Source organism: Mauremys mutica, chromosome 5 (genome assembly GCF_020497125.1).
Source record: "Mauremys mutica isolate MM-2020 ecotype Southern chromosome 5, ASM2049712v1, whole genome shotgun sequence".
Lineage (NCBI taxonomy): Eukaryota > Metazoa > Chordata > Testudines > Geoemydidae > Mauremys > Mauremys mutica.
The window spans coordinates 2,628,576-2,695,511 of NC_059076.1; the positions used below are offsets into that span (position 1 = coordinate 2,628,576).

The 66,936-nt window shown below is 48.5% G+C and overlaps 1 pseudogene; it reads right to left on the reverse strand.

The window, feature by feature from the left end:
• Positions 1 to 53,744: 53,744 nt before the first annotated feature.
• On the reverse strand, positions 53,745 to 58,207 carry LOC123371178 (annotated as a pseudogene).
• Between the last annotated feature and the right edge of the window lie 8,729 nt (positions 58,208 to 66,936).

Genomic DNA, 66,936 nt, shown 5'->3' on the forward strand with positions numbered 1-66,936 from the left:
GGATGGCCGAGCAGCACGGCTCCCGCTGCCCCGGCCAGCCTGGGGGATCTGGCGGCTGGACAGCTCCCCACACCCCTGCTCTTAGCTCGCCCACCCCAACCCCCTGCCCTGAGCCACCCTCACTCCATCCCACACTTAAATTTCTTACAGGTACTGTCGTATCACAACCCCCCCCAACCTCCTGCCCTGGGCCCCCTCCCCCTCCCCCTCCCAAGGGGGGTTGTGATAGGACAGCACCTGTAAGAAATTTAAATTACTTTCACCCCTGCCTCTGTGCTCCCCCTGCAACCGCCCCCATTGCTCACTGCTCTCCAGTTCCACCCGCCTTCCTCCTCCCTCGCTTGCCCTACCTGAGTTGTTCCAGCATCAGCTTTGGCTTGGTGTTGAAAGCAGAGCTAGAAATGTGAAGATTAATGCCCCTCCATCCCAGACTTCCAGTGTGACACTGGACCCTTTATTTAAGGCTTGAACTCAAGGGGAGTCTTTCCATTGATGTTAAAAGGCAGTGGACAGGAGACTTAATTAGCCCATGCCTCAGTTTCTCCATCCAAATACTTGCCTGCCTCACAGGAGTTTGTGTAATTTCATTGGTTTCGGTTAGGTGCTTTGAGGTCATCAGATGGAAAGTGCTTAAAAGTGCTACAATTTTGCAAAGTGCTTTTCACAATTCCCAAACCTTTATGCTTTATTCATGCAGTAGGCCCTCCTCTTGGATCACCGGAGAATTTCAGTGTGGGCCTGTATGGGACCATGACACCTCCCAGAAGTATAATTTTGGATTCACCAAAATTATAATGCACAATACGTCATCTGTGCTACTCCTGTTAAGCATGGGCCATGCACCACATGCCATTGGTCTCAGGGCAGGGGGCTACTGTGATCACTGGCTCAAAGGTTTCAAGAAAGGCCTCGGGATCATCATCAGGCCCCATCTTGGTAAACCTGATAGGGGCGTGTAGCAGGGTGGACCCTGCTCCTGCTGTGAGGGGTTTAAAAAGTGGCCTGGCAGGGCTGGAGAAGACAGCCTTCAGGCTAGGCTGATTGGAGAAGTGGCTGCAGCTGGGGGCCACGCCCCAAACTGAAGAACAGGGCCTTATAAGAAGGCAGGGAAGCCAGAAGCCAGACAGTCTCTCTCTGGCTATAGAGAGAGATGGGCCTAGCTGCTGGGAAATAGAGATCAGGTACCTGAGTGCAGCAGGGCTGGGGAAGGCTGAGGAGCTGGGGAGCTCCAGCCTAGAAAGCCCCAGGCTGCGGCCTAGCAGTGGGCCAATAGGTACTGGGGGTTGCAGAGGGCGGCCCAGGGGTAGGACAAAGCAGCAGGTCCAAACCCAACTTTGCCTGTGATGAGTAGGCTGAGACTGCAGTCAGCCCCAGGGCGTGGGGCTAGACAATGACTGGCAGTAGCCAAAAACTGAGGCAAGGTGGGGATAGAGGGTGGGGGTTCCCTGAGAGAGAAAGGGAGACCCAGAGAGAGAAAGGGGTTGCTGCTAGGGGGCAGCGCCCCATGTAGAAGGGCACCGGGTCCAGGGAGGGACACGGGGGGCCTACGAACAGGTGGATCACCAGCCTGCAGAGGGCGCTCCAGGGCTGGAAACAGAGCAACTTCGCAGAGCAACCAGCAGGAGGCGCCTGCAGGGGTGAGTCCAACCCGTTACAGGGCGGCAGCAGGGGCGGCTCTAGAAATTCCGCCGCCCCAAGCAGGGCGGCATGCCGCGCCACTCGCGCCGCCGTTCCCGCGGCTGGGGCAGAAGTGCCTGCGGACGGTCCCGTGGTCCCATGGCTCCAGTGGAGCATCCGCAGGCATGCCTGCGGGAGCTCCGTCCAAGCCGCGGGACCAGCACACCCACCGCAGTCATGCCTGCGGGAGCTCAAGCGGAGCCGCGGGAAGAGGGCACCCTCCGCAGTCATGCCTGCGGCAGGTCTGCTCGTCCCGGGGCTCGGGTGCACCTCCCGCAGGCATGACTGCAGAAGGTCCACCAGAGCCAAATGCCACCCTGCCAGGACAATGCCGCCCCACGCGCCTGCTTGGCGCGCTGGGGTCTGGAGGCGGCCCTGGGCGGCAGTCGCAGTGGGGGCTCCACTGGAGTATGTGACCATAGCACCATGCCCATCTGCTGGACCAACTGCTGCTGAATCTCTGAACGGAGGAGGGAAGGTCGGGGGCAGCCTAGCTGGGAGTCAGAATCCGCTGCCCTGGGCTACTTCCTACCACGCTGTTCCGTTTGAGCTTTGGACCCTCTAGTCGATTGTGCTGGGTGGCTTGTTTTATGTAGGACGCCCTCTTGGGTCTTTGGTGGTCATTGAATCACAGAATCTCAGGGTTGGAAGGGACCTCAGGAGGTATCTAGTCCAACCCCCTGCTCAAAGCAGGACCAATCCCCAACTAAATCATCCCAGCCAGGGCTTTGTCAAGCCCGATCTTAAAAACCTCTAAGGAAAGAGATTCCACCACCTCCCTAGGTAACCCATTCCAGTTCTTCACCACCCTCCTAGAGAAATAGTTTTTCCTAATATCCAGCCTAAACCTCCCCCTCTGCAACTTGAGACCATTACTCCTTGTTCTGCCATCTTCTACCACTGAGAACAGTCTAGATCCATCCTCTTTGGAACCCCCTTTCAGGTAGTTGAAAGCAGCTATCAAATCCCCCCTCATTCTTCTCTTCTGCAGACTAAATAATCCCAGTTCCCTCAGTGGTCCCAGACAGAAGCAATTTGGTAAGAGTGGACCGCACAATGTCTCTGTGGTCTGCTCACTCAGTTACCTCAGGTGCTGGAGGCTCACCTCCTTCACAGCCTACCTTGGTTTGGGAGACAGTGCTTACTCCCAGATGGGTGCCCGGGCTGGCCAGCTAGAGGGGAAACAGCTAGCTCCTGCCTCTTCACCAGTTAGCCCAAACTCAGCCAGGCGCTCTTCACCCCATGCTGCCTCCAGGCCTTGCATTGACTGCAGATATAGCACAGCGGGTCTAGCTGGGCCCAAAGGCTCTCTAACACCCAGGGCCGGTGCAACCATTTAGGTGACCTAGGCGGTCACCTAGGGCGCTGGGATTTGGGGGATGCCATTTTCTTCGGCAGCGACCGCGGCGGCTGGATCTTCAGCCGCCCCGGTCACTGCCGGCATTTAGGTGGAGGGAGCTGGGGCAGGGGAGCACGGCTGGGGGGGAGCAGCACGCAGGGGAACTCCCCACCCCAGCTCACCCCTGCCCCACCTCCTCCCCAGCATGCCGTGGCTGCTTCACTTCTCCCACCTCCCAGGCTTGCAGCACCTAAGCTGATTGGCACTGCAAGCCTGGGAGGCGGGAGAAGTGAAGCAGTGATGGCGTGCTAGGGATGCTCATCTTGTGTGCAGAGCAGGGGTAAGCTGGGGCGGGGAGGTGCCTCAGGGCGGGGAGCTGCTGCAAGGGGGGGTGCCTCAAGGTGGAGCGGGGGAGCTGCCGCGGGGCACCTCAAGACGGGCACTGGTGGGGGAGGTGGGTGCAAAGTGGAAGTTTCGCCTAGGATGCAAAATATCCTTACACCGGCCCTGCTAACACCTACTCTGCAGCTTGGCAGTTTCTCTGCTTCATCACCGCAACCTAAAATTGCACTTCCTTTTTTCCGAACAGCATTGCATTGTTGACTCATGTTGAGGCTGCAATCCATCACAACTCCCAGATCCTTGTCAGCAGTGCTGCTGCCAAGCCGGTTTCCCCCCATTCTGTATTGATGATTTTGAATTTTGTTCCCTAACTTTAGCACCTCACATTTCTATTTGTTGAATTTCGTGGTGTTGTCTTTAGCTCAATTCTACGATTTACCAAGATCCTTTTGAATTATTGCTCAAACCTCAAAATGTTGGCAAACCCCTCTAGCTTTGTATCATCTGCAAATTTGATTAGTATGCTCTCTAGTCCTACATCCAGGTAACTAATAAAGGTGTTAAATGACATCATACCCAGAACAGATACCTGTGGACGCTTACTTGAGACCCCCTCCAATCTGACATCATTTCATTAAAAGTTACCCTTTGTTTGCAGTGGTTTAACAAGTTATGTATTGACTTAATAGTAGATCTGCCAAGCCTGCATTTCTCCAGTTTACTTCTCAGAATGTCATGTGGGACTATGTCAAAAACCTTGCTGAAGTCCAGATATATTATGTCCACTATATTCCCCCTATGCCCAAATGAGTTACCCTGTCAAAGAAGGAAATCAAGGGGTTTGGCATGATTAGTTCATAGTAAATTGATGCTGAGGGCTAGTGATCACCCCTTCATCCTCCAGTTATTCACAAATTGAATGTTTTATACATTAATCTAGTAGTTTCCAAGATATCGAGCTCAGGCTCACATGCCTGTAGTTCCCTGTAGTTCCCTGGCTCCTTCTTTCCCCCTTTTTTAAAGATGGGCACTACATTAACCTCTCCTGTCATCCATGAATTGTCCAATATTATTGCCAGTGGGCTGAGATTTCTTCAGCTAATTCCTTTAGCAGACAGGGGTGAACAACATTGGGCCCCACTGACTTGAATTCATTCAAATTAGTCAGAAGAACATAGGAATATGATATTAAAAGTTGGATTTTTTTTCCCTACAGGAAGCAAACAGATCAGACTGGTGAATGGGGCAGATCGATGCTCCGGGAGAGTGGAGATTCATTACACTGACTCCTGGGGAACAGTCTGTGATGATTCCTGGGACCTATCAGACGCCAATGTTGTTTGTGAAGAACTGGGATGTGGACACGCCATCAATGCACCTGGCTCAGCTCATTATGGGCAAGGATCAGGGCAGATCTGGCTGGATGATGTGAGTTGCTCTGGAAGCGAATCCTATCTTCGGGACTGTTCCTCCAGAGGATGGGGTCAGCACAACTGTGGGCACGGTGAAGACGCTGGAGTTCTCTGCTCAGGTCTGTTCTTTGAAAGCTTTATAGGTGGGTGATAACTAACAGAGAAGCCATAAAATGGGAAGAACCCTGAGTATGGCAGTGGAGTGTCTCCTTGCTGGTCACACAATTCTTTTGACATATATTCCCGTAGAATAGTAACCAGCTCTGTCAAACCAAGTGTTCAAAAATCATGAATTGGGTCCCAAAAATCAGGAAATTGGCTGAAAATATGATTTAAAATCGTGGAATAATAGAACATAGAGTTAAAAGGGACCACATGTGTCATCTAGTTGAACCCCCTGCCAAGATGTAAGATTTGTTTTGTCTAACCATTGTCGAAGAAAAACTTAGTTCTCGCTTTTTATTTGGGTGCAGCAAAATTAAATACTTTATTTCTCCAGTAATTACCATGGAGGGAGAGAGTGTCATAGGACACAGGGTCCTGGACAGGTCTCTCAACTGGTAAACAATTACATCAAGCCTTTATACCTTTCTTACAGACAAGCTTAGACAATCATGGAGACAGTAAAAAGCAACAAATACATTTTGTTTATACATAAGCTTTTCTGCTATCTTACTAGAAAAAGCAAGACTGCACATTGCAAGGTCGTAATACTTTCACACAGTTCACTCTGTCTTACATTATCTTGCTTCTACAAATCTCACATCATAAGGGTCACAGTATGGCCTGACTCTTGCTAACTGACTAACATGCATTAAAATCCCCTTCAAATCCTTATTAATTCTTTCCTTGCTTCCACACTCCCCCCTTTTGTACTTCTAGTACAACAAACAATTTCAAATCTCAATTCGCATTAAACCATGGAGTTTAGATTCTACAGCAGATATGTCAACCTGAGGGGTTGTCAAGGGATGTAATGACAATGCATGATTAGCATGATACTGACTAACATGCATTAAAATCCCCTTCAAATCAGATATGTCAACCTGAGGGGTTGTCAAGGGATGTAATGACAATGCATGATTAGTATGATCATGAAAGGTATTATTACTATAATTATGTTTTTTCAAAAACAACAACAATAACATAATCCTAAACCAACTAACAACACGACAAACAATAACATTCCCATAGGAATAATATAATGGGGCTGTTGTACAATTTTGATCACAAAGCATAAAACATCATACCTAGTACATAAAGTAAACACTCTATAAGCTGTATGAAAGGCATTCTTTTCAGCTTAATATATATTCTAAAGCATGTGAATTTGCCCTTGCAATTCAGAGATTCTTTGAACCTTTGGTAACAATTAAAGCAAATTTTTGAAACCGATCAGGCACTACCCTAGTCCAATCAAAATATACCAGAAATCTAAGAGCTACTTACAACATTCTATCTGCAGGCCAGTAAATGATATAATTGCCTGCAGCAGTGGTAAGATCAATATGTATATCCCATCAGGTGTTATTCTAGGGGTACTGTCTATAAATCAGGTAGGTATACCAGGTGGTCTAATTTCCCAGATGTCTCGGCAAATAATTCAGTTCCACATGCATCCTCCCCATGGACCCAGCAGGATTCGGTATGTGGGAGTCCACACCCACCCTAACGGGTCCATATGCTTGGAAGGAGCACTCTGAATGTCCCCACTTCCATCCAGAAAGTGTCCAAGTATGTCCGCTTCACAGGGCAGTCTGTCCAAGTATGTCTCCATGACCACAGATCAGATGGTACTCCTGATGCATCTGTAAGGGCAGTGGGCCAAGTCTGGTCTAGATCCCACTGCAATACCTTCCCAGCCTCAGTGGTATTCAATACCATCTCTGTCAGTAACTTCTGGGTCATAGAACTAAGGGCTGAAATGACATGTAACTCACCAACTCCAGCCTGTACTTAAGATAGCTGAGTTTCAAGAATAAGGCTAGTAGCCTTTTCTAGTTGGCCCAATTTCTTATCATGTTCTTGGCTTTTAAGATATTGGCCCTAGCCCACAGGGATCTGCTCAATTCTCTTTCTCTCCAGAGGAAATAACCCAGGCCCTCTGTCGTGCTAATCTAATGGCAGCCCCTTGTGAGCAATCTGGGTATGTAGAAGTGATTTGAAAACTGGATAAGGGCAATGTCATTAAAAATCCAATTAGGGAGGGCAATACCTACTGAAGGATTTATCCAAAACACAGGGCACAGCCTGTAGATCAAACCCCAAAATCCAATTAATACCACATTCCCAATCATGGGTCCCATAAATTTCTTCCTTGCCAGTGTGTAATTCTTTGTTTCTTCACCAGGGTCAGTTCTCAATGTCCTTTTAGTCAGGAATTCCTGGACTTTGGCAATGTCAGTGGAGTGAGCGTTTCTTCTTCTTTCCCAAAACAATTGTGGTTTAGCATCCTACAGGGGAGAGGTTTCCAGCACATATCACCCTGTAATGGCTTTGCTTTTTCTAGAAAAGTCTAAAGGCACAGTTGGTCTGTCAGTGGACAAGGGAGAGGTTGCCAGTTTGGCACCTTGCCCTTTTTCCTGCTGTCCAGAAGCACAGTGGAACTAGAAGAAAGAATAGGGTAATTCTTTGTAGAATAGGGTAATCATCAGTAGGAAAATTCTCCTGATGCGGAGGGGTCTTTTTTTTTCAGTGAGAATCCTAGGTCCAAGCAGTCAGTCTGTGGCACTGCACAACGGTGTTGGTAGTCAGCAGGACTTGGAAAGGGCCTTTCCAGCGTGGAGCCAAGGCAGTCCTTCGTTGATGGATCTTTATGTAGACCCAGGCTCCTGGTCCCAACGAGTGGCAAGGTTGCACAGGATCCTTCGGTAGTGCTTCCTTCACCTGTGTATAAAAAGACTTAACACATTTCATTAGTGCCTAACAATACTGAAGCATTATGTTATCCAGCAAATGAATGGCCATATGAGCTGGGGTTAGTGGGGATGCAGTTGGTAGTCGCATTGCTTTAGTGGCTACCCAAGTACAGAGGTCAGGCTGACAGGTCTATGGTTCCCCATATTTCTTTTTTCCCCCTTTTTAAATGATGGGCACTATGTTAGCCCTTCTCCAGTCTTCTGGGACCGCTCCTGTCATCTCTGAGTTTGCAAATATTATTACCAGTGGGCTGAGATTTCTTCAGCTAATTCCTTTAGCAATCAGGGGTGAACAACATTGGGCCCCGCTGACTTGAATTCATTCAAATTAGTCAGAAGATCACAGGAATATGATGTTAAAAGTTGGATTTTTTTTCCCTACAGGAAGCAAACAGATCAGACTGGTGAATGGGGGAGATCCTTGCTCTGGGAGGGTGGAGATTCATTACAATGGCACCTGGGGGACAGTCTGTGATTCCTGGGACACATCAGATGCTAATGTTGTTTGTAAAGAATTGGGCTGTGGACACGCCATCGGTGCACCTGGCTCAGCTTATTATGGGGAAGGATCAGGGCAGATCTGGTTGGATGATGTGAGTTGCTCTGGAAGTGAATCCTATCTTCGGGACTGTTCCTCCAGAGGATGGGGTCAGCACAACTGTGGGCATGGTGAAGATGCTGGAGTTCTCTGCTCAGGTCTGTTCTTTGAAAATTTTATTGAATCTAATTAGTAGGGGGGTTATATAAAAGGCGGGTGTTAACTAACAGAAGCCACAAAATGCGAAGAACCTGAGTATGACAGTGGAGAGTCTCCTTCCTGTTATATATTCCTGTGGAATGATAACCAGACTTTCCAGCTCTGCCAAACCCAAGTGTTCATGAATCAGGCCCCAAAAATCAGAAAATGTCTAAAAATAATGTGATTTAAAATCAGAGAATTACAAGGTTAGAAGGGACCCCTAGGGTCATCTAGTGGAATCCAGCTCCTTTTGAAAATGAGCAGGAAATGGGCTTCCACAACCTCCACAGACAGCCATCATATTCCATTGTCCTACTGTTCTTACAGTTAAGAAGTTTTTTTTTTCTGAGATTTAATCTAAATGTGCTGTGCTGTAGTTTGTACCCACTGCCTCTTGTCCTGTCCTCTGAGGCAAGAGAAAATAGTTTTTCTCCATCTTTTTTTGTGGCAGCCTTTCAAGTATTTAAGGGGGGACATTACAGTGGACTTCAATCTCCTCTTTTCAAAACTAAACATACCAGTTCCTGCAGCCTTTGCTCATATGGCTGCATTCCATCCCTTTGATCATCTTTATCTCTCACCTCTGGATCCTTCAAAAGCTGTGCTGAACAGGGAATTAATGTAATGTTGGGTGCAAAACTAAGAGAGAAGTGGTAGAAGGAGAAGATAGCTGTATGTGACACAAGAGAAACACTCTGCTTGTCACATGATTGTTTCTGGCATTTTTTCATTTGGAACAATAACTAACCGTTCAACTCCTGAGGGCAGAGTTCAAATCCATTTTTCAGTCAGAAGTGAGTAGTTTGGTGTTTTTCACCTTAGTCTCCATTGAGTATACCACAAATCTCACCACATAATTCTGCATAAATGGCAATCTCTGCTCAAGAAAGGTGAATAGCTGGAACAGTAGAGGATTGTAGCAGGCAGAGCTCTTTTGAAAATTGGCCCCTTAGTACTGAGCCTAAATGAGCTCTGTTAAAAAATCTGGTCCAGTGTGTTGATTTTTACAAAGTTTTACAAATTTACAAAATAATAAGAATGCTAAGCACAGTCCTCTTTTCTGTCATAATGCCCCTTATGAGCCTTTACTGTGTGCCAAATTCGGTTTCCGCTAGCTGCTCTTTCAGACGCCATTGTAACAGGCATATCCTTCCCTGAATAGTAGGTTCATCTCCCAATGATGTTAGTATGGTGCAGACTGAGTGTCGTTCATTGGCCATGCTTTTTCAGGGAAATGTGCTGAAATTAAAACTTTTTAAAATGATGTCAAGTTTAGGATGCAAGTGGTAAACATAGAACATTTTTTTAAAAAAAGATTTACCTCTGTATTTAATTACACACAAACTATCTGGTGGACAGATTCCTTTTAAATTGTTCCCAGACATCATTTTCCTCCTGTACCTACCCGAACCTGTCCACACACACTCTGCTAAGTGGATTTCCTCTTTAGACAGGCCCATTACAGCAATTTAGAGGGGAATTTTCACAGGCCCTCCTTTGGATACTCTATTGAAGATTTAGGCACCCACTTTTGGGAACTCAGGCCTGATCTACACACAAAATTTAAATCAATATGGCTCCATGACTCAAGGGTGCAAAAAATTCACACCCCCTGACCACTGTAGCTATGATGACCTAACCCCTGGTGCAGACAAACTAGGTCTACAGAAGAATGCCTCCGTTGATCTAGCTACCACTGCTTGGGGAGGTAGAGTACCTACAGCAATGGAAAACCCATTCACTGCTGTGTCTACATTAGGGTGATACAATGGCATAGTTATAGCATCCACTGTGATGTTTTCACAGCAGAATTGGAGTGATGTTTGATCTTTGCAAACCTACTCTTATCTTTGGCATCCAGTTTGTCTAGACTTGACAGGTTGCCCAACCATTGAATTTTCAAAACCTCACTACTCAGTGGTGCTGTATTCTCCTGGCTCTGATGTTCTCCCTCTAAGTGTCACAGTTTGTGTACAAACTGCCCTTATCTGTTTTGCAAAGTTTTCAAAAGCTTGGGCAGGATCTTGTTAGAAGGATAAATGTGCTGCCTCTCTTTCCTCTGCCTCTTTTCCCAAAAATGTCTCTTAATGTAGAACCCAAACATGGTGAGGTTCTTTACCACAATTCTCCTTGGAGCTGTCCTCCCATTGCACAATCTGCCAGTAGCCCTCACCCATGAAGCCACCTCCTCCTTCTCTACTCTTAAACCTCTGGTCAATGTATGATATTCATTTTTTGCTTTTAAGTACTTGAGTTTTATATGTGATGTGGTGCAGTAAGTTTTGTCACTCAGGAAATCTAACTAGTGTTTATTGGGATGTACATAAATCTAATGGATCAAAACTTGTCATGGGGCCAGTTAGAAGAATAAAGAGGGGATAACATCTTATCCATACTGTAGGGTGCACAGCCTTGTTATACAAGTGCATCTAAATATAGAATGAGTAAAATGATTAGAATATTTTTATATATTTATACTATAACACACATTTAATATAATATTTTCAGGTTAGAATCTGCATTCACTAAGAAGTGAAAATGGCTCTGGGTTGGTGAAAGACAACCTCTCATGACCCAGATTATGAAGAATCTGAACATAGCATCCTTGGATCATCAATATAAGAATAACCAAGTTTAGATAAAATACAACATGAGGCAGCAAACTCTATATGATCTGCTTCTTTCTCAGAGAAAAGCTCAGCTGTGGCACACTGATATAATACTGCTCAGAGAGGCTTCTAAAGTTGCAGGAAATACAAGCACATTTAGGAAAACATTGCCAAATTTCCTCTGTATAATTTTCCATTGGTCAAACTGTGTAGACTTTTCCTGCTTTTTTCTATTCATGTAATTTTTTCAGCTTGAATTTCTGCTTTTTTCTTATTAAAAGCTTTTTAAGTCATACCAAGATTTGATGCTTCTGTCCTGAGATTAATTGTGTGGCTTCCCAGGGACAAGAGATTAAACAAAATCACAGAGCAAGTGTCACCTCTGTGAGGAGAGGTGAAGGGGCATCAACCACTTGCAGCAGCATCCTCCACCCCAGCACCCCAACCCTAATCACAGCTTAGTGCAGAGGGGAAGTCCCAGGGTGCAAGGAGGATGAAGCTTGGCTGTTTTCTGTAGTGGCAGAAGACAGAACAAGAAGCAATGGTCTCAAGTTGCAATGGGGGAGGTCTAGGTTGGATATTAGGAAACACTATTTCACTGGGAGGGTGGTGATGCACTGGAATGGGTTACCTAGGGAAGTGGTGGAATCTCCATCCTTAGAGGTTTTTAAGGCCCAGCTTGACAAAGCCCTGGCTGGGATGATTTAGTTGGGTTTGGTCCTGCTTTGAGCAGGGGGATGGACTAGATGACCTCCTGAGGTCCCTTCCAACCCTGATAGTCTATGGGCAGAAAAGGACCTGGGGGTTACAGTGGACAAGAATCTGGATATGAGTCAACAGTATGCCCTTGTTGCCAGGAAGGCTAACAGCATTTGGGGCTGTGTAAGTAGGGGCATTGCCAGCAGATTGAGGGACGTGATCATTCTCCTCTATTCAAAATTGGTGAAGCCTCATCTGGAGTACTGTGTCCAGTTTTGGGCCCCACACTACAAGAAGGATGTGGAAAAATTGGAAAGAGTCCAGCGGAGGGCAACAAAAATGATTAGGGGGCTGGAGCACATGACTTATGAGGAGAGGCTGAGGGAACTGGGATTAGTTAGTCTGCAGAAGAGAAGAATGAGGGAGGATTTGATAGCTGCTTTCAACTACCTGAAAGGGGGTTCCAAAGAGGATAGATCTAGACTGTTCTCAGTGGTACCTGATGACAGAACAAGGAGTAATGGTCTCCAGTTGCGGTCGGGAAGGTTTAGGTTGGATATTAGGAAAAACTTTTTCACTAGTAGGGTGGTGAAGCACTGGAATGGGTTACCTAGGGAAGTGGTGGAATCTCCTTCCTTAGAGGTTTTTAAGGTCAGGCTTGACAAAGCCCTGGCTGGGATGATTTAGTTGGGAATTAGTCCTGCTTTGAGCAGGGGGTTGGACTAGATGACCTCCTGAGGTCCCTTCCAACCCTGATATTCTATGAGTCTATGATTTTATGTAAGTCTACACTACGAAATTAGGTCAAATTTATAGAAGTTGATTTTTTAGAAATCGATTTTATACAGTCAATTGTGTGTGTCCCCATTTAAGACCATTAACTCGGCAGAGTGCATCCACAGTACTGAGGCTAGCGTCGACTTCCGGAGTATTGCGCTGTGGGTAGCTATCCCACAGTTTCTGCAGTCTCTGCTGCCCATTGGAATTCTGGGTTGAGCTCCCAATGCCCGATGGGGCAAAAACATAGTCATGCATGGTTCTGGGTACATTTTGTCAGCCCCTCCCTCCTCCCGTGAAAGCAATGCCAAACAATAATTTATCATCTTTTTTTTCCTGGGTTACCTGTGTAGACGCCATACCACGGGAAGCATGGAGCCCACTCAGCTCACCATCACTGTACGTCTCCTGGGTGCTGGCAGACGTGGGCCTGCATTGCTACACAGCAGCAGCTCATTGCCTTTTGGCAGCAGACGATGCATTACGATTGGTAGCCGTCGTCGTCTCCTGGGTGCTCTTTTAGTCGACCTCAGTGAGGTCTGTCAGGGGTGCCTGGACATAAATGTGAGCGACTCCAGGTCATTCTCTTTTTAAGTTTTGTCTCCTGGAGAGTCAGTCTTGCCTGCAGTTGTATTGAACCATCTTCTGGCGAGCAGCCAGGAGACGATGATGGCTAGCAGTCGTACTGCACCATCTGCTGCCAGCCTAAGATGTACAAGAGACATGGAGTGGATCCAAACAAGAAAGAGACCAGATTTGTTTTGTATTAATTTGTATTCATTTGCTCCCCACTCCCTGCCTCCATGAAATCAATGGCCAACAATCATTTTGGTGCAGTCAGGGGACCTTGAAAAGTTTAATAGAGATTCAGTCCCACCTGGAAAAGTGGGGGAGGGATAGCTCAGTGGTTTGAGCATTGGTCTGCTAAACCCAGGGTTTTGAGCTCAATCCTGGAGGGGGCCATTCTGTGTGACAGTTTTGTGTGTTTCTCCTTGATGCAAACCCACCCCTTTTGTTGATTTTAATTCCCTGTAAGCCATGTCGTCAGTCGACCCTCCATCGGCACTGCTATGGGTCCTTCTTATAGCCTCTGTCCTTCATGCCACTGGAGATTTTTTCAAATGTTTGGGCATTTCATCTTTTGGAACGGAGTTCTGATAGCATGGATTCATCTCCCCATACAGCGATCAGATCCTGTACCTCCTGTTTGGTCCATGCTGGAGCTCTTTTGCGATTCTGGGACTCCATCATGGTCACCTTTGCTGATGAGCTCTGCACTCACCTGCACCTTGTCACGCTGGCCAAACAGGAAATGAGATTTAAAAGTTCACGGGCCTTTTCCTGTCTACATGGCCAGTGCATCTGAGTTGAGAGCGCTGTCCAGAGGGGTCACAATGGATAACTCCCAGAGGCCAATACTGTCGAATTGTGACCACACTACCCTACACTACCCCAAATTCGACCCAGCGATGTCAATTTCAGCGTTAATCCCCATGTTCTCTGACATGCTATTTGTCCAAAACCAAAGAGTGGGTAAAGAAATAAATGACACGTGTATGTACGGCATGTGTATGAATATGTACACACACACACACACTTTTTCTTGATCTTTGGCCACAAAAAACATACCACACATACATACCTGATGGTCACACTAGACGTTCACTACCTTTTACATGGCCAGGGTGTTATGAATGAGAATTAAGCTATCCTCATAAATTCACAAACTGGAATGTGCGACATGAGCTAAATACAATTAACAATTATATGATTTGGCAATCACTATTGTGACATGGGGTGAGGAAAGAGGTGCGTTGAGGATATTGACATATGATGAAACAGGTTTACAGGCAGTTTCTTATCTCTATAAAAACAGGTTAAAAGATAAATCTATTAATAGAATATGTTTTTGTAGCAGAGTGATTACCTGCTCCTGCCCTGCGGGGCTTGAAACCGCCCAGGAGAGGGCTCTGGCTGGGGCAAGAAGCCTGGGCTGATTGGGGAAAGTAGGCTCAGCTGGGGCCATGCCCCAATCAGGCCCAGCTGGCCCCTATAAAAGGCTGTGAGCCAGTGGCCCAGGCAGTCTCCCTCTGCCTGTAGAGGGAGAAGGGCCTGTCTGCAAGGTGTCAAGCAGGGAACCTAGATTGGAGCAGGGCTGGGGAAAGGCCTGGGGAGCTCTGGCCTAGGAAAGCCCCAGGCTGAAGGCCTGGTAAGGCCTGTTAGGTATTGGGTTGCAGGGGGCAGCCCATGGGTAGCCAGAGGCAGCAGGTCTGAACCCCCTTTGCCTATGATGAGTGGCTTACACTGCAGTCTGCCCCAGTGAGCAGGGGCTAGATGGGGAGGGGCAGTAACCCAACACTGAGGTGAAGTGGGGATGGTGGGTGGGGGTTCCCCAGGGAGGGGGAGACCCTGAGGCTAGGAGGGGTTACTGCCAGAGGGCAGCACCCCAGGTAAACGGGACACCAGGGTCTTGGGAGAGACATGGGGCCACAGGTAAGGTGGATCACCAGCCTGCAGAGGGCACTCCGGAGGCTGGAGAGCTAATTCCCGGAAGAAACCAGCAGGAGGTGCCACAGGGGTGAGTCCAGACGCTTACAGTTTTCTTATCATTATAAATATATATTTCTAAAAATATGTTCACTGTTGTTAATTTTCTCAGAAATATTCACCCCTGGCTACACGCTTTTAGTCTGATCATTAGAAGGGTATGTGTGGTAATTTTTAATCAGCCAAAGAACAAGAAGCTACAGGATTTAGTCAGCATGGCTGTAGTGTCCAGAAGGGATAAATGTGGAAGCTCCATTTTTTAAATATTTTCTCAATGGAAGTATGTGCATAATGTGTCCTATCTGGTAGCCAATGATTTAAAAACATGGAAGTGTGTTTTGGTGGGGAAAACTGTCAACAAATAACCAGAGAGTGTGATGAAAACTGCACATTCCTCCTAACCATGTTATGGTTCCCAGGTAAAATGGAGATCCACGGATCCTACTACTGACTAAGGCACCAGTCCCACAAAATTGTCCTTTAATAGACTCAGATTCTAGGATTGGAAGGGGCCTTGACAGGTCATCGAGTCCAGTCCCCTGCCCTCGTGGCAGGACCAAATACTGTCTAGACCATCCCTGATAGACATTTATCTAACCTACTCTTAAATATCTCCAGAGATGGAGATTCCACAACCTTCCTAGACAATTTATTCCAGTGTTTAACCACCCTGACAGTTAGCAACTTTTCCTAATGTCCAACTGTAGTCAGTTGCGCCGGGGCTCGACCCTCCTGGGGCAGGAGGGGAGCCACACTGACTCCTTACGCGTCTGCTGTCACCGTGGGCAGTGTAGCAGAAAACGGTATAACAAGCTCAGGCCCTCTGAGGCAGGGGCTGAGCAGTACAATAGTTCAAGAAGCTCAGGCCCTTGGAAGCAGGGGCTGAGCAGCAAAACAGTTCAATAGGCTCAGGCCCTAGGAGGCAGGGGCTGAGCAGCAAAACAGTTCAATAGGCTCAGGCCCTTGGAAGCAGGGGCTGAGCAGCAAAACAGTTCAATAGGCTCAGGCCCTAGGAAGCAGGGGCTGAGCAGCAAAACAGTTCAATAGGCTCAGGCCCTAGGAAGCAGGGGCTGAGCAGAAAAACAGTTCAATAGGCTCAGGCCCTAGGAGGCAGGGGCTGAGCAGCAAAACAGTTCAATAGGCTCAGGCCCTTGGAAGCAGGGGCTGAGCAGAAAAACAGTTCAAGAGTAGGCGTATAGGCCCAGGCCCTTACCTGGGTGAGGGGGAGAACTGCCACCCGTGAGTGGGGTGGCAGGGGGGAAACAGGCCCACCCACTCCACTGTGTCCCAGCCCGGGGCCCTAGCAGCGGCTGTCACTGCCGCTGGTCAGTGGGGTCCTGACCGCAACACACTGACATCGGGACCTCTGCGTCTGTAGCCTGACAGGGGTCGGCTACCCCCGGGCTACTGTCCATATCCCCCTCAGGGCCTACCTCGTGGGTCACACCAGATGCAGGCCAGTCTACCTGCATATGCTCCTCAGGACCAGGGCTTGGGGGCAGGTCCGGCAGATTCTCCGGGAAGTCCGACCCGGCGCGGTCAGGCGGCTCCTCCGGGTAGCAGCAGGGACGGGGAAGCTCTGGCGGCTCCTCTTCATACCTGGCGCGGGGGAGTTCCAGCGGCCCCTCTGGGTACCGGTCACGGGGAAGCTCCGGGGGTTCCTCATCGTACCGGGCGCGAGGGAGCTCCGGCCAGTCAGGGCAGCTGCCTCAGGCCCTGGAGGATTCCCAGTCAGGAGCTCCCGCCGGCACGTCTGCTCTCGGCGGTGGTTGGGCTCTGACTGAGCTCTGGCTGCTGGCTTTTCTACTTCCTGTCCCGCCCCTTGACTTCTGGGGGGCGGGGACAGGTGGCGGTAGCTCCGCCCACTTGGGTGTCTGGGAGGGAGCTCCCTCTGCTGGGCAGGAGGGGAGCCACACCGACTCACTACACCAACCTAAACCTCCCTTGCTGCAGTTTAAGCCCATTGCTTCTTGTTCTATCCTTAGAGACTAAGGTGAACAAGTTTTCTCCCTCCTCCTGATGACATCCTTTTAGATATCTGAAAACTGCTATCATGTCCCCTCTCAGTCTTCTCTTTTCCAAACTAAACAAACCCAATTATTTCAGCCTTCCTTCATAGGTCATGTTCTCAAGACCTTTAGTCATTCTTGTTGCTCTTCTCTGGACCCTCTCCAATTTCTCCACATCTTTCTTGAAATGCAGTGCCCAGAAAAGATGGTTACTCACCGTTGTGACTGTTGTTCTTCGAGATGTGTTGCTCATATCCATTCCAGTTAGGTGTGCGCAAGCCGCGTGCACGTTCGTCGGAAGATTTTTACCCTAGCAACACTCGGTGGGTCGGCTGGGCGCCTCCTGGAGTGGTGCCAGATATATACCCCTGCTGACCCATCCGCCCCCTCAGTTCCTTCTTGCCGGCTACTTCGATAGTGGGGAAGGAGAGCGGGTTTGGAATGGATATGAGCAACACATCTCGAAGAACAACAGTTACAATGGTGAGTAACCGTCTTTTCTTCTTCGAGTGCTTGTTCATATCCATTCCAGTTAGGTGATTCCCAAGCCTTACCTAGGCGGTGGGGTCGGAGTGAGACATTGCAGAAAGCAAAACTGCTGAGCCGAAGGCTGCATTGTCTCTGGACTGTTGGACCAATGCGTAGTGTGAGGCAAAGGTGTGAATCGATGACCAGGTAGCCGCCCGACATATTTCCTGGATGGGGAAATGAGCCAGGAAGGCGGCAGAAGAGGCCTGCGCCCGCGTAGAATGGGCGGTGAGATGGCTAGCGGGAACGTGAGCCAAGTCGTAGCACGTTCGGATGCAGGATGTCACCCAAGACGAGATTCATTGGGAAGAGACCGGCAGGTCCTTCATGCGGTCTGCCACCGCTACAAAGAGCTGGGTTGAACGCCGGAAGGGTTTTGTTCTCTCTATATAAAAAGCGAGAGCTCTACGGACATCCAAAGTATGTAGTTGTTGTTCCCGGCGTGATGAGTGTGGCTTCGGGAAAAAAACCAGGAGGAAGATATCCTGATTGACGTGAAAGGCAGACACCACCTTAGGGAGGAAAGAGGGGTGTGGCCGTAGGTGTACCTTGTCCTTGTGGAAGACAGTATATGGGGTATCAGCCATCAAGGCACGAAGCTCCAAGACTCGCCTCGCCGAGGTGATAGTTACGAGGAAGGCCGTCTTCCAGGAAAGGTACAGCAGGGAGCAGGTGGCCAGAGGCTCGAAGGGGGCCCCCATAAGCTTGGTCAACACCAGGTTTAGATCCCAGGTGGGGGTTGGGTGCCTAACTTGCGGGTACAACCGTTCCAATCCCTTAAGGAACCTGGAAATCATGGGGTGAGAAAAAATAGAATGGCCACTTTCGCCCGGGTGGAAGGAGGAAATAGCTGCCAGATGTACCTTTATAGAAGAGCCCGCCAGGCCCTGCTCTTTCAGGGACCAAAGGTAATCGAGGACAGTAGGGATAGACACCTGTCCGGGGACTAAGTCACTCTGAGCACACCAGTGTGAGAAATGCTTCCACTTCATGAGATAAGTTGTCCTAGTGGAAAGCTTCCTACTTCCCAAGAGAACCTGTTGCACTGAGGCAGAGCAACACAACTCAGATTGGTTCAACCACGTAGGAGCCATGCTGTGAGATGAAGGGACTGCAGGTCTGGGTGGTGAAGCCTGCCGAAGTCCTGCATTATGAGGTCCAGCCACAGTGGCAGGGGAATCGGATCCGCCACTGAGAGGTCGAACAACAGGGTGTACCAATGCTGCCTCGGCCACGCTGGAGCAATGAGGATCAGGTGGGCTCTGTCCCTGCGGAGCTTGAGTAGGACTCTGTGAATGAGCGGAAATGGTGGGAAGGCATAAAAGAGGTGCCTCTTCCACGGGATCAGGAATGTGTCTGAGAGGGAACCCAGGGAGCGACCTTGGTAGGAGCAGAACACCTGGCATTTCCTGTTTTCTCGGGAGGCAAAGAGGTCTATGCGGGGAAAGCCCCACCTCCGAAAAACAGAATGGATGACGTTGGGACGGATCGACCACTCATGAGACAGGAAGGACCTGCTGAGTCGATCTGCCAGAGTGTTCTGGACTCCTGGGAGAAAAGACGCTACCAAATCGATAGAGTGGGCTATGCAAAAGTCCCACAGGTGAGTGGCCTCTTGGCAAAGTAGGGAGGAGCGCGCCCCGCCCTGCTTGTTTGTGTAAAACATGGTAGTCGTGTTGTCCGTGAACACGGATACACAGCGTCATTGGAGATGGACCCGAAACACCTGGCATGCTAGATGGACTGCCCTCAGATCCCTGACGTTGATATGCAAGGCCAGCTCCTGGGGCAACCAGAGGCCTTGAGTGTGAAGGTTCCCGAGATGGGCAGCCCAACCCAGAGAAGATGCGTCTGTGGTTAGTACCACCGAGGGTTGAGGAGGGTGGAACGGCATCCCTGCGCAAACTACAGTGGGGTCCAGCCACCAAGTGAGGGAGTCGAGAACCGTCCTGGGGATAGTGATCACCGAATCTATATTGTCTCTGTGAGGACGGTATAGAGAAGCAAGCCAGGTTTGGAAGCACCGAAGTCGCAGCCTCGCGTACTTGGTCACAAAGGTGCAGGACGCCATGTGGCCTAATAGACCGAGGCAGGTGCGCACCGATGTTGTCGGGAAGGATTGAAAACTTCAAGTGATCAAAGACATTGCCTGAAAATGTGGCAGAGGAAGGCAGGCCCTGGCCAGATTGGAGTCCAGAACTGCTCCAATAAAGTCTATTCTCTGCGTTGGAGTCAGGGTAGACTTTTCTACATTGATCATGAGGCCTAGCCTCCTGAAGAGGTCTTTGACCACACACAGGTGCTGTGATACTTGCAACTGGGAAGTCCCTCAAATGAGCCAATCGTCAAGATACGGGTAGATGTGTATTCGACGACGGCAGAGGGAGGCAGCTACTATGGCCATACATTTGGTGAAGACTCTCGGGGCCGTAGAAATACTGAAGGGAAGCACCGTGAACTGGAAGTGCTGTTGGTTGACCACAAAACGGAGATACCGTCTGTGCGGCGGGTAAATGGCAATGTGGAAATACGCGTCCTTCATATCGAGGGTGGCATACCAGTCTCCCGGATCCAGGGATGGGATGATGGTCCCCAGGGATACCATGCGGAACTTGAGCTTTATCATGAATTTGTTGAGTTCTCGCAAGTCCAGGATCGATCGTAGACCGCCCTTTGCCTTGGGGATCAAAAAGTAGCAGGAATAAAACCCCTTGCCCCTCATGCCCTCTGGCACCTCCTCTATGGCTCCCAGATTTAGGAGCGCATGGACCTCTTGTAAGAGGAATTGCTTCTGAGAGGGGTCCCTGAAGAGGGACGGATAGGGAGGGTGGGATGGGGGTGGAGAAACAAATTGGAGGTGGTATCCCGTTTCCACTGTGCGGAGGACCCAACAGTCGGAGGTCAGCTGGGACCAGGCAGGGAGGAAATGGGAGAGGCGGTTGAAGAAGGAGAGAGAAGGATCCAGCAGGGAAACTGGTGGGCCATCCTCGGACGTCCCATCAAAAGTTTTTGCTTTGGCACCATAGGTGGTTTAGGGGGCGCTTGACTTTGGTTTCCTTGAGGGCCAGACTGTCTCCGCCGATTCCCCCTGCCATGCCGTCTGGTCGTACCCTGGCACGGCCTAGGCTGGTTATAAGGGCAGTATGGTTGGTGCCTGAAGGACCGTCGTTGGGTCACCAGCGTGTGCATACCCAACGAGCGCATTATGACTCGATTGTCCTTCAGGCTTTGCAACCTGGGGTTGGTTTTGACCGAGAAAAGGCCCTGGCCCTCAAAAGGCAAATCCTGAATTGTCTGCTGCAATTCAGGGGGAAGGCCTGAAGCTTGTAGCCAGGAGATGCGTCTCATCATTACCCCGGATGCAAGCATTCTGGCTGCCGTGTCCGCTGCATCCAGAGAGGCCTTCAGGGAAGTTCTCGCCACTTTTTTACCCTCCTCTAGTAGGGCCGTAAACTCTGGGCAGGACTCCTGGGGAAGGAGTTCTGTAAACTTCCCCACAGACACCCACATATTAAAATTATAGCGACTTAGGAGGGCCTGTTGATTTACCACCCTAAGTTGGAGGCCTCCAGCCGAGTAGACCTTACGGCCTAGGAGGTCCATGCGCCTAGCCTCCTTCACCTTAGGAGCTGGTGCTTGCTGGCCATGACGCTCCCGTTCATTCACGGATTGGACAACCAGGGAGCAGGGAGGTGGGTGGGTGTAGAGATATTCATATCCCTTGGAGGGGACCATATACTTTCTCTCTACTCCCCTAGCTGTAGGTGTAACAGAAGCTGGGGATTGCCAAATTGTGTCTGCATTGGCTTGAATAGTGCGGACGAACGGGACAGCCACTTGAAGGGGTGCATCCGCCGATAATATGTCTATGACAGGGTCCTCTATTTCAGCAACCTCCTCCACTGGCAAATTCATGTTTTGGGCTACTCTCCGCAAGAGGTCTTGATGGGCCCTGAGATCAATAGGCGGAGGACCAGAGGACGATGTTCCTGCCACTGCCTCATCAGGAGAGGAGGAGGAGGAGAGGCCCGGTACCAACGGGTCCTGAGGTGGGTCATGGACCGGCGGAGCACCATCTGCATCTGGTGGAATCTCAGGGTCTGCAGATTGAAGTGGATCCTCGTCCATGCCCGCGGGAGGAGGACGGCTTACTGTCGCTTCAGGAACCCTGTGCTCTGAGGGGCCGGAGCGTTGAGCCACAAGTGGGGCACCTTGGGCCGCGTGATATGCCCACGGAGTCCAAAAGGCCCATTGATGAGGACCTTGCTCTTGGCTTTGTGCCTCTGGATGGTGGCACGGAATATCAGTTGCCCGGTCCTGGTGGTAAGAAGCACTCCCAGCCTGAGACGACATTGATGTGTGTCTCGAAGGCCACAGCGGGGCCGAGAGACCCTGGTAAGATACCGCTGTTGCTGACATTCGGTCCCGGGGCGGTACCAGTGAGCGGTACTGGTCTTGTCGGTGCCGCGAACGAGACTAGGACCTTCTACCGTGCTGGTGCCGGGAGGTCGACCAGGAACTCGAGTCCCTGTGCCGAGAGTGACTGCGGGATGCATGGTACCGAGATCAGTTCCGAGAGCTGGATTGGTATCGGGAGTATCTGTCTGGTGACCGAGATCTTGAATGTCTCCGTGAGTACAACCGGTACCGCGATGGAGAGCGGTGCTGGGACTGCGAGCGGTGCCGGGAGCAGGAACGGCGGGAGCGGGAACGTCTCTGAGATTGAGACCTGGAAAGATGTCTCTCCGGTGGACCAACGGAAGGAGGCCTTATGAGGGCCGGCTTGCTGATGGATTGGATAACCCGCACCGGCGGTGCCGGGGGTTGAGGCTGCATCGACTCCGTCAGCGCAATGAGCTCTCTTGACGTTGAGAAGGTCTCCGGCGTAGAAGGGAGAGTGAGCTCGACCACAGCGTGAGCCGGGGAGCTATGTGGCACCGGACTCAACGGCCCTTGCGGTATCAGAATCGACGGTGCCGCGCTAGGAGGAGCTGCCAACTGCTGTGCCGGTGTTGACGGTGCCGCAGCAGTTACCGGGGTCCGACGGATGGACTTTGATGCTTGCTTCTTCTGCGAGGATGAGGTCGGAGCAGTACGTCGTTTCCCCATCAGGGAAAGGGAGCGGTGCCGGGGAGCCGGTGCCGGCAGATGCCGGTGCCGGGAGTCCTTTTTGGTACTGAAGTGATCCGATGCCGAAGGTGCGCTCCTCACCGATGCAGTCTGCTGGGCGGTCGGTGCCGGCACCGCGGGACTAAGGGCCAATTCCATAAGGAGCTGCTTTAGTCGGAAGTCCCGCTCCTTCTTCGTTCTTGGCTTGAACGACTTGCAAATTCGGCACTTGTCTGTCAGGTGGGATTCTCCTAAGCACTTTAGGCAGGAGTCATGAGGCTCCCCCACCGGCATCAGCTTCTGGCATGCTGAGCAGGGTTTAAATCCCGGTGCCTTGGGCATGAGCCCGCACCGGGTCGGAGGAAAGGGGGCTACTTCCCCAATCCCCCGCTTAACTATATACACTAAGTATGAAAATACGTACTAAAACTAATTATAACTACAAGAACTTGAACTATATACACGATAAAGAGTAAATAACTATGAGAAGCTAGGGATGTGGAGGTCAGCAAAGCTGCTCTCCACAGTTCCAACGACTGTTACGGGCAGTAAGAAGGAACTGAGGGGCGGACGGGTCGGCAGGGGTATATATCCAGCGCTATAGCGGCGCCACTCCAGGGGGCGCCCAGCCGACCCACCGAATGTTGATAGGGTAAAAATCTTCCGACGAGCGTGCACGCGGCGCGCGCACACCTAACTGGAATGGATATGAGCAAGCACTCGAAGAAGAATAAAGGGTTGTCATCCTGGTTGTGTGACTGAAGAACAGCAGAACTGTACTTGGCATTTTCCAGTTGAGGGATTCACCCTCAACTGAACAACACTCACTAAGCATGGGACATGGGTTCTAACCACCCACTGAGTAAAGGAGCAGATATTGCTACTGTGGGTCTGGAGCCCAGACATTGTTGAGGTTGCCACTGTGTAATAACAGAGCTAGTTTAGAGTCAATTAAGAGTCTTGTTACATGCTACAGGGGTCTAAGTACTAGATCTGATTTGGGACACTATCTCTGCATGAGCAGTGAGGCTCCCAGCTAACAGCTGAAATCACTGAGAGCTGTGATAAGTGGGAGGCAAGTCAGCACTCCTTGAAGCAGAGTGTATAAGGTGTCTCCTTAATCCCCTGCCCCTTCTGCCCAGGCTGGGAGGTGATTTCTGTGGATTCATGATCCAAGGACTCCCTCTGGAAGTGAGGTGCAAGAAAAGGATGGGCATGTTAATGGGACTTTTGGGTTGCTGGATTTCTTTGCTCATGATTTATGTCTACACATCCTGTTTGTGGTGTTTCCCCAAAGTAATGATGTTGTTTCCCTTCTTCATTAAAAGGTTTTTGCTACACTCGGACTCCGTGCTTGCAAGAGGGGAAGTATTGCCTCCTAGGCCTGGTCCACACTAGGACTTTAATTCGAATTTAGCAGCGTTAATTCGAATTAACCGTGCACCCGTCCACACCAGGAAGCCATTTAATTCGACCTAGAGGGCTCTTTAGTTCGAATTCGGTACTCCACCCCGACGACGGGAGTAGCGCTAAATTCGACATGGCTATGTCGAATTAGGCTAGGTGTGGATGCAAATCGAACTTACTAGCTCCGGGAGCTATCCCACACTGCACCACTCTGTTGACGCTCTGGACAGCAGTCTGAGCTCAGATGTTCTGATCAGCCATACAGGAAAAGCCCCGGGAAAATTTGAATTCCTTTTCCTGTCTGGCCATTTTGAATCTCATTTCCTGTGTGGACGTCGTGGCGAGCTCAGCAGCACTGGCAGCGATGCAGAGCTCTCCAGCAGAGGAGTCCATGCAATCTCAGAGTAGAAAGAGGGCCCCAGCATGGACTGACCGGGAAGTCTTGGATCTGATCGCTGTGTGGGGCGATGAGTCTGTGCTTTCAGAGCTGCGCTCCAAAAAACGGAATGCAAAGACCTACGAGAAGGTCTCCAAAGCCATGGCACTCAGAGGATACAGCCGGGATGCAACGCAGTGCCGCGTGAAAATCAAGGACCTGAGACAAGGCTACCAAAAAATCAAAGCGGCAAACGGGCGCTCCGGAGCCTAGCCCCAGACATGCCGCTTCTACGAGGCACTGCATGCCATTCTCGGTGGGTCTGCCACCACTGCCCCACCAGTGACTGTGGACTCTGAGGATGGGATAGTGTCGAGGGGCAGTTTCTCGGCGATGTTCGCCGATGGGGAAGATGAGGAAGGGTTTGTGGCGGACGAGGCAGGCGACAGCGCTTACAATACTGCTTTTCCCGACAGCCAGGATCTCTTCATCAGCCTCACAGAGATCCCCTACCAACCCTCCCCGGCCGTTAACCCGGACTCCGAATCAGGGGAAGGATCAGTCGGTAAGTGCTATAAACATGTAAACATTTATTTCTTAACAAAACAGGAATAAAAACTATACAAAAAGAAGGTCAATGCATATAGGGATCGAACAAAAATCCTTTTGGGACAGTTCAACGAAGCTCTCTGAGAGGTACTCGAAAAGCCTCCGCAGGAGGTTCCTGGGGAGAGGTGCCTTGTTGGGTGCTCCGTGGAAGCACACTCTTCCACGCCAGGCCATCAGGAGGTATAATGGGAGCATCGCCTCGACCAGCATGGCAGCATAGGGCCCTGGTCTGTGCAGGGATTCACGCAGCATGCGCTCTCTGTTTCTCCTGGAGACCCGCCTCAGGGTGATCTCGCTCGGCGACTGCTGCATCTAATTAGGGGAATTACTGTAATGTTACTATTGTGAATGCTTGACTTTTCCTTTGCATAACAATGACCGTCGTTTAACAGCCACGTGTTGTAGGCTGCAGAGGAAAAGCATACAGGGATCTTTCCCGGGGACAGCCGCGAGGGGCTGGAACAGGGTCAGACTTTATGCTTTCCAGATTGCCTGCAGCAGGAGGGCACTGCTATCCATTAACTGTTAAGCAGCCTAAAGTTTACGGCTTACCAGGCCTGGCTGCAACACGGATTCTGCTGTCCTGCCCCGCTTGTCCGATCTCCAGTGCAAGACCCCAGGCAATGAAAGCGAATGCCGAAAATTCGAACTTGTCCTGAGAGCACATGAGATTAGGTGCCCTGTATGGTCTTGTTCACAGAAACTGAGTACACTGTGTTCAGTGTTCGCAAACATGTATCTTTGGAAGGAAATCACTTCCTTTTTCCCATCACACAGCTGCGGCTCTTTCCTGAACTGCCCTGGCATCCCCCTCACAGAGGCTGGCGCAGATTAGGCGGCGAAAGAAAAAGACTCGGGACGAGATGTTCGCTGAACTGATGGCCTGCTCCAGAGCCGAGGCGGCCCAGCAGAGCCAGTGGAGGGAGACCCTCTCTCAGCAGCAGCGCTCACACAGCGAACGGGAGGACAGGTGGCGGCAGGAAGACCAGCAGGCGACTCAAACGCAGCTTGGACTAATGAGGGAGCAAACGGACACGCTCCGGCGCCGTGTGGATGTACTGCAGGACCACAGGCAGGAGCAGAGAGCCCCCCTGAACTGTATCTGCAACCGCCCTCCCCCGCCACAAAGTCCTGTCCCCCCCTCACCCAAAATCACAAGAAGGAGGGGCGCTAGGGGCCGTGAAAACTGTCACTCCACCCCAGCAGAGCGCTCATGTACCAAACAGCTCTCATTCCCTAAAGTATGAGAATTGCTTGGCTTCCTGGCTCACCCGATCCCAAATCCCAGTTTCATCCCCCAACTGTGTAGTTGAGTATTAAAAATAGTTTGCTGTTCATTACTGTTTCCGTCATGTTTCTTTGCAGAAGACTTTGTGTGAAGGGGGGGGAGGGGTTTGTTAATTGCATAGGACAGCCACCATTACCAGGGTACAGACATGGGGGCAGGATCAACAGCAGGTCACACACAGACTGCAGTCACTAGGCACCCGGGTCACTCTGGGAGGTGTCTGCTGCCCCAGGTCAGTCTGGGAGGTGTATGTTGCCCCAGGGTCCGAGCGCCTAGCATCCACAAATGGCAAGGCAGGCTGCCCTTACCATGCCCTTCCACCCTAACCATGAACCTCTCCGATGCCCTGAGCCCCAGCCAGAGCCATCATCCCCCCACACCTACTCACCCTTCCCACACTCCCCTCACCCCTTCCTGCAAACCCACCCCTTCCTGCACACCCTCCGGTAACCGTCCTCCCCCCAGAGACCGCTGTAGGAGCAGGAGCCTGTCAGTCCTCGAGTGTAGAAGCGGTCTGTACATCACTGCACACCGTACCCACCACAGTCTGCGTCCCTGTTGGAACCCTTGAACGAGAATTCGTTAGTAAAGAAAACTTTGTTAATTAAAAATGTTCCAATAACTTTATTTTTAAACGTCTGTTGGAAGGGGGGAAACCTGGTGAACGGGGTATGTAACCGCTGAAAAAAGTCAATAGTAACTGAAACAGGGGCAGGTTCAGCTTCTCTGTAAAGAGACTGGACAGTCATAGGTTACCCTGCTCTCTGAGGAACCTAGCTTTCAAAGCCTCCCGGATGCACAGCGCTTCCCGCTGGGCTCTTCTAATCGCATGGGTGTCTGGCTGAGCGTAATCAGCAGCCAGGCGATTTGCCTCAACCTCCCATCCCGCCATAAAGGTCTCCCCCTTGCTCTCACAGAGATTGTGGAGCACACAGCAAGCTGCAATAACAATGGGGATATTGGTTTCGCTGAGATCCGAGCGAGTGAGTAAGCTCCTCCATCTCCCCTTGAGACGTCCGAAAGCACACTCCACCACCATTCTGCACTTGCTCAGCCGGTAGTTGAAGAGCTCCTTGTCACTGTCCAGGGCGCCTGTATAGGGCTTCATGAGCCAGGGCATTAGCGGGTAGGCTGGGTCCCCGAGGATCACTGTAGGCATCTCCACATCCCCAACACTTACTTTGTAGTCCGGGAAGAAACTACCTTCCTGCAGATGTCTAAACAGACCAGAGTTCCTGAACACACGCGCGTCATGAACCTTGCCCGGCCACCCGACATAGATGTTGGTAAAACGTCCCCTATGGTCCACCAGTGCTTGCAGCACCATTGAAAAGTAGCCCTTTCGGTTAATATACTGGCTGGCCTGGTGGGCCGGTCCCAGGATAGGGATTTGAGTGCCATCTATTGCCCCACCGCAGTTTGGGAATCCCATCGCGGCGAAGCCATCTATGACGACCTGGACGTTTCCCAGGGTCACTACCTTTGAGAGCAGCAGGTCAACGATTGCGTGGGCTACTTGCATCACAGCAACCCCCACGGTAGATTTGCCCACACCAAAGTGGTTCGCTACTGACCGGTAGCTGTCTGGCGTTGCAAGTTTCCAGAGGGCTATGGCCACTCGCTTCTGCACACTCAGGGCTGCTCGCATCCGGGTGTCCTGGCACTTCAGGGCAGGGGCCAGCAAGTCACACAGTTCAAGGAAAGTGCCCTTACGCATCCTGAAGTTTCGCAGCCACTGTGATTCATCCCAGACCTGCAGCACTATGCGGTCCCACCAGTCCGTGCTTGTTTCCCGGGCCCAGAATCGTCGTCCCATAGCATGAACATGACCCATTGCCACCATAATCTCCACGGCACGGCGTACCGTGCTTTGTGAGAGGTCTGTGCCACTCTCACACTTCACGTCCTCACCGCGCTGCCGGAGCCTCCTCGCCCGATTTCTCAGCAGCTGACTGTGGAAGAGGTGGACGATAAGGTGCGAGGAGTTGACAATGGCCATAAGTGCAGCGATGATCTCAGCGGGCTCCATGCTCGCAGTGCTGTGGCGTCCGCGCTGTCACTGACCAGAAAAGTGCGCGAACAGAGTTCCCGCCGGCGCTTTCAAGGAGAGAGGGCGGGAGTGATGGTTGAATGATGACAGTTACCCAAAACCACCCTCGACACATTTTTCCCCCAGAAGGCATTGGGGGCTCTACCCAGCATTCCAATGGGAAGCGGGGACTGCGGGAACTGTGGGATAGCTGCCCAGAATGCACCGCTTCCAATGTCGACGCTTGCCCCGTTAGTGTGGACTCACAAAGTCGAATTAGTGTCCTTAGTGTGGATGCACAAATTCGAATTCATCAGGTCGAATCCACAAATTCGACCTAAGTTAAATCGAACTACTCTTGTAGTGTAGACATACCCCTAGAGGCGCCCGGGGGGGGGTGGTATGTAATTGTCCAAGGTCACTGGGTGGGAGCTTGAGCCAGTTTTGACTGTGTTATTGAAAAGGACCCCTGGATACTGAACCCAGCCCTTGTTGCTGCCAACTTTGACGGGCAGAAGGGTTACAGAAGAAAACTTAGTTTGATTGCATTCTGTCTGGCAAGAACTCACTTATCAAAAGTTGGGGTTGTGAAATCCTAATTTCTTTATTGTTCTGTCATTATGGTCCCTACTTCCCCATTATTTGTCTGTACGATCTCTGTCTGGTTCTTTGATTGTTTCTGTCTATTTCATAATGAATTTTGGTAGGTGTAAATTAATTCAAGTGCTGGGGTATGAGTGGATAGAGAATTTTGTTAGGATTGGTTAATAAAATTTTAGTAAAATAAGTGGTTAAGATATAGCTAAGAAGGACTCAAGTTTCATTATATAAACTTGTGTCCAAGAAGGAGACCAGCAGAGAAGGACCAGAAGAAAAGACCTGGAAGAATGAAGAAGAACTCACCTCCATGACACAGCCTAAGATGAGAGCTGCTAAGAATCCTCTGCACGACTGTGACATGCAGCAACCAGAACCTAGACGAGACTGGCCTTACTTGGCCAACAGGGAAAATTTGTCTGCCTGATCAGGACTGGTGAGCATGGCAGTGTATGCTTAGCATGTGTATTCTGCTTGCTTGGTAATTGTTAATAAATAGAGTAAGGATACTACTGTGTAAGGCTCTTTCACTAGTAAAAGGTCCTGCAAATTCACAGAAAGTAATCCCCTGAGTCCTAGGAACTGGGTAGAGGTGGGTGCCCCTAGAGTGTATTAATAGATAATTTTGTGTGGGTAACAATGACCTGATCCTTACTGGCCATCAAGAAAAGTTCATTTGTGTTACTGGGAGTGGTGAGCATTGTATGCTTAGCATGTGCATTCTGTTTTTAGTGATCATTAATAAACAGAGGATAAGTTGAATACTACTGTGTAAGGCTCTTTCACTGGTAAAAGACCCTGCAGAGTGTAAGGTTATGCCTGAGCCCACAGAAGGCTGAGGGTGGGTGAGTAAATGAATAGGGTTATGCCTGAGCTGTAGGAACTGGGTAAAAGTGGATGCCCCTAAAGTGCGTGAGTACTGAGAAATTTTGTGTGGGTAACACTGGCCCTGGTGTGAGGGATACAAAATACCAATCCTAATCTAGGCTGTGGTGCTTTAAAGCAGTGGTACAGGAAAGTGGGACTGCAGGTAACAAGGAAGAGATATTGCAATCCTTCCTGTTCAGATCCTTATACCGTGTCCCTCCCTGGAATCTGAGCCCCTGGGGATGCCTGACAGCCACCATCCCATCTGGGAACAGGTGACTGGCAGGCTGCTTTCTGGAGAGACAAGGGATCTCTCATACATAGGGAACCTTCCTGCCTAACCCAAATGCAGTCACAGAGTTTCAGGGCCTGCTTCGATACTCTCCCTGGGGTGATGGGGAAGTCCATGCTCTTTGAACAGCTTTCTCCACTCACAAAACTTTGCCTTACCTCCAGACTCCCAGAGTGGGAGTTACAGATGTCTCAGTAAAAAGCAAAGTGAAGGGATTAATTGGAGAAAAGAAGATGGAAGTTTGCCTGCTCTCTCAGCCTTCAGCTCCTGGGCAAACACAAGGGATTACCACTTCCCTTTACTACTGGAGACCAGTGTGGGAACAGGGAGAGCTGGGCTGGGTCTGCTACACCAACTCTGCTATCAAACAGTCAGCCCTTAAGGAATCTAGGAACTAAATTAACGCAGTGATATATGTTGACAGGGGCAGGCTCCCCACACTTTACCTTCGCACCCCTGTAACTCAGTCGGCAGAGTGGCATTCCATCCACGAAAGAGTCTCTTGTTCCTTTTTCCTCCAAATTGCAGACTTTTCACAGCCGTCATACCCTGAAGCCTAAACACAACATTTACTATCATCACTCACGACCTTTTTTATTCAGGGACAGGCAAAGTTACCAGGTGAGGGGGGAAAAAGGGAGAAGGAACCGTTCAAACTACAGTCCCAGAGATTAAATGGTGTCATAAACAGATAGTGAGGGGTTAATGCCTCTTTTACCTGTAAAGGGTTAAGAAGTTCACCTAGCCCAGCTGACACCTGATGAGAGGAACCAATGGGGGAACAATCAAGGAGCCAGCCTCTTATCAGAGTAGTAACTTTTAGAAATAAATAAATAGGTTTATATTTATTTTCTTTTGTAACTTGTATTGGTGCAATTAAGGGAATTATCAAATTGGGTATTCTTGTGTGTATTAAGATTTTGCCCAGAAGAACATCCTGTGTTTTCAATCTATTGTCTGTAAGATTAGCTGATGCTGTCTCCCAGTTTTTTTTCCTGTTACCTTTCTTTTCTTTAATTAAAAGCCTTCTTTTTAAGAACCTGATTGATTTTTTCCCTGTTTTTTAGATCCAAGGGAATTGGATCTGGACTCACCAGGGATTGGTGGGGGGAAAAGGGAGGGGGAAGGAGTAATTCTTCTTTGTTTTTGAAATCCAAGGGAATTGGATCTGGAGTCACCAGGGAATTGGTGGAGGAGTCTCTCAAGGCTATCCAGGGAGGGGAAGGTTTTTGAGGGAAAGGGAGTGTTGCAGGTACTCAAAAATCTGGATGGTGGTAGCGAGACAAGATCTAAGCTGGTAATTAAGCTTAGAAGTGTCCACGCAGGTCCCCACATCTGTATCCTAAAGTTCAGAGTGGGGGAGATACCTCTGACAAATGGAGACACAAAAGCTAGCAGGGAAACAAGCCCATCTATTCCTGCAGGCCTTTACATCCACCCACAAGGGAAATAGAAAGAGTAAAACATTTAGATGTCCCTGAGCAGCACGGTTCTACCTCATGATCTGGGGGATATTTACCATCTGAGCAGCAGAACGTTCTTATCCAGCTTCCCCACTCTGGCCATCCCCAGACAATCTAATTGCGGGGGCAGGGCAGGTCTTCCAGCACCACCACTGAGCTCTGCTGTGAGGTCCCCTCTACCAGCACAAATCTATGATCCCTGCGGTGGCACAGAGGGGAGATGGGCTGCTAGGGCCATGTGCTGGGTTTGGGTCAGGCTGAATGGAGCCTGTTCAGCTTTCCATCCCCCCGTCACACACACTGCTGCTGCTGCACTGACAGCAGGGCCTGTCTTGGGAACAGTCAGATTTTAATGAGGTGTGGAAATAAACTTTATTCCCCTCTCTTTTCCTGAGTACATAGGTCAAGCTGAATCACTGTGGAGAACCTGGGGAAGGACTCAACTATGCACGTGGCAAAGGTCTGTGGATGAGCTTGTTGGGAGGGTTTGTGCACCAGGCACAGGGGGCCAAGTAGGGGAATGCTGTGAGATGCTCAGTGTGGAGGAGGCTGGAGGTGGGGGATGACCATGGCTGTCAAGGGTGGATAAGTAGGGAGGGGCAGGGCTATGCAGCTCTGTGAAGACTTCAGTGAGAAGCTTGGATTGATGGGACAATGGGAAGGGAGTGGGTGGAAGGGGTCAAAGAGGAAAAGGACATGACTGACATGTGGGGAAATCCAATTTTGCTGTGCCATTTTGTATGGACTAGGAGTGGGATGCCGGTGGAGGGTGGTGCAGGCGGCAGGATGGGATATATTAGGAGATTGACAATGAGAAGGCCATGGGAATGGAGAGCGATGGATGGATGTGGGTGTGGCTGATAAGGAGGAAGTGGCAGGACATGGCTGTGGCCTGGGTGCAGGGGCAAGTGAGTGGAGGAGCCAAACACACCCTTAGGCTGGGGGTCTGAGTGATGGAGAATGGGGTTGCTGACAGTGATAGAGGAGGGGCAGTGGAGGGGAAGTAGTCTGATTTGGGCCATGTTTAGTTTAACAAAGGTATTGGCTGGGGATTTCCTCAGGCTTTTAAAAGGTGGGAAGTGTTAACAATGTGCCCAGGGAGAGAGGGAGACAGGGAGCCGGGGGCAGCCCTTAAGCTCTCCAGGGCACTGGGAGCCAGGGAGAGACAGAGAGCAGGGAACCCTATGGAGTTAGGAGCTCACCTGGGCGCCCAGCTCCCCTGCTCCCTAGCTCCTCTCTTGGAGGCAGCTTCCCACTATCCCTGTCCTGTCCTGCTCCCCCAGGCCTTAGAGATGGGTTCCTGCTCCCCCTTCCAGCATACTGATGGTCATACACCATGTGCCCCAGCTGGTGAAGTGAGCACAAACCCCCCTATGGGGAAGCACAGCAACATCTCCATTATACTGTCTGCAATGGGGCCCACACCGAGAAAAGGCTGTGATTGAGGGGAGGGGGCTGGCGCCATAGGCTCAGAGCCATGGAACCACTGCAGTCAGTGTCTGTCTGTGTGTTTGACCCTCAAAATCTGTACCAGTGACAACACTTGGCACTTGAGAATGGTCCCCCTTACTCCACTGACTCCTGCCAATCAATGGAATTACAGCATGGAATCGTCACCCTCTGGAGAGGGAGGGTGATGATTGGTTCAATGACCTCCAGTGTTACAATGACAATACCTATTGACATCACCCTGACTAGAATCACAATAATGAGATACAACGGTCAGTAACTTAACGGCAAACTAATTTCTTGAAACTCTAGCCCTATGTTTGAATTTTCAGATGGATTTAATTCTACATGAGTTGGAAGAGTCAGTCTTAGTTTGTTATCAAGACTATTGAAGTCAGAAATAGTGACACAAGGACTGATATGAATCTAAAATATTTACTCTGGAAAGGGGATAAGGCATTTCCCTTGGAAAATAACCTAGAAAATCCATTTTTTCTCTGAAGAATAATTATGTGAAATTTGGCTGCTAAATAAACAAGCGAAGCTGTGAAAGAGAGAGATTTATTCCTGCTTTCAGTAGAAATCTGTACTCATCCATAGAATGGAGTTATGCACAACAGCCTCTAATATACTGGCAAATTAATCCTAACATGGCAGAATTTTACCTGAAGCCAGCAGGACCCTGAGCTGTCCTAAATCCTGTCCATCTTGCCAGACGGTCAATCTCCTTCCTCCAACCCCTGCTCTCCCCTGCAAATTGTGTTTCCTGGGATCTCTCTTTATGTTTTATGCCCATTGATCTGAGAGCTTGTGCTATTTGAGCCCTTTGATGGATGAGGCTCAGGCAGTCTTGCAGATGTTGAATTGTGTTCAGATCCCCAGGAATTTTTTTCCATTTCTTCTCCATCCCCAACCCATCAGATGCTGGGCTGGTTGCTGAAAGGCTTAGTAGTAAATGTTGGCCTCTACCTCATTTGTCTGATCAGAGACTCAAGGATGGTGCCATGAGGCTAACTGATCTCCCTACAGTAGTTTGAAGAGTGACATTACACATCTGCTTATGCATCTGTGAGGAAGGCGGAGACACATTTTTTTTCTTAAACACAGGGGTTTCAGCCTCTGTGTGGACACATGTTGCAGCCTCTTTCTGTTCCTCAGACACTTGTCCTCTGTTCTCTGCTTGTGACATGAATGGCTGAGTTATTTATTCCTATTGCTCTAGCCTGCAGCATTGTCTTCTTCCTACCACCAGGTGCCAATAACAACAACCCCCATGACAAACTTCCTACAATGGTCCTTCAGTTATAAAACTTCCGAGCCCACAACACATCTGTTCCAGGAAGAAGGACTGCTAAGGAGAGATGGGGCCTACCTATCGAGGAAGGGGAAGAACATATATATATATGTAAACAGACTGGCTAACCTAGTGAGGAGGGCTTTAAACTATATATTATATAAACATATATTAAAATTGTATACACTTGGTCTGAGGTTGAGATGGAAATAGGAGACAGACTTGTTGAAAGTATCTGAATAAGGATAAAAGGGGTAAAAATAAAGGTGATGTCATAGTAGGGGTCTACTACAGACCACCTAACCAGGAAGAAGAGGTGGATGAGGAGTTTTTCAAACTAACAAAACATCCAAAGCACAGGACTTGGTGATAATGCGAGATTTCAACTACCCAGACATCTGTTGGGAAAGTAACACAGCAGGTTACAGATTATCCAATAAGTTCTTGGAATGTATTGGAGACAAATTTTTGTTCCAGAAGGTGGAGAAAGCTACTAGGAGAGAGACTGTTCTAGATTTGATTTTGACAAACAAGGAGGAACTGGTTGAGAATTTGAAAGTGGAAGGCAGCTTGGGTGAAAGTGATCATGAAATGGTCGAGTTCATGATTCTAAGGAATGGTAGGAGGGAGAACAGCACAATAAAGACAATGGATTTCAAGAAGGCGACTTTATCAAACTGAGGGAGTTGGTAGGTAAGATCTCATGGGAAAAACAATAGAAGACAGCTGGCAGTTTTTCAGAGAGACATTATTGAGGGAACAAGAACAAATTATCCCACTGCGTTAATGTGATAGATGGCGGGGGCACCCTTGTGTAACTGTCCAACCATTCAGTTAGCTATAGAATCCTCCTTAGCAGTTGCACCCTAACTGCCTTACCTGTAAAGGGTTAAGAGGTAAACTTAAAATGAGTCAGCACGTGACCAGGGGAACCAATAAGGAAGCTGTACCCTCTCAAATTGGGAAAAATGTCTGGATGTGTGGGTCTTTTGTTCTGTGAAGCAGAAACAGACAGGGCAGCAACTATGCTGCAAAAACATTGAGTCAGGTATGGAAAATCATCAGTATCGTACCTAGAAATTACTCATTTGGAACTCCAGATATGTAAGTAGATCAGGAAATGTTAGACAGATGTGATTAGGGATCTTATTTTGTTTGTTTTGGTATGTGGATTCCTCTGTGCTAACCCCAGGTGCTTTTGTTTTGTTTTGCTTGGTAACCATTAAGCTGGACCCCAAGAAGCTATTCTTGGTGCTTAATTCCTGCAGTTGCTGTTTAAAATCTAGCAATTTCTAGAGAAACCCGAGTTTCTAGATGTATTTTCTTTCTTTTTTTTTAATAAAATTTAACTTTTTAAAGAGGTTTGGGCACATGTTTTTAGTTAGCTGGTGGCAACAGCTGATTTATTTTTTTTCTTTTCCTTTCTCAGCTATTCCCCGGAGGGGGAGTGGAAGGAATTCCGAAGTGCACCTTCCTGGGCTCTCTAAGGGTGGTGGCAGCATCTACCAATCCAAGGTTAGAGAAAAGCTGTAACCTTGGGAGTTTAATATCAGCTTGGAGTGGACAGTATTAATTTTTAGAATCCTTGCGGGCCCCAATTCTGCATTCAAAGTGCCAGAGTGGGGAATCAGCCTTGACAGGGAAAAAGACAGGAAGAGGCAAGAGACCACCCTGGCTTAATCAGGAGATCTCGAATGATCTAAAAATAAAAAAGAGTCCTACAAAAAGTGGAAACAAGGTCAAAGTCCAAAGGATGAATATAAACAAATAACACATGTATGTAGGGGCAAAATTAGAAAGGCCAAGGCACAAAAACAAGATCAAACAAGCTAGGGTAACAAGGGAACATTCTACAAATACATTAGAAGCAAGAGGAAGACCAAGGACAGGGTAGGCCCGTTACTAAATTAAAAGGGAAAAACAATAACAGAAAATGTGGAAATCTCAAAAGTGCTTAATGAGTTCTTTGTTTTGGTTTTCAACAAGAAGGTTGCCATAGAGAATGACAGTGAAAATGAAGCAGATTCAGATGCTAAAAAAGGGAAAGACAAAATTAAAAATTAGTTGGACAAGTTAGATGTCTTCAGGTCACCAGGGCCTAATAAAATGCATCCTAGAATACTCTTGGAACTGACTGAGGAGATATCCGAGCCCTTAGCTATTATCTTTGAAAAGTCATGGAAGATAGGAGAGAGTCCTGAAGACTGGAAAAGAGCAAATATAGTGCCTATCTATAAAAAGTGAAACAATGGCAACCCAGGCAATTACAGACCAGTCAGCTTAAACTTCTGTACCAGATAAGAGAATGGAACAAATAATTAAGGAATCAATTTGCAAACATCTAGAAGATAATAAAGTGATAAGTAACAGTCAGCATGGATTCGTCAAGAACAGCAGAGGCTAACAGAGGGAGTTTGCCTGGGATCTGTCCAAGAGGAGGTACGCTAAGAGCTGCTTTAGGGGGGCTGTGTTGGTGAGTATCTGAGTGTCTATTGCAGGGGACAGTTTGTCAGTTTGACCGTGTGCTTGATTGTTTGTTTGAAAAGTGTGAATTGGGAGTACTTTGTTCCAGGTGGGCCTTGAGTGGGCCTGACTGTTATAAAAAGGCAGTCAGCAGTGAACCAGTGGAGCGGTGAACAGCGGAGAGGCTAACAGAGGGAGTTTGCCTGGGAGTTCGCCTCGGGAGAGCCCACTGAGGCTTTCATCTCACGGGCTTCTGTGAGTAGCTGCAACATCTGAGGAAGCTCTTAGAAGGAATAAATTATGGAAGGTGAGCGTTCAGCTGTTGTAACCAGCATAGGTTGTGCCATGTTTGTCTTTTTTCCACAGGACAGAAGCGGTTTTGTCTGTACAAAGTGCAAGCTGGTCTCCATATTGGAAGAGAAGGTTCGAGGTCTGGAGCAACAAGTATCAACCCTGAGTTGCATAAGAGAAAATGAAGATTTCCTGGACAGACGTCAGGATATGCTTTTACAGGCACAACGTTCTGAAGAATCAGAGCAGGCTGTGCAGAGGGGAGAGCAGGATGGTGAAGAAATTTGGCAGCATGTGACCTCCAGAAGAAGAAAGAGGAGCATCCATGTACCAGCAAAGGAGATACAGATGAGCAACTGTTTTCATGTTCTTTCCACAGATACTAATGCGGAGAGTGGACTAGATGGTACATCTGAGAGAAGGGAGCAGAAGGTGACTCCACCAATTGGAAGGCATGAGATGTACTGTCCTAGGGATGGGGGTTCCACAACCACCGCTCCCAAGAGAAGGAGGAGGGCGGTGGTGGTTAGGGACTTATATTGTTGCAAGGGAACCCCTATATACTGAACCCGGTCCTTGTTGCCGTCAACTCTGCCTGGGAGAAGAGTTACATGTGCATCATGCACCATTCCGGACCAGCCTGTTTTAATGTCCATGAAACACCCACGATGATCCACAAGCACCTGGAGAACCATTGAGAAATACCCCTTCTGATTTATGTACTCAGAGGCTAGATGGTCTGGTGCCAGAATAAGAATATGTGTCCCATCTATTGCCCCTCTGCAGTTAGGAAAACCCATTTGTGCAAAGTCAGTCACAATGTCACGCATGTTACCCAGAGTCACGGTTCTTCTGAGCAGGATGCGATCAATGACCCTGCAAACTTGCATCAACACAAGTCCAACGGTCGACTTTCCCACTCCAGACTGGTTAGCGACCTATCAGTAGCTGTCTGGAGTAACCAACTTCCAGATTGCAATCGCCACCCACTTCTCAATCTCTCAGTCTTGTGTCCTTGCACCACAGGGTGGGGGCAAGCTCAGCATACAGTCCCATGAAAGTGGCTTTCCTCATCTGAAAGTTCTGCAGCCACTGCTCATCATCCCAGACTTGTGTGATGATGTGACCTCACCACTCAGTGCTTGTTTCCTGAGCCCAAAAGCGGCGTTCCACTGTGGTGAGCATGTCCGTGAATGCCACAAGCAATCTCATGTTGTATGCGTTATGCGTGTCTACATCATCATCGGACTCCTCACTGTCACTTTGTAGTTTAAGGTGTAATGCGACTGCCATTCGTGACATGCTGGTGAGACCATTCAGCAAATTCCTCAGCACTTCAGGATCCATTCCCGCAGACCATTCCCACAGACCAAAAGGGAAGACAGAGCGCGCAGTACAAAAACCTTTGAAGGGTGGTGCCAAATGCAGAAGGAAGCAGATGGATTGCTGGGATGTGAAGTGATGCCCGATGGGGCATTGGGACAGGACCCAGGAGGCCCTGCACTTCCCATCCACCTTCCCACCAGCCTCAACATCAGAAGGGGAAAAGGTGCTTTGTGGGATAGTTGTCCAGAGTGCACTGCTCCGAATGCCACTGCAAGTGCCGCAAGTGTGGCCACGCCACTATGGTGGCAGCTGACAGTGTGACCACCCAGCAGCGCTTTCCCTGCCGCTGTCTCTGAGGGCGGGTTTAACTCCTGGTGCTCTACATCTGCAAGTGTAGACATAGTCTAAGTTTCACTTGTTTATTTACACCACATGCATGGCACCAGTCAGTGTACAGAGTGGGCCACAAACTGCACACAGGAAAACTCCTCTCTCAGAAACCTCAGCCTCCCATGAAGCAATCCTGTTGCACCAAGCACTGGTTCAAGCAGAGAGCAAACCTTGGGGTTTGCAACAGCTTCCTCAGAAGGGAATTACATCACAAAACTAATAACGAAGCAGCGTTTCTTCAAACACTGAACAAACATTTGCTCACATACTAAGAAAACAATGTGGAAGATTATGCATAACAGCACCACGTGGTGACTCCCAACATTAACAATACAATAAGTAAAATATACAACCAGTATTTTACACAAACAAATGATCAAACAAGCTATATATATAAGCCCAGACCTCATGCCTAGTTCTCTAAATTCTGTAACGTGGTGGCAACAATGCTCACGCAGGTGTGTGAGGCTCAGTTCTTCTAACGTTCAATAGATGGATGACTGTCAGGAAAACTGTGTTACATTTAACATTTGGTTAATGGTACAGATCTTTTTTACAAACAGCAACTCACAGCTCATTGCCTGTGAGGAAGGTGTGTATAATGTTAGAACTCAGACAATGACAGGGATGAGTTACATCCTGGAATCAAAATTTTGTTTTCTGTACCTCCAGCTAACAGGAGTATTTCTGTCCAAATCTGCTCAGTAAATGCAATGAAATAATCATCTCTGACAGGGGGACAGCTTGAAATATGATGTTTCCCCCCATATCCGAAAGAATGGAACGATTTTTCCAGTGAATTTGGCAGAGTAAGTGAGGAGCTGAGTTGTATTCTCAGCATTGAAAAATGTCACTTCTCCCCCTGTATAGTCCAGAAAGACCCCAATGTTCTTGGGTGTCTCACAGAAAGACGGAGGTGTATGACGAGAGGTCAGAACCCAAAGCCCCTTCTTGGCATTAAAGGAGTTCCTTCTCTTCCTATTCACACGCTCTCTGGTGACCCCTATTGCCCAGCATCCGCCAGGCCCCACCTCCACTTCCCAGTAATGTTTCCCTGAGGTGAAGCACTGAGATCCTAGGACAGAAAAGGAATAGTTAAATCTTTCAGGGTTGTCAGGCAGATCCTGCCATGTTTCTCCCCATTTCACACTTTTCCGATCCTCAGACAGGACAAGTCGGCGATGGACTGTGGCTGGATCCAGAGTCACATCCACTGGAGGAGAGAGAGAGAAAAAGAGTCAGTTTTTTGAAGTCAGAGCTGGGGAAATGTTTGGTCATTTCAGCAACAGGAGATGCTTTAGTTTGAGAGCTGATCCATAGATCTACCTCACCCAGAATTCACCCTAGTGTGGAATCCAGAAAACAATACAGGGCTAGTGTCCAATACTGGATCTAATTAACGTGAGCTCTAGCAATGCAATTTCACTTAAATATTTTAATAAAATGTTCTGTTAAAATAAGTTCCCTCCCCTGCAGATTTTAACGGATTCAGCTCATGATATATATTTCACATCTTAGTCCAGACTTCCTGTCTGAACATAGTGGACATAATTATTTAAATTAAAGAAGACCATGAGCCTTGAACATTAGTAAACACAGCTATTAACCCTATTCTTGCTAGTTTTTTTTAAATGAAAATGTATACAAATAAATTACAAGATAAAATAAATTAAACACAAGAAATGATACTCCAAATATTTCTCAGCCACACACACCCCTTTATGATCATTTGAACTGGATTTCACACCATTTTCTATATTCCTGACTTTGAGAGATGCAAAATACAAATGCCCATCTAGGCTTTAGTCCTTTAAAACAATGATATAGGAAAGTGAGATTGTGGCTGACATGTTAGAGATATTATATCCCTTCCTCTTCTGTTCCATTCAGATCCTTACACTGGTGTCTGAGCACCTGGGGACTACTGAGACTCACAATCCCACCTGGGACCAGGTGACTGACAGGCTAGAGAAATAAGGACTTTCTCATATGAGGGACCCATCCTGGCTAACCCAGAGGCTGTCATGAAGACCTTAATCTACACTTAAAAAACAGCAGTGCTTCAGTGAAGACACTCCTACACTGACAGGTGAGGATTTGCTGTCAGTGTAGGTAATCCACCTCCCTGAGAGGTGGTAGATGGGTTGACAGGAGAATTATCTCTACCCCAGTCTACTCCAGGAGTTAGGTCAGTATACCTGAGTCCCTCAGGGGTATAGACAGTGGGTACCAAAGGCCAGGGCAGGCTAAGCCTCCCCTAACCCATGCTGTGGCCCTGCCCATGTTCCACTCTCAGATCCTGCCTTCCTCCCCCTTCCCCTGAAGACTGATGGGGGCTCAGCTCCAGCCAGCAGCGAGGGGTTGGGGCGGCCCAGGGTTGGGGTGGCCTAGGGTGGAATTCAGGCCGGCTCAAGGGTTAGGCCAGTGGCCTGGGATGGCGCAAGGGTCAACTTGGGGGATGGCCTGCAGCTTAGGGTGGTGCTCCTGCTGGCTCAGATGTCAGGCCAGAGGCTTGGGGCTGGTGGCTGGGGCTGGTGATCGAGCTGGTACTTGGGCTGGGGGGTTGGTTCGGCAGTGGCGGGGTACGCCGGCTGGCAGCTTGTGGCTGGGGTGGGTGGCCTAAGGCTCCTGCATAGGCTGGCCAGGTGTCCTGGCACCACACTGTGCCCAGGAAGAGGCCAGCAGGTCCGGTGCTAGTAAGCGGAGGGAGAGGGGGGTGTCCACTCGCCTGCCCCCGCTCTGAGCACCGGCTCGGGTTCCGCACCCCCATTGCCCGGAAAGGGTGGTGCCTGCTGCCCTGCCTACTAGCACCGGACCTGCTGGCCGCTTCTAGGGTGCATGCAATGCAGTGTCAGGACAGGCCGGCAACCTGCCTGAGCTCTGCTGCACCACTTGTGGGGAGCAGCCTGAGGTAAGTTCCTGCCCCAACTCTGAGCCCCCTAAAACCCAGAGCCCCCTCCTCCACCCCAAACCTCTCACAGCCCCACCTCAGAGCCCACACCCCCCAGCTGGAGCCTTCATCCCCTAAAACACCCCAAGCCCCTGCCCCAGCCAGTGAAAGTGAGTGAGGGTGGGGGCCAGCGAACCACCAAGGGAGGAGGAATGTAGTGAGTGGGGGTGGGGCTTTGGGGAAAGGGTGGCAAATGGGGGAGAGGCCCCAGAGGTGGAGCGGGGCTAGGATGTTCGGTTTTGTGCGATTAGAAAGTTGGCAACCCTACTCCTGTGGCCCTAGCTGGGGTGTGTGTCAGGGCTCCTCCGGCTATGGGGAGTGGGGCGTTGGGAGGAATGGGAGGGACTGGAGGGCTCGCCTCCCCAAAGGGGGTGTTCACGCACTGCCCATGTTCAGGAGTGTGGATTTCTCACACACCTGAGAGAGGTAGTTATCAAAATATAACCCTAGAATAGACCAGGTCTCAGCTTCAGGCCTGGTTAGAGGCTTTTCTCATAACGATGGGGAAAGTCTGTGTACTGCTTTTTGACCACACTGCCTGTGGGGCGTCCACTCTGAACTTTGTTCTCTTAGAAAAGTTACTTTTTATTAGTTTTCCCTCAGCGGGAAGTATAAAAAGCTCAGTGGGTAGCTCGCTGCTGCACCTGCTTGGAGAGATGGAGCCTGAACTCTGACCTCACCAGGAGGAAGGGGCAACACTGGAGGCACTGCCTTCAGTTAGTGTGGAAAAGCAGGGGAATAGCATTTCTCCTCCAGGAATGGAGACCCATGTAGACACAGCGAGAGCTGGTCGACTTCCATTACATTGCTGTAGACCTTGCTAGAGCCCTAACTGTGTGAACCGAAGGCTGTGAACCAAAGTAAGTCTGACCTTGGCAAAATAACAGCACACTAGGTATTGGCTAACCATGTGAGCACATTCCTAACCAGAGAGAATGGTAAAAGAACACCTGAGTTCTCAAGTAACTATGTAAACACAGTCTTAAGAGATGGTACAGGAACACAGTGACCCCTTGTAAGATCAGGATGGGATGACAGGACACTGGATGAGGATGTATTGTTCAAACTAGCAGGTACAAGGAGAAGGGTGGTAACTGGCAATGTCTGGAGTACAATATACATAACTTGTTTGTATCAATGTATAAAAGGAGAAGTCTCAGAAAGGTCACCTTTGGCCAGCTGAGCAAGCAGCGTCCTGGTGCGCTGACTGAGCTGGTACCATTAAGAACATAAGAACGGCCAGTCTGGGTCAGACCAAAGGTCCATCTAGCCCAGTATCCTGTCTGCCGACAGTGGCCAGTGCCAGGTGCCCCAGTGGGAATGAACAGAACAGGTAATCATCAAGTGATCCATCCCTGTCACTCATTTCCAGCTTCTGGCTAAACCAAGTCTAAGGACACCATCCTTGCCCATCCTGGCTAACAGCCATTGATGGACCTATGCTCCATGAATTTATCCAGTTCTTTTTTGAACCCTGTTATAGCTTTGGCCTTTACAACATCCTCTGGCAAGGAGTTCCACAGCTTGACCATGTATTGTGTGAAGAAATACTTCCTTCTATTTGTTTTAAACTTGCTGTCTATTAATTTGATTTGGTGACCCCTGGCTCTTGTGTTATGAGTAAATAACATTTTCTTAAATATTTTCTCCACACCAGTCATGATTTTACAGACCTCTATCCTATTGCCCCTTAGTTGTCTCTTTTCCAAGCTGAAAAGTCCCAGTCTTTTTAATCTTTCCTCATATGGAAGCTCCATATGGAAGCTTCCATACCCCTAATAATTTTTGTTGCCCTTTTCTGAACCTTTTCCAGTTCCAATATATCTTTTTTTGAGATGGGGCGACAGCTGCACACAGTATTCAAGATGTGAGAGTACCATGCATTTATATAATGGCAATATGATAGTGTCTCTCATATTAGCTATCCCTTTCCTAATCATTCTCAACATTGTTTGCTTTTTTGACTGCTGCTGTACACTGAGTGGATGTTTTCAGAAAACTATCCACTATGACTGCAAGATCTCTTTCTGAGTGATAACTGCTAATTCAGACTCCATTATTTTATACATATAGTTGGGATTATGCTTTCCAATCATTACTTTGCATTTATCAACACTGAATTTCATCTGCCATTTTGTTGCCTAGTCACCCAGTTTTGTGAGATCCCTTTGTAACTCTTTGCAGTCTGCTTTGGACTTGACTATCTTGAGTAGTTCTGTATTAACTGCAAATTTTGCCTCCTCACTGATGATCTGGAAAAGGGGGTAATTTATGAATATGTTGAATAGGACTGGTCCCAGTACAGACCCCTGGGGAACACCACTATTTACCTCTCTCCATTCTGAAAACTGACCATTTATTCCTACACTTTGTTTCCTATCTTTTAACCAGTCACAGATCCATAATAGGACCTTCCCTCTTATCCCATGGCAGCTTACTTTGCTTAATAGCCTTTGGTGAGTGACCTTGTCAAAGGCTTTCTGAAAATCTAAGTACATTATATCTACTGGATAACCCTTGCCCATGTGCTTGTTGACCCCCTCAAAGAATCCTGGTAGATTGGTGAGGCAAGATTTCCCTTTACAAAAACCATGTTGACTATTCCCCAACAAACTGTGTTCATTTATGTGTCTAATAATTCTGTTCTAGTTTATAGTTTCAGCTAATTTGCTCAGTACTGAGTTGGGCTTACCAGCTTGTAAATGCAAGGATCACCTCTGGAGCCCTTTTTAAAAATTGGTGTTGCCTAAGCTATCCTCTAGTCATTTGGGATAGAAGCTGATTTAAATGATAGGTTACAAACGACAGATAGTGGTTCTGCAATTTCACATCTCAGTTCCTTCAGAACTCTTGGGTGAATACCACCTGGTCCTGGTGACTTATTACTAGGGCTGTCAAGCGATTAAAAATAATAATGAAGAATTGAGCAATTAAAAAGATTAATCACAGTTTTAATCACACTGTTAATAATGGAATACCGTTTATTTAAATATTTTTGGATGTTTTCTACATTTTCAAATATATTGATTTCAATTATAACACACAATACAAAGTTTACAGTGCTCACTTTACACTTATTCTTTATTGGAAATATTTGCATCGCAAAAACAAAAGAAATCGTGTTTTTCAATTCACCTAATACAAGTACTGTATTACAATCTTTCTCATGAAAGTTGAACTTACAAATGTAGAATTATATACAAAAAATAAGCTAAGACAAGCATGTTTGTTTGCAGGAGATAATTCTGCCCTTTTCTAGTTTACAATGTCACATGAATGTGAGAACAGGCGTTTGCATGGTACTGTTGTAGCCAGTGTCACAAGATCTTTACTTGCCAGATGCGCTAAAGATTCATATGTCCCTTCATGCTTCAAGCACCATTCAAGAGGACATGTGTCCATGCTGATGACGGGTTCTGCTCTATAACGATCCAAAACAGTGCGGACTGATACACGTTCATTTTCATCATCTGAGTCAAATGCCACCAACAGATGGTTGATTTTCTTTTTTGGAGTTTGGATTCTCTAATTTCTGCATCAGAGTGTTGCTTTTTTAAGACTTCTGAAAGCATGCTCCCTACCTCACCCCTCAGATTTTGGAAGGAACTTCAGATTCTTAAACCTTGAATTGTATCCTGTAGCTATCTTTTGAAATCTCACATTGGTACCTTCTTTGAGTTTTGTCAAATATTCAATGAAAATGTTCTTAAATTGAACAACATCGTCCAAGACTGTCATAACACCAAATATATGGCAGAATGCGGGTAAAACCATGGAGCAAGAGTCATACAATTCTCCCCCAAGGAGTTCAGTCACAAATTTAATTAACAGTTTTTTTTAATGCGCATCATCAGCATGGAAGCTTGACCTCTGGAATAGTGGCTAAAGCATGAAGTGACATATGAATCTTTAGCGCATCTGGCAAGTAAAGATCTTGTGACACCGGCTACAACAGTACCATGCAAACGCCTGTTCTCACATTCAGGTAACATTGTAAACTAGAAAAGGGCAGAATTATCTCCTGCAAACAAACATGCTTGTCTTAGCAATTGGCTGAACAAGACATAGGACTGAGTGGCTCTAAAGTTTACATTGCACTAAAAAACAAAACAGTTTTGTAACCCAAAAAAAATAAATCTACATTTGTAAGTTTCACTTTCACAATAAAGAGGTTACACTACAGTACATGTGTGAGGTGAACTGAAAAATACTTTTTCTTTTATCATTTTTACAGTGCAAATATTTGCAATAAAAATATAAAGTGAGCACTGTACACTTTGTATTCTGTGTTGTAACTGAAATCAATATATTTAAACATGTAGAAAAACATCCAAAATATTTAATAAATTTCAATTCATATTCTATTGCTTATCAGTGTGATTAAAACTGATTAATTGCAATTAATTTTTTAAAATCATGATTAATTTTTTTGAGTTAATTGTGTGAGTTAACTGCGATAAATCAACAGCCCCACTTATTACTGTTCAGTTTATAAATTTGTTCCAAAGCCGCCTCTAATGACACCTCAATCTGGGACAGTTCCTCAGATTTGTCTCCTAAAAAGAGTGGCTCAGGTTTGGGAATCTCCCTCACATCCTCAGCTGTGAAAACTGAGGCAAAGAATTCATTTAGTTTCTCTTCAATTGTCTTATTGTCCTTGAGTGCTCCTTTAACACCTTGATTGTTCAGTGGCCCCACTGGTCGTTTAGCAGGTTTCCTGCTTCTGATGTACTTAAAACAAATTTGCTGTTACTTTGAGTCTCTAACTGTTCTTCAGATTATTTTTGGCCTTCCTAATTATATCTTTACACTTCACTTGCCAGAGTTTGTGTTTCTTTCTCTTTTCCTCACTAGGATTTAACTTCCACTTTTTAAAGGATGTCTTTTTGTCTCTCACTGCTTCTTTTACTTTGTTGTTTAGCCACGGTGGCTCTTTTTTGGTTCTCTTACTATGTTTTTTAATTTGGGGTATACATTCCAGTTGAGCCTCTATTATGGTGTCTTTAAAAAGTTTCCATGCAGCTTGCAGGGATTTCACTTTTGGTGCTGTACCTTTTAATTTCTGTTTCACTAACCTCCTCATTTTTGTGTAGTTCCCCTTTCTGAAATTAAATGTTACTGTGGTGGACTGCTGTGGTGTTTTCCCCACCACAAGGATGTTGGTTTTAATTATATTGTGGTCACTATTGCCAAGTAGTTCACCTCTTGGACCAGATCCTGTGCTCCACTTAGGACTAATCAAGAATTGCCTATCCTCTTATGAGTTCCAGGAACAGCTTCTCCAAGAAGCAGCCATTTAAGGCATCAAGAAACATCATCTCTGCATCCTGTCCTAGGTGACATGTACCCAGTCAATATGGGGATAGTTGAAATCCCCCATTATTAAAGATTTTTTTTATTTTAATAGCCTCTCTAATCTCCCTGAGCATTTCACAGTCACTATCACCATCCTGGTCAGGTGGTTGGTAATGCATTCATACAGAATAATATATTCTTATTATTCAAGCATACTATCCATAAAGAGTCTATGGTACAATTTGGTTCATTTATGATTTTTACTTCATTTCAGTCTACACTTTCACGATCCTCAGACAGGATGAGTCGGGGATGGGTTGTGGCTGGATCTAGAGTCACGTCCACTGAGTGAGAGAAAGTCAGTTTTTACAGTGAGAGCTGGGTAAAGTTTTGATCATTTTACCAACAGGAAATGCTCCAGTTTGAGAGCTGATGCATGAATCTCCCTCACCCAAAATTCACCAGAACTTTCATGGGAAACTCTAGAATTGAATCCAGTAAAAATTGTCAGGCAACTGTCCAATTTCTGATCTAATTAATGTTAGCTTTAGCAATGTAATTTCAATTAAATATTCCAATCATAGAACATCAGGGGCCTCAGGAGGTCATCTAGTCCAACCCCTGCTCAAAGCAGGACCAAACCCCAGACAGATTTTTGCCCCAGATCCCTAAATGGTCCCCTCAAGGATTGAACTCACAACCCTGGGTTTAGCAGGCCAATGCTTAAACCACTGAGCTATCCCCAATAAAATTTTCTAACAAATTCCCTATCTCACAGATCTTAATGGATCACACCCATGGGGTTTATATGTCATCTAAGGCCTTGTCTACATTACAGGACTATTTCGAATCTACTTAATTCGAATTTGTGGATTCGACCTTAATAAGTCGAATTTGTATATCCATACTAAATACACAAATTCGAACTTCTGAGTCCACATTCACGGGGCCAGCTTCGACTTTGGAAGCGGTGCACTGTGGGAAGCTATCCCACAGTTCCCGCACTCCCCGCTGCCCATTGGAATTGTGGGATTTCCCCCCAATGCATGCTGGGGGGAAAAATGTGTCGTCATTGAACCGTCAATCCCGCCCTCCCTCTCTTCCTTGAAAGCGCCGGCGGGAAATCTGTTCGCGCCCTTCTCTGGTCGGTTACAGCGCGGACGCCACAGCACTGCGAGCATGGAGCCCGCTGCGATCATCGCTGCACTTATGACCGTTGTCAACTCCTCGCACGTTATCGTCCACCTCTTCCACAGTCAGATGCTGAGAAACCGGGCGAGGAGGCTCCGGCAGCACGGTGAGGAGAGTGGCGCAGACCTCTCACAAAGCAGGGTACGCCGGGCAGTGGAGATCATGGTGGCAATGGGTCAAGTTCATGGTGTGGAACGGTGATTCTGGGCCCGGGAAACAAGCACAGACTGGTGGGACCGCATAGTGCTGCAGGTCTGGGATGACACAGAGTGGCTGCAAAACTTCAGGATGCGTAAGGGCACTTTCCTTGAACTGTGTGACTTGATGTCCCCTGCCCTGAAGCGCCAGGACACAAGGATGCGAGCAGCCCTGACTGTGCAGAAGCGAGTGGCCATAGCCCTCTGGAAACTTGCCACGCCAGACAGCTACCGGTCAGTAGCGAACCACTTTGGCGTGGGCAAATCTACCGTGGGGATTGCTGTCATTCAAGTAGCCCACGCAATCGTTGAGCAACTGCTCTCAAAGGTAGTGACTGTCGGAAATGTCCAGGTCATCAGAGATGGCTTCGCCGCGATGGGATTCCCAAACTGCGGTGGGGCTATAGATGGGACTCACATCCCTATCCTGGCACCAGCCCACCAGGCCAGCGAGTACATTAACCGAAAGGGCTACTTTTCAATGTTGCTGCAAGCTGTGGTGGACCATAGGGGACGTTTTACCAACATCAACGTCGGGTGGGCGGGCAAGGTTCATGACACGCGTGTGTTCAGGAACTCTGGTCTGTTTAGACGCCTCCAGGCAGGCACTTTCTTCCCGGACCACAAAATAACGGTTGGGGATGTGCAGATGCCTACAGTGATCCTCGGGGACCCGGCCTACCCGCTAATGCCCTGGCTCATGAAGCCCTATACAGGCGCCTTGGACACTGAAAAGGAACTCTTCAACTACCGGCTGAGCAAGTGCAGAATGGTGGTGGAGTGTGCTTTCGGACGTCTCAAGGGGAGATGGCGGAGCTTACTGACTCGCTCTGACATCAGCGAAAAGAATATCCCCGTAGTTATTGCTGCTTGCTGTGTGCTCCACAATCTCTGTGAGAGCAAGGGCGAGACCTTTTTGGCCGCTTGGGAGGTTGAGGCAAATCGCCTGGCTGCTGTTTACGATCAGCCAGACACCCGTGCTGAGAGAATATCCCAGCGGGAAGCGATATGCATTAGGGAGGCTTTGAAAGCGAGTTTCCTCGCAGAGCAGGGTAACCTGTGACTGTCCACTTGATTTTAAGAGAGCCTGATCATAAACCAAGTTTTCCCCACTTCCCAAGGACGTTTTAAAACTAAGGACATGTTTTAGTAATTAATAATAAATCTTTCGTTGACTTTGCATTTCTGTTTCTTCGTTGAAACATGGAAGCATTCTGTGCTGGTTAAGGTGTGCACTGATGGGTGGGTTTGCAGGAAGGGGCGAGGGGTGCCGTCCTTGGATAGGGGTTACCATGACGGCTGTGGGTTTGGGCGTTGGAAGGGGTGAGGGGTGTGGGGGAAGGGTGAGTATCTGCCCCTGGATGAGGTCTCTTTTTGGGGCTCGGGGCACCGGGGAGGATCGTGACTACGGTCCAAATGCATGTGAAGGGAAGCCTGCCTTTACATTCGGGGATGTCAGGCACCAGGACCCTGCACAAGCATACACATCAAGGAAAGACCCGGGGCAGCATACACCACACAGACTGTCCCTGGTGCCTAGTGACTGCAGTCTGTGTGTGCCCTGCAGTTGACCCTGCCCCCAAGTCTGTACCCTGGTAATGTGGGCTATGCACTGCAATTAAAAATCCCCCCCCACACACACAAAGTCTTCTGACACGAGAAACGTGACGGAAACAGAGAGTAACAGCAAACCGCTTTTAATAATGTTATACACAGTGGGGGGTTGAAACTTGGATTTGGGACTGGGTGATCCTGTAAGGGAAGAACTTCTACAGATTTACAGCGCGAGAGGTGTCTTGTACATTAGCGCTCTGCTGCGGTGCAGTGACAGTTCTCACGGCCCCTACCGCCCCTCCTTCTTGTCACTTTGGGTGAGGGGGGGACAGGACTTCTTGGCGTTGGAGGGCGGTTGCAGATGCACTGCAGGGGGGCTCTCTCCTCCTGCCTGCGGTCTTGCAGAACATCTACAAGGCGCCGGAGCGTGTCCGTTTGCTCCCTCATTAGACCAAGCAGCGTTTGAGTCGCCTGCTGGTCTTCCTGCCGCCACTTATCCTCCCGTTCCAGGTGTGTGCGATGCTGCTGACACAGGCTCTCCCTCGACTGTCTCTGCTCTGCCGCCTCCGCTCTGGAGCTGGCCATCAGTTCCTGGAACATGTCGTCCCTTGTCTTTTTCTTTCGGCGTCTAATCTGAGCCAGCCTCTGCGAGGGGGATGGCGGGGCAGTCCGTGAAGGAGCCGAAGCTGTGTGATGCGAAAAAGTAGGTGATTTCCTTGAACAAATACATGTTTGCCAACAGTAAACACAGTCTAGTCATTTTCAGTTAAGAAGACCAAACAGAGAACCAAGTCTCAGGAGATCTCGGAACTAGTCCGAGATTTCGGACTACGCTCTCATTGGCGGCGCGATTGCACTGGATAGCGCACAAGCGAGGAGAGACAGCTGCATCCCTCTTGCACAAAGTCCTGGTAAGCCTTACAGTACAGACTGCTTATCAGATAGTGCTTAGCTGTGCTCTCCTGCTGGAGGCAATGTGCAAAGCAGAAAAGATGAGCGTTATGCGGCATCTCCCGCCAGTGACCGCGAAAGACCCCTGTATGCTTTTCCTCTGAGTCCTGGAACACGTGGCTGTTAAGCGAGGGTCATTCTTATGCAAAGTAAAACTCTGTTAAGCGAGGGTCATTCTTATGCAAAGTAAAACTCTGTTAAGCGAGGGTCATTCTTATGCAAAGTAAAAGTCTACCATGCACAATAGTAACAGTACACTAATTCCACTAATTAGATGCAGCACTTCCACAACGACATCACCCTGAGGCGTGTCAGGCGCACACAGAGAGAGCGGATGTTAATAGAAGCCCTGCACAGACCAGGACCCTACGCTGCCATGCTCGTAGAGGCGATGGTCCCCCTCTACCTGAGGATGGCATGGCGCGGAAGAGTGTGCTTCAACGGAGCACCCAATAAAGCACCTCTCCCAAGAAACCTCTTGCTGAGGCTTTTCCAGCTGCTCTCTGAGAGCTTTTTTGAAATATCCCCAGAGGACTATTGCTCCATTGCTGTTTGTGTAGACCTGCTGTTTGTTTAGTTTCATATTTAAAAATGTTTATATAGTATTTATATTTTTTATATAAATCCCTGTTTCTTAAAAAAATAAATGTTTCCCTGTTTGTAGCACTTACCGCCTGATCCTTCCCCTGATTCCGAGTCCTGGTTAACGGGCGGGGACGGTTGGTAGGGGATCTCTGTGAGGGTGATGAAGAGATCCTGGCTGTCAGGGAAAGCGGGAGTGGGTTCGATGTCGCCTGCGCCGTCCTCTAAAGACCCTTCCTCATCTTCCCCATCGGCGAACAGGGAGGGGGAACTGTCCCGGTACACTATTCCGTCCTCGGAGTCCACCGTCACTGGTGGGGCACTGGTGGCAGACCCACCTAGAATGGCATGCAGTGCCTCGTAGAAGCGGCATGTCTGGGGCTGGGCTCCGGAGCGTCCGTTTGCCGCTCTGACTTTTTGATACCCTTGTCTTAGGTCCTTCACTTTCACGCGGCACTGCATCGCATCCCGGCTGTATCCTTTGTCTTTCATGGCTTTAGAGACCTTCTCGAAGGTCTTCGCGTTCCGCTTGTTGGAGCGCAGCTCCGAGAGCACAGACTCCTCGCCCCACACAGCGATCAGATCCTGGACTTCCCGGTCAGTCCATGCTGGGGACCTCTTTCTATTCTGGGATTGCCCGGACTCCTCTGCTGGAGAGCTCTGCATCGTTGCAGGTGCTGCGGAGCTCGCCCCGATGTGCAACCAGAACGTCAGATTCAAACCGCCCAGACAGGAAAATGAATTCAAATTTTCGCGGGTCATTTCCTGTGTGGCTGGCCAGAGAATCCAAGCTCGGACTGCTGTCCAGAGCGTCAACAGAGTGGTGCACTGTGGGATAGCTCCCGGAGCTGCTAAGTTCGATTAGCATCCACACCAAGCCTAATTCGAGCTAGCAAGTGCGAATTTAGCGTTACTCCACCTGCCGGGGTGGAGTACCAAATTCGAACTAAAGAGCCCTATAGTTCGAATTAAATGGCTTCCTGGTGTGGACGGTTGAGCGGTTAGTTCGAATTAACGCTGATAAATTCGAATTAAAGTCCTAGTGTAGACCAGGCCTAAGTCAAAACTTCCTATTTGAATGCAAGGGCAGTGTTGTCTTAATTCAAATTAAGAAGTCTATAAGTCTCACACATTATTAAATGTAAAAAATTACACTATTGTTATTGTCCATTTAAATTCAGATAATTTCTAAGCCATCTCCCTCTTTTGACAAATTGAATTGGATCCCACCCACTTTCTGCTTGTCTGGCCTTGGCGTCAGTGATACAAAATACAAATCCTCATCTAGGCTTGGTCCTTTAAAGCCGTGGTACAGGAAACTGGGATTTTAGCTAACAAGGTAGAGATATCACAGTCCTTCCTGTTCAGATCCTTACACCAGATCCCTGGGATCTGAGCCCCTGAGGATCCCCGAGACCCACCATCCCACCTGGGAACGGGTGACTGACAGGCTGCCTGCTGGAGAGACAAAGGCTCTCTCATATGTAGGGAACCTTCCTGCCTATCCCAGATGCCATCATTAATCTAGGGACTAACCTAAATACAGTGATACATTCTCACAGGAGCCCCTTTCTTTACCTTCACACCTCTGTAAATCAGTCTGCAGGGCCACATTCTCTCCAGGAGAGATGCTGTCCTTCCTTCTTTCATATTCCAGTCCTGTTTTCACAGAGGTCAGATCCTGAGGGCTGAACATGATATTCGCTGTCATCACTCAGAGCCTTTTTCATTCAGGGACACACAGTTCCAAGGAGAAGGGAGAGGAGACAGGACCTTTCAAACTACAGCCCCAGAGACTAAATGGGGACGTAAGAGTTTCAGTTATAACATTGGGACTTCATTACTGAGACAGGAAATAATGTAGTATTCCTTGCCATAGGATCAAATAATCAGAGTTATGCATCCAAAAGGAGGACACTTTACATGTTTTCTTAAAGATAGAGGGGTCTAAATAATTTAATTTTTACCATATACAAACTCTGTATTGGTAAAATATGCAAAAAAATTCGAAATCAAAATCAAAGCATTTTACAAGAATCTTGATGGCTGTTAATGAATTATGGTTAAAAGAAATGAGACCAGAGTTAGGTCAGTTTTAGATGGATACAGTATTTTTAAGATTTTTTTTTTAAATAGAAACTTTTATTTAAGTCAGCAAGTAACAACAGGATACACATTACATTATTCAGTCGCTATTTGTGGGTGCTCTTTTGGAACAGTGGACTAGCTGCTTAATTGTCAAGAGTTGCTTTAGCAGAATAATCAATAAGATTTTTATCAGGGGTATCATAGTAATACCAGGGCCCATCTCCCCTCTCTTTCATTAGTCGACGTACCACCATTTCCTTCAGTCTTAGGTCAGTTTTTTTTACTTTCAACATCAATTATGGCCAACATTTTTTTCATAATCCTTTTCAGGAGAATCAAAGAAATGACGAACAATCCACCTAGTTATAGGATGTTTGTAATACCCCCAGTGCTCTGGAATATAACCTTCTGGAATTTCTGCAAGTTCAGCTTCACCAATGAAGATGTTGACATACGTTATAAATATTGCTACTGGTATCCCAGACAATAATAGATAGAATCTCAGCAACCTCAGAAATCGTTTATCATAGAAATCTGTTGGCCTGATGACAAACATTCTTTTCCCATGGCTTTCATGTCGTACTGGAGCGATGATGCCAGAGGACACGACATTCCTGCCCAGCAAGGAGACGCGCCCCCCACCTGCCGCCCTGAACAGGACCTTGAGGTAAACTCACCTGTTACTGCGGGACATTACATCCATCTAGGAGGGAAATAGAAAGACATTCAGATTTTGCTCTGCAAAACAGTTCTACCTGCTGCCTGGGGATATTTCACCGTCTGAGATGCAGAACATTTTTACCCAGTTTTATTTATTTGCTTTAATTATTCTCAGGCTGTTCCCTGGGCCTGTCCCCCAGCTTCAGGTCAGACTCTCAGCTCGCTGTGTCCTGCAGGGACAGCACATGACCTTTGCCTACAGTCTGTGCATTTCCATCTCACAAGGCAATCCCACCTCCCATCAGAGGGGAGCTGGCAGCAGGACGTAGGAGCTGAGGGGTTTCTAGCCAAGCAGGGCTGGGTAAGGGGGTGGAGCCCAGCTTCCCTGCTCTGGCCATCCCCAGACAATCTAACTGCGGGGGCAGGACAGGTCTTCCAGCACCACCACTGAGCTCTGCTGGGGGGTCCTCTCTCACAGCACAAATCTCTGAGCAGAGGTGAATCCATGTGGTGCCACAGAGGGGAGATGGGTGGCTAGAGCCCTGTGCTAGGCCTGGGGGTGGCTGAATGGAGCCCGTTCAGCTTTCCATCCCCCTCAAACACAGTTCCTCCAGCAGCCCCTTGTCACCCCCAGTATGGTTCGGGCTGCTGCTGCTGCTGCACTAACAGTGGGGCCTGGCCTGGGAACAGTCAGTGATTGTGTCAGGTTGGAAACTTCCCTGGAAAATCCCTGGAGAATCCAGGGAGAGACACAGGACATGGTGATTTTAACACTGTCTCAGTCAAACCTAAATGGAAACTCATGGGACAAAGACAAGATATTCTATGATTCTATGATACTTGTCTAGCCTGAGGGGAATTTCCTTGCCAAATATCAAAAGCTAGCTGCAAAGAGTGGAGGTCAAAAAACTTTAAATTTCAAAAAGCTAAGTCACAAGAATCCTTTACAGTGGAGGTTATTAGACAACCCACCTGATCGTAGAATCATACAATATCAGGGTTGGAAGGACCTCAGGAGATCATCTAGTCCAACCCCCTGCTCAAAGCCTCTGATAAGGGCCTCTATTAGCACTCTCTAAACTGTTTTTCTTATTACTGTTCGTTTCTTTCTGGTTGTGCTGATGATGTGCTAGGAGATCTCCAAACAAAGAAGGATCAGTCTCTGCCCCAAGGAGCACCCATTCTCAGGACAGACAGATGAGGGAGCACACAGGGTGTTGTGAGATGTGGAAACCAATGAACTATTTTCCTCTCTTTTTCTTGAATAAATAGGTCAAGTTGAGTCACTGTTGACAACCTAGAAGAACTGGGTCTTTGGGAAGGACTAAGTTATACACATGGCAGGGGCTTGCAGATGAGCTCAGAGGGTGAGGTTGCCAGGTGTTCAGTTATCAGCTGAACACCTGGCCGAAGAGACCCTCCCCAGCCTGGTGAAAAAGGGTGAGTGAGAGTGGGGGAGAGCAAGCGAGGGAGGTAGGGGGAATGGAGTGAGCAGGGAGAGGCCTCAGAGAAGGGGAGGGGCAAGGATATTTGGTTTTGATCAGTCATAAAGTTGGCAACCCTACAAGGAGGGTGCACAGCCACAGGGGCCACATGGAGGAAGGCACAGAGGTGTTTAGTGTGGATGAGGCTGGGGGCAGAGGATGACCATGGCTGTCAAGGCAGAATAAGCAGGGAGGGGCAGGGCTATGCAGCTCTGTGAAGGTGTCTGAGAGAAGCTTGGATTGATGGGACAAATGGGAAGGGAAGCCAGTGGAGGGGCTCAAAAAGGAAATGGACATGACTGAGAAATCATGTGGGAAAATCAAATTTTGCTGCAATATTTTCTATGGACTATAGGAGGAGAGGGTGTGGGGGAGGGACAGTGGAGAAGGCGGGAGGGGAATTACAGCAGGACTAGAGATAAGAAGGCCACGGGGATGGGGAAAGAAGAATGGATCTCATGATGCTGAAAACAAAGATGTGACAGGACTTGGCTATGGCCTGGTGCAGGGGCAAAAGTAGGGAGGAGCCAAACATAACCTGAGGCTGTGGGTCTGAGTGACAGGGAGAATGGAGTTGCTGACCGTGCTAGAGGAGAGGGAGTGGAAGGGTTCCAGGAGTGGAAGGAGTCTGTTTTGGGCCTTGTTCAATTTAACAAGGTTTTTTGGCTGGAGATTTCCTCAGGCTTTTAAAAGGTGTGACGTGCTGACAACATGGCCAGGGAAAGAATGGGACAGGGAGCCGGGAGCAGCCCCGAAGCTCTACAGTGGAGCCATGGAGAGTCAGGGAGCAGGGCCCCCTGAGGAGTTAGGAGCGCCTCCCAGGTGGGGCAATTTGCCCCAGGCCCTGGGTCTTGCAGGCCCCCCCCCACAAGCAGGAGCGTTGCTGGGGTGGAGACAGGGAGGGCCGCCGCTCCCCCACTGAGCACAATCCCCCAAAGTGGTGCATTAGTAGGAATTTGTAAGAAGGTAAAAAGGTCCAGGATTTCCCCCCCTTCCCTTCCCTCCCCCCGCAGAGTGCGGCACTGCTGATTGGCCGCCGGGGCCTGATTGAGCCACTCCCATTGGGCCTCCAGCAGCCAGACCCCCCCCCCTCGCGCTGCCTCAGCAGGCTGCGGGGGAGGGGCTGTGTGCTGGCAGCGTGTTTAACTTGGGCTCCAGAAGCAGCCAGCGGCTTGAGCTGCCTGGTGGTGAGAGGAGTCCCAGGGCCAGTCAGGGAGCAAGGGGGGTTAGATGTGAGGAAGGCTGGGCCTCTGTCCAACAGCAAAACACAAGCATATAAAAGCAGCCTTCAGTGTGAAGTACTATCAGATGGCCTGGGCAGCCTACACAGCACCCAGCCTGCTTGTCTGAACTGTATTATTAATGCATTTTATTTGGAAGATGCAGCCTGAGTGATTTAAAGGCCCCAAATACTGCTGAAAGAGCTGGGAAAGTTGCAAGCTTTCTCTGCTGGGCTTTTCATCTGGGTCATACAATGCAAACCTGCTTGAGGCACCGCACAGGAGATTTATTGAGGCAGTCCATGCATTTCACAGCTTAACCTCTTCTAAGCTTGCAACCATGGCACAAAAAGATTTGAGAGCAGTTAACAATTCTGTGTGGTTAAGAGATTTTTCATTTCCTGGGCCCTGCTACCCAATGCCACAGGGCCCTGTTGCCGGCACAGGGTGCCCGAGGACAGCAACAGCGGTTCGTTGCCCGGTGTGCTTTGCGCCAATGAACACACCAGGGTGGAGAAGCAAACAAAGTTTATTTGAGATCTCAAAGCGGTGCCAGGAGACTGACCCGTCTCAGATCAAGCACCCAGCTACAAGCAGTTTTTCTCTTTTTATACTTTACTCTTAGCTAAGTTCTCCCCTTCCCCCCCCATTCCCCCTCTCCCCCTCCCTTCCCTTATAATAGTTACACTCAACCTTTAAGCAGTTAAGTCATTACCGGAGACTACAAAACTAGATCATTAGCAAAGACTGTCCTTGGATGTGCTATCTTGTCCCTATTCCTTTAAACTGTTATCTCCCCCTTAGCCAGAAACTCCAGATTTTATAATTACCGCTTGGAACCGGTATGCTGAAGTTGCAACTAATAACTGGCTGTTTACACATTCCAATGTCTGCGTCTGGCTTTTGGGGTTGATTAGAGTTTAAATATGGAGAGACTTTGGGTCACGTCCCTAGAGCAGGAAGGGTTATGCCGAGTGACACCAACAGCCCCACAGGGGAGACTGACTGAATAACCCTGCTTGTCCTCTGCAATCCCTTTCCTGCTTCTTTCCCTTGTGTTTGCAAGGGTCTCATTAACATGCTGCATCTGAACGCCCCTCCCCCAGGCCTTCCCTCCAGAGACACAGCCTCCTGGCTTCTCCTCCTTCCTCACTTTCTCCTGCTCCCCGTCTCTGTGTTTTTTCTCCATGCCCCGTCCTTGTCTGTACTCCCTCTCCACTGTATTAAGCACGTCTCTGCCTCTCTTATTTATGGACTCTGTGCTGGGATGGCAGAGGCAGAGCTATTGTTGTGTTCTCTGCTAGGTCTGTTTGGATCAGACTCTAAAATCAAGCTCTCCCTTTGATAGCAGTATCCCTCTGCCTGCTCACAAAGGCTTCTGAGTAAACACTAAATCCAGGTGCTAGGGCAGAAGCAGCTACCCATGTACCCTCAATGACAGGAGCTGTGCATAGTCCCTCACCCCTCCCACACTTTGGATTACAGGGTGTGTCTTGGTGTATATTGGGGGTCTTGTCAGGGGGTGGGGAGTGGTTGGATAAGTGTGGGAGTCCTGGCAGTCTGTCTGGGGGCAGGGGTGTGGATAAGGGTCGGGGCAGTCAGGGGACAGGTAGGGTCATAGGGGGCAGTTAGGGACAGGGGTCCCAGATGGGGGCAGTCAGGGGACAAGGAGCGGGGGGGTATTGGGGCTTCTGAAGGGGGCAGGAAGTGGGAGGGAGTGGATGTAATTAGTAATTTGATATGTTAGGTGTTGCCTTTTTTTAATGTGTTCGCTCCCCCTGATGTTAGAACCTGGCTACACCACTGCTCACAAGAATACAGTATTCTATAGTATTACAACTTTTTTTTTATGGAAGGAACCCCCGAAATTGCTTTGCCCCAGGCCCCCTGAAACCTCTGGGCAGCCCTGGCGCCTCCTGGTCCTTGGCTTACATAGTCCCTAGCCAGCCTGTGGGAGGGAGCCTGCCATGCTCCCCCAGGCTCCACAGCTTAGGGTTACCATATTTTAACATTTAAAAAAGAGGACACTTCATGGGGGGGCATAGCCCCGCCCCCTCTCCACTCCTTTCCACTTCCTGCCCCCCTGACTGCCCCCCACAGAATCCCCAACCCATCCAAACCCCCTGCTCCCTGTCCCCAGACTGCCCCCCGGGACTCCATGCCCCTTCTCCAACCCCCAGGCCCCCTCACCGTGCTGCTCAGACCAGCGTGTCTGGCTCTGCGCAGAGCCAGACATGCTTCCATGCTCCCCTGCAGAGCAGGTAGCCCCACCCCCCCCAGAGCGCTGCTGATGCGGCACGCTGAGGCTGCAGGGGAGGGGGGAGCAGGGGTGGTGCTCTGGCTGCTGGAGGCTCCAATTCGAGCAGCTCAATCCAGCCGGGCCGCCCTGTCAGCTGCACTGCGCTCTGCATTGGGAGGGAAATCCCAGACTTTGAGAGTTTTACAAATTCCTCCCGGACGTCTCTTTAAAACCCCAAAAGCTGGACATATCTGGGATAATCCGGACATAGGGTAACCCTATTCCTGCTCCCTTCCCAGGATGCTGAGGATCACACACCACATGCCCTAGCTGGTGAGGGGGGCACAGACCATGCCAGAGGGGAAGCACAGCAGCCTCTCCACTGTACTGCCTGCAATGGGAACCCCACTGAGAAACGTGGCCACCAATGATACTGCCAAGAATGACCTTGAGCAGATCACTGCAGACTACGTGGCTCTGGGAAGAAGGATAAAGGAGTTTGAGGCGCAAGTGGTGTTCTCGTCTATCCTCCCTGTGGCAGGAAAAGGCCAGGGTAGAGACTGTCGAACTGTGGAAGTCAACGAATGGCTACGCAGATGGTGTCAGAGAAGGGTTTGGATTCTTTGACCATGGGATGGTCTTCCAAGAAGAAGGATTGCTAGGCAGAGACGGGCTCCACCTCACGAAAGAGGGAAGAGCATCTTTGCAAGCAGGCTGGCTAACCTAGTGAGGAGGGCTTTAAACTAGGTTCACCGGGGGAAGGAGACCAAAGCCCTGAGGTAAGTGGGGAAGTGGGATACCGGGAGGAAGCACAAGCAGGAGACTGCAAGAGGGGAGGACTCCTGTCTCAGACCGAGAAAGCGGGACAATCAGTGAGTTATCTTAAGTGCCTATACACAAATGCAAGAAGCCTGGGGAACAAGCAGGGAGAACTAGAAGTCCTGGCACAGTCAAGGAATTATGATGTAATTGGAATAACAGAGACTTGGTGGAATAACTCACATGATTGGAGTACTGTCATGGATGGATATAAACTGTTCAGGAAGGATAGGCAGGGCAGAAAAGGTGGGGGAGTTGCGTTGTATGTAAGAGAGCAGTATGACTGCTCAGAGCTCCAGTATGAAACTGCAGAAAAACCTGAGAGTCTCTGGATTAAATTTAGAAGTATGAACAACAAGGGTAATGTCGTGGTGGGAGTCTGCTACAGACCACCGGACCAAGAGGATGAGGTGGACAAGGCTTTCTTCCAGCAACTAACAGAAGTTGCTAGATCACAGGCCCTGGTTCTCATGGGAGACTTTAATCATCCCTATATCTGCTGGGAGAGCAATACAGCAGTGCACAGACAATCCAGGAAGTTTCTGGAAAGTGTAGGGGACAATTTCCTGGTGCAAATGCTAGAGGAACCAACTAGGGGAAAAGCTCTTCTTGACCTGCTGCTCACAAACAGGGAAGAAATAGTAGAGGAAGCAATAGTGGATGGGAACCTGGGAGGCAGTGACCATAAGATGGTCGAGTTCAGGATCCTGACACAAGGAAGAAAGGAGAGCAGTAGAACAGAGACCCTGGACTTCAAAAAAGCAGACTTTGACTCCCTCAGGGAAATGATGGGCAAGGTCCCCTGGGAGAATAACATGACGGGGAAAGGAGTCGAGGAAAGCTGGCTGTATTTTAAAGAAACCTTATTGAAGTTGCAGGAACAAACCATCCCGATGTGTAGGAAGAAAAGTAAATATGGCAGGCGACCAGCTTGGCTCAACAGTGAAATCCTTGCTTGTCTTAAACACAAAAAAACAGCTTACAAGAAGTGGAAGATTGGACAAATAACCAGGGAGGAGTATAAAAGTATTGCTCAGGCATGCAGGAGTGAAATTAGGAAGGCCAAATCACACTTGGAGTGCAGCTAGCCGGAGATGTTAGGAGTAACAAGAAGGGTTTCTTCAGGTATGTTAGCAACAAGAAGAAAGTCAAGTAAAGTGTGGGCCCCTTGCTGAATGAGGGAGGGAACCTAGTGACAGAGGATGTGGAGAAAGCTAGTGTACTCAATGCTTTTTTTGCCTCTGTCTTCACAGACAAGGTCAGCTCCCAGACAGCTGCACTCTGCAGCACAGTATGGGGAGGAGGTGACCAGCTCTCTGTGGAGAAAGAAGTAGTTCGGGACTATTTAGAAAAGCTGGACAAGCACAAGTCCATGGGGCCGGATGCGCTGCATCCGAGGGTGCTAAAGGAGTTGGCAGCAGTTCTGCAGAAAAGGACCTAGGGGTTACGGTGGATGAAAAGCTGAATATGAGTCAACAGTGTGCTCTTGCTGCCAAGAAGGCTAATGGCATTTTGGGTTGTATAAGTAGGGGCATTTCCAGCAGATCGAGGGATGTGATAATTCTCCTCTATTCAACATTGGTGAGGCCTCATCTGGAGTACTGTGTCCAGTTTTGGGCCCCACACTACAAGAAGGATGTGGATAAATTGGAGAGAGTCCAGCAGAGGGCAACAAAAATGCTTAGGGGGCTGGAGCACATGACTTATGAGGAGAGGCTGAGGGAACTGGGGTTGTTTAGCCTGCAGAAGAGAAGAATGAGGGGGGATTTGATAGCTGCTTTCAACTACCTGAAAGGGGGTTCCAAAGAGGATGGATCTAGACTGTTCTCAGTGGTACAAGATGACAGAACAAGGAGTAATGGTCTCAAGTTGCAGAGGGGGAGGTTTAGGTTGGACATTAGGAAAAACTTTTTCACTAGTAGGGTGGTGAAGCACTGGAATGTGTTACCTAGGGAGGTGGTGGAATCTCCTTCCTCAGAGGTTTTTAAGGTCAGCCTTGACAAAGCCCTGGCTGGGATGATTTAGTTGGGTTTGGTCCTGCTTTGAGCAGGGGGTTGGACTAGATGCCTCCTGAGGTCCCTTCCAACCCTGAGATTCTATGATTCTATGATTCTATGAAAAGGCTGTGATGGGGGCAGGGGGCTAATGCCTCAGTCCTAGAGTCATGGAGCCACTCCAGTAAGTTCCTGTGTGTGTGCTGACCATCAAAACACCTATCAGAGACCAACACTTGCGAATGGTTCCCCCTTACTCTACTGACTCATGCCAACCAATGGAATTACAGCATGCAAATCAGCTGCAGAAGGAAGATGATGATTGATTCAAATGCCTCTGATGTCAAGATTACAGCTATTGACATCACCCTGAATAGAATCACAACAATGAGATACAATGATCATTAGTAACTTAGGATAAGTCTACACTGAAAACATTAAAATGCTGCTGCGGGAGCGCTTTAATGCGATAGTGTGGTTATGCGTGAGCTTTCCCCACTTATTTGAATTTATCCCCACTCATCACAGGGGCATAGTTCTGAGCTCTGGGAGCATGGCTTTCAAGATTATTGAAGTGGGAGGGAGTGGAGAGGGGGCGGGGCTATGCCCCTGGTGGAGTGTCCTCTTTTTTTAATGTTAAAATATGGTAACCCTAAGCAGGAATCCAGCTGTGGAGCCTGAGGGAGCAGGGCAGGCCAGAGAGTGTGGAAAGCTTCCTTCCAGCGCTCTAGGAAAACCACCTCCACGAGAGGCTGCCACGGAGTGAGAGGGAATCAGGGCCCCACACTTCCTGTGGCTCTGAGCCAGCCAGTAAAACAGAAGGTTTATTAGATGACAGGAACACAGTCCCAAACAGAGCTTTTAGGTACAGAGAACAGGACCCCTCAGTCAGGTCCATCTTGGGAGGTGGGGAGTCCAGACCCAGGTTCTGGGCCTCCCCCATCTCCCCAGCCAGCTTCAAACTGAAAACCCTTTCTCCTGCCTTCCTCAGCAACAACCCCCAACTCCTCCTTCCCCTTTGCCCAGTTTCCCAGGCAGAAGGTGTTACCTGGCCCCAACCCCCTCCTGGGCCTCATGTTATAAAGGGCTCTGGGTACAGCACACATGCAGGCAGCCTCCCCTGTTCCAGAGGATCTCAGCCATCACACACCCATATTCCCACTACCTAGGTATTGGGGCAGCACATGGGAAAACTGAGGCACACACACAGTATTTATGCAAAACAACAAGACTCACATAGGTTCCCATACAACATAATAAGGGAAAATCCCCACTTCATCACAGGGGCATAGCTCTGAGCTCTGGGAGCATGGCTTTCAAGATTATTGTAGCTAAAAACAGTGAACAAGACTGATATATATATAGATGTATCTAAACTTTTTATTCTGAAAGAGAAAGAATGCATTACCATCTTAGAAAATGACCTAGAAAATTACATTCTTCCCTGAGGAATAATTCTGTGTAATTTGGCAGCTAAATAAACAAATGAAGCTGTGAAAAAGGGATTTATTCTCACTTTCAGTGCAAATCTTAACTCAGCCGTAGCTATGAAGTTACACACCACAGCCTCTGTTACACTGGCAAATGAATCCCACCCTAGGACAGCTTTAGCTGAGGCCAGCAGGATTCCGAGCTCGCCTAAATCCTGTCCATCTTGCCCAGCTGCTGCATCTAGACATACACACTCCTTCCTCCAACCTCTGCTGTCCCCGGAAAATTGTGTTTCTTGGGATCTCTCTTTACATTTTATGCCAATTGGTTTAACAGCTTTAGTTCAGTTTAAACTGCTTGTGCTGTTTCAGCCCTTTGACTGACTAGGCTCAATCAGCTTTAGGGATATTCACTTGTGTACTCAGCACCTAGGGAATTTTCTTCTATTTTTTTTTCTCACCCTCACCCATTGGATGCTGGGCTGGCTGCTAAATGTCTAGCAGTAAATGTTGTCCTCTACCCTGTGAAGGGACTCATGGATGGGGCTGTTATGTTAACTGACCTTCCCGCGATAGTTTGAAGGGTCACATGACATACCTGCTTGTGCATCTGTGAGGGAGAAGGAAAGCCATGTCTTCTCATAAGCGTAGGGATTTGGGTTTCTTTGTGGACACAAGTTGCAGTCTCTTTCTGTTCCTCAGACACTTGTCCTCCTTTCTCTGTGAGTGACAGGAATCCTCATTGCTTATTATTTAGTCTCATTGCTCTGGCCTGGAGCATTGTTAGGGTGACCATGTTTCCCAAACAGAAAATGGGACACTGCAGGGCTGGCCTGAGCCCTTCCCCTTGCCATGCCAGGCTGGCCCGAGCTGCTCGCCCAAGCCCTGCCTGCCCCCCCCACCAAGACTGATGCTAATGTTGCTGTTTGCTCAAGCCCTGCCTGCTCCCTGCCCAAGCCCTGCCTCCCATCCTGCATGGGGCTGGCATTGCCGCTCGCTCCCCCTGCATGTTCCTTCACACCTCCTTTTTGACAAAAGTGGGGATTTGTCCCATTTCCTCTTGCCAACTGATGAGCTGACAACAGCACACAGGACAAGTGCCCACTTTTGACAAAAAAGTTGGGACAACTGGGACAGGGCTTAAAAAAGGGACTGTCCTGGCCAAAATGGGACATATGGTCACACTAAGCATTGTCACTTCCTGCTGCCACTCTCTTCCCAGATCCTAAAAATAACATTCCCCATGACACTTGCATGTCGGTGACAAAACTCCCCACCCCACAAACCACCTCCAGCTGACATCCTGAAAATCTGGGTGAGTCTAAACTCTAAAGGCCTGAGATATTGGCTTCTTATGGCAGGGGAAATGTACACAGACCTAAAGCAAAGCAAACACCCGTTTCCCCAGCTTCCAAAAATTGTTGGGCTACAATCTGTACAGAGAACCTTTTGGATACATAAGTCATTGGGAGCCCAGCTTCATACCTATTGGAGTTTATTTCCTGAGGTGATGAGCACCCACTATTCTACTATTGACACTGAGACATGAAAACTAGGTAAGAAGAATGTGGCAGGGTGGCTAACAAATTAGACATATCCTGGGTTCCTTGTGACCCACAATCACACCTATGGGAACTGGTGTCTCCAGAAGGCAGCCTGTCAGTCACAAGGTCATAGGTGACCTTCTTGCCTTACCTAGATGTTGTCACTGAGCTTCAAGGCCTGCTTAGAGGCTGTTCCCAGACTGATGGGGAATCAGCATCCTGCTGTCTGATTACCCCTTCGGGGGATTCTGCTCTGAAATTTCTCTACTCAGAAATGATGTATATCAATAGGATGCTAAATTCCGACCCCACAGGAGGAAGAGTCAGAAGTGGGGATGTCATAAGTTTGTTCCCCACTTTGAACTTTAGCATCCACAAGATGGGGACCTGCATGGACTCCTCTAAACTAAAATCCTAGCTTAGATCTGGTACACTGTCACCAGCTAGAAGTTCCAGTGTCTAGCACACTCCCTGTTCCCCCAAACTTCCCTGGGGAACACAGATCCAAACTCCTTGAATCTTAATACAAAGAGGGATTCCCTATGCCCCTTCCCTTCCCCTAGTCCTTGGGAAAGATACCTTGATTCAAACTCCTTGAATCAAACAAAGAGGGATTCCCTATCCCCCTTCCCTTCCCCTGAAAATCCAAACAAGGGAAGAAATCAATCAAGCTCTAAAAAGAAAAGGATTTTATTAAAAGAAAGAAAGAAAGTACACTATCTCTGTAATACCAGGATGAAAAAATATACAGGGTCTAGCTATAAACCTGGAGAGGCTTCCCCCCCTCCCTCCTTTCTCAGAATAATCAAAGTAACAGCAAATAGAAATAAAGATATTTCTTCAGCAAACACACAATTGCAAATGTAGAAATTAATTATAAGACTAAACCGCCTTTCTAATACTCACTATACTGAATAGAAGAAAATACTTCAGGAAAACTGGGAGAACTTGCAGATATGTCTGGCCTCTCTTAGATCCAAAAAGAGAACAAAGACACAACAAGGAACACGGACAAAGACTTCCCTCCACAGAGATTTGAAACTATCTTGTTCCTTGATTGGTCCTCTGGTCAGGTGTTCATCAGGTTACTGAGCTTGTTAACCCTTTACAGGTAAAAGAGACCTTAACCCTTAACTATCTGTTTATGACAGGGGACATGACTGTCAGCTCTTCCCCTCCATCAAGGGAGGCCCACAGGCAGAGTTGACTGGCTCAGTAACACAGACACTGCAACCAGATGGTCAGGGCCTAATGGATCTAGGGACTGAGGTGAATACAGCAATACATTCTCTCAGGGGCAGGCCCCTTTCTTTACCTTCATGACCCGGTAGCTCAGGCTGTGTAGCCACATTCCCTCCAGGAGAGATGCTGTCCTTTTTTCTCCCTCCAGAATCCACTGATGGGTTTGGAGACATTGGCTTTTCAAACCTAAACACAACATCTACTGTCATCATTGGCTGCCTTCTTCACACAGGCCCCAAAAATCACCAGGGGGAAGGGAAGGAAAGGACCTTTGAACTCCTGGCTTAGTGATTATATGGGAACATAAGAGTTAGTGGGGCAGGCAACTCCAAGTGGCACAGGCCATTTCTAACTTGTCTCTTTTTTCCTTTTCTTTCTATTCATTTGCCACCTTCTTCAGGAGATTGCAATGACTATAGTAAAAAAATTAAGCACCAACAGGTCTATGGGGAGAAGAGAGGGAACTTTCCAACAATGTCCATAGCTGTTCATGTTGTGATTCTTGATGGGTAGGGAGTTTTTCCCAGAGCTCCCCAGCACATTGCAATGCAATTCACAAACCCACCTGCTCCTGAGGGACTTCACATCCACCTAGATGGGAAACAGAAAGAAAAACAACATTTAGATCCCATTCTATCAGAAAGTTCTAC